Source organism: Protopterus annectens, chromosome 2.part2 (assembly GCF_019279795.1).
Source record: "Protopterus annectens isolate FY-2018-M chromosome 2.part2, PAN1.0, whole genome shotgun sequence".
Lineage (NCBI taxonomy): Eukaryota > Metazoa > Chordata > Ceratodontiformes > Protopteridae > Protopterus > Protopterus annectens.
Genome location: NC_056730.1, coordinates 199,809,066 through 199,881,154, shown reverse-complemented (window position 1 = coordinate 199,881,154; position 72,089 = coordinate 199,809,066).

The following is a 72,089-nucleotide window of genomic DNA, read 5'->3' as shown; positions in this document are numbered from 1 at the left end:
ACCTGAATGGAAATGCTTTGCCTGAGTTGCTCTTTCTCATCTCAAAAAAGGAATGCAAACCTTGAGGGTGTAAGGTAGCCATTGACTTACTAACTATTAAAGTGACCTAGATCATCGTTTTTTCTTAACTTGTGTAGTGCATTTTCTGAGAAGCATGATCATGACTTTATACCCATATGAATATTTGTTCTAGGAAAAAAAGGATCCCCGTGGCAGTGGGAAGGATTGCTTTCAACAAGAATATTTCTTGTTGGTGAAATTTTATGTGGAGTTCCAAACTTGTGTCTGCTGAAATTGTAGCTGCTGCATTCTGTTCAGGATTGAAAAAATTAAAATGAAACTTTAATGAACTCCAGTTTTGGTCTTTAAGAAAGAAGTATAGTCATAGAGCAATACCGGCTCAAACTCCAGCAGTGGAAATCCTTGGTATTTAATCAACCATCCATCTTGGAGGGAATCTCCAAAAATAGGTCACCTCAATTACAAAAAAAAAAAAAAATGAAATAAGAAAATGGCACAGTGGTATAGCGGTAGCGTTGTCACCTGACAGTAAGAGCTTCCCTGATTTGATTCTCGTCTGGAGCGCCTTCTGTGCGGAGTCTGTATGTCCCCCTTGCTTTTGTGTGGGTTTTCTCCGGTTGCTCTGGTTTCCTCCAACTTAACAAAGACATGTATCTGGAGCATTTCTCCCCGGGCCTCCACTGAAAATTGGCTTCATTCCAAGTCGGAATTTCCCATTAACAAATGTTAAATAAATAAAATAAAAATGATGTGGGTGTTTATTTAGTAGCATTTGAGTAATACATAGTTAGACAGAACTAGCCCCAAACTGAGTGGACCATGATACTGCCCTTATATTTAGTTATGGACTCACTAGTATCTCATATGGACATCGAGAATGCTAATCCACACATAACTATCAGAAAATGAAACAAGAAATTCTGGCTATGGATGGGGCTTCACCCTAATCCCAATCAGTTAAATTTCACAGCTGGACAATTAGTATGAATACATTTTTAAGGACACAGAAGGATGCTTTAATATAGACTCTAAAATTGTGTTTACAGGCTCATGTATATAATGTAAGTAAATTTTTTAAAATGTAGCTGTACCTATCTTTAAAATGATATTCTTAAACAAATTATGAAAGTGAATATTCCAGAGTAACCCTATGTCTTTCAAACACCTGGCTACCTTAGTGAAAAAGAATAGTCATTAACTAAAACTGCAACCTTCAAGACAGGCTTACATGCCTAAAGAGCTCCATTACTGAACTAAGTGTCTTTGGCAGCAAACAAGAAAAAAATGACGCCATATGAGTTAGCTTGTTTAAAACAATCCAGAAAACAGCACATAGAAAAATGTTCCACAGCTAATGACAGCAATAGTGTACTTATAATATCTAGTAATGCTGACAAAGCTATACTGGAAAGCATGCTCATGGAATGTGATAATGCTGAATGTTTAAATACAAAAATTGAGGTGTCTGATTCTGGCTGCTTTACTGTTGTGTATATCATTAAATGTGCTATTGTTCTGGAAAGCAATATTACTCAGTTAAGTCATAATATTTTTGTAAGCATAAAACAGCTAACAAATAGAAAATAGAAGTATAATGTGCATAGGAAGACTAAAGGAAGTTTCAAACCACCATAACATTTTCTCCTTGACCTTCTCTGCAATTTGGATCAATGGCTTCTGCTTTTATGTACTAATTTCTTTGTGGGTTCCACAGTCCTACCACTCATCCTGGTCACTTCATTTTCATCACCTCAGGTTTTCTCAACTGCTCTGCCTACACCGGCCAGGCGTCTATGGCATGCAGTACTACTGATTGCATCGCTGTTTTGTACACCTTACTTTTCAGCTTCTGCGGAATTCTTCTCTCGCACACTACCCCTGACACTTTCAGCCAGTTTGTCACAACACTTCTGATTCTAACTTTTACATCCTCATTCAGACATCCTTTCTCCTCAACCACCTCTCTCAGTTATGTGTGGCCTTTAACCTGTTCTGCTGTATTCCCTTCAATCTCAATTTTCATCCCTTTCTGAGTTCCCCATTTGCTGCCATTACAAATGTTTTGTCTGTACTCAATTTCATCCAATGTCCCTTCAGTTTTTCTTTCCAGTCCACTACCATTTGTTGAATTTGCTGTTCAGAATATGCTTGTAGTGTCACATCATTTTCATATAGCAAATCAGTAGATTTGTTCCCCCTGACCTGTTAGGTAATATAGTGAGTCAGCGCTATGAGCAGTAGTGGGGTCAAAGCTGAACCCTGATGCACATCCAGTTCCACTGGGAACTCATTTTTGATTCCAATCACTCGCCATACATCATTCTACACCTACTGCACTAATTCTATTAGTCTTTTGGGGTCTTCAAACCATCACAGGACTGCATTTATCAACATTCCTGAGACCTTGTCATTTGCTTTCTTCAAGTCTAAGGATGCCCAGATGGACTGTTTTCTCATCTCCAGACCCTTCTCAACTATCTCTCTTACTTCAAAAATGAAGTTGGTTGTGCTTCATCCTATTCTGAGTCTGGACTGTTAATTTCCAATCTTACTTTATACTACTATGCATATTTGTTTATTCACCATCATCTCCAGCACTGTCATGCAGTATGACAGGAGTTTGATACTTCTGTACTGCCCACTGGTTGTGATCATCCCCTTTGTTCCTGTACACTAGTAATGGGATTCTTATTCTCCACTCACCCCAGGCACATCTTTCCCTCCATAACTTTTTGAGTGCCCCCAGAAGACATTTCTCCCCATCACACTCAACATCATTATTATATTTGTTTAGACCTTATCTGAGCCTATTGTTTTCCCTGACTTCATCATCCTTATTAATATCCTTACTCTGGTGTGGTTTAGCCCCACTCCGCTCACCCTCTGGGCTCGCTTAGCACCCCTCCCTGCCTCCTATTCCCACCCGCCCCCAGTACCTCTGAATTTATAACCCCTCAGCCATACCTCCTCCCCTCCTACACCAACTATTAACAGGAATTCATTTATAACCCACCCCTTCCACTATCGCCAACCATTAAAAGGAATTCATTTATAACCCACCCCTTCCACTATCTTTCCGCCTACTATTACACCTAGGTTGCTTACCTACCAGGAGTATACACCCCCAATTATGTCTCTAATACTTACTATGTCTTCTAAAATATCCCCTCTACTTTCCACCCTACCTTTACTAATAACCCTTTATTCTCTCACCATCTATGAAAACAAATCCCATATAGTATTCAACCATCCCAAAAACCTTACTACCACCCTAATCCTCTCAAACCTTTCTGCCCACTCACTCATGCTCATTGATGCCAACTCCTTTACTCCTGGTAACACCCAGCCTGTTATACCCAGATATGTTAACACCAAAACTAAATACTACCGAAAACTGATAAATAAATTTTAAAGCTCATAGCTAGTTTGCCCCGCACCCTTACTATTGATGGGGATATCCGCCCCAACCCTGGGTCACCATCCCCCAGACAACACTAACTTTAAACATAACAGCTCAAACATAAGACAAAGCCTAAATAGACCCCCCAACTTACTATTGACCTGCCACTTAAACATTAGAAACATCAACAATACGGTCCATAACCTCCATGCCCTCCTGACAACCTACTCCCCCAACATACTTTGTCTGACCGAAACATGGTTAAAACCAACTATGCCAGATAATGAAATTCTACCTCCAGGGTATAATATACTCAGGCTAAATCGTACTACCAGGAAAGGGGGTGGGGTTGCTGTTCTCTATAAAACCACCCTAAATGTTACTCTAAACAACCTTTAACCACCTATATTTAACAAATTCAGAAATTATGATTTCCAAACTACAAATCAATAAAAACAAATGTATAAACATAGTATGTGTCTATATTCCCCCAGGTAATAACTCAGGGAGCCTAGAAGACATCCTCTACTGGCTATCCAATGCCTATCTCCAAGAGACCATTGTTCTAGGGGACCTCAATATGGATTGGAATACCTGCACTGCAAAGACCCCAGCCACCCACGTAAACCTACATGGTTTTACACAAACTATAACCTCCCCTACTAGGATCAGCAAGCCTAACAATAAAGAAAGTATCCTAGACTGGATACTAATTAATAGCCCCCACCACATGTACAAATCAGGTTTTGTCCCTGAAGATCTAAGTGATCATTTCTTAACGTATACTATTAGGCATAAAGTTGAATGTCCACATCTACCCACCTATAAAACAATATGAAATAACAAAAACTTCAACCTTAATAAATTCTTAGAAGAACTTAAATTATGCAATCGGTCAATTCTAAAACAGCTACCACTAGATGAGGCAGTAACACACTTTAATAATACATTCCTGGCCATCCTTGACAACCATGCACCTGCACGCTCTATTAGAATTAAAACAGAAATTTCTCCCTTGCTCACTAAAGAAACCAAACTAAAGATCATCCAAAGAAATAATGTCTGGAACACCTGGCACTCCTCTAAAGCCCCACAAGATCAACTCAAATGTCGACAATATAGGAATGATACAAAACATCCATATTACTAGACAAAAAAATATATTTCTGCCAGCTACAGCAGAAACACCACAACAAGCCACAGAAGTTCTTGGCAGGTATTAACAAACTCCTCCACCCAGGGCAATCCACAACTCCAGCCCCATCAGCCCCAACCCAAATATTGCCAGAGTCCATTGCCAACACCTTCAACAGTTTCTTTACAGAAACCATCCAGGCCCTTTCTAGCAAACTTAAACCCACTTGTCCTAATGCTGAAACCCCTAAACCCAGTGACATCCTCTCTATCAGCTTCCAAAAAGTTTTGACTTCACTCATTAGAGCCCTAATTAAAAAACTCAAACCAACCACCCTTTCACTGGACCTCCTCCCGGCTGACTACCTGCAAAAAGCTGCTGATGTTATAGTATTCCCTGTCTCTATTTTGATAAACAGAACCATAACTGAAGCCTCTATCCCCTCTATCTGGAAATTATCACGTCATACCATTCCACAAAGGAGGCAGCTCCATTGAGCTGTAAAACTATAGACCAATAGCTATCCTTTCCCGTCTGGCTAAAATTATGGAAAAGTGTATCCATAAACAACTCTTACACTACCTTATTCAGCATAATCTTCTGGCCAACTCCCAGCATGGATTTAGACCACAGCAAATCACCACCACAGCCCTCCTCTCCTTTTCTAATGTCATAAATTCCAACTGTAACAACAACAACAAATTATCTTCTGCCCTGTTTCTTGATCTTTCCAAGGCCTTCGACATGGTTAACCACCAGCTACTCTTACTTAACCTAAAGAAAATATCCCTAAACAACCATGCCATACAATGGTTTCAGTCTTATCTTAGTGGGAGACAGCAGGCTGTCCTTTGGCAGGACAAACTCTCCGCCCTTCTCCCCGTTACCCTTAGTGTCCCTCAAGGCTCCATATTAGGTCCCCTTCTTTTCTCCCTCTTTATAAATGACCTCCACACTGTAATCCCAGATACAACCTGTATACAATATGCTGATGACTCCAGTCTGATTTGCTCAGCCTCTACCCCCTAATGATCTCCTTAGTTTAACCCAGAAAACCTTTCGTACAGTAGAAAACTGGATCTTTAACCAACAGCTGATATTAAACCCCACTAAAACAAAGCTATTGCTCTTCTCCCCTACTCGCAAATCCTCTCAACCTTTGTTTACTATAACATCTAACAATGAGACCATAATCTCACCAGATATGTATACCAAACTCCTGGGTGTTATAATAGACAACAACCTCAAATATGATATGCCACATAAACCAAACTATTGAAACCATTAATAAAAAACTTAGCTCCCTATAAAAAACAAACCTTTTCTCACCCCTCTAGCTAGGTCTGCCATTGGCTGTACCCATCTGGTTTTAACTCTACTCTATGCCTCGCCAATACTCACTAACCTGAACAAAACTGATCTTAGCCAACTCTCGAGCTGCTACAATCAAATTGCCAGGTTTGCCACAGGAACTCCCTACAGGACACACCATTGTCAAAACCTAAACCTTTTAGGATGGCTAGAACTCCCCAGGCTAATTCAATATAATCAACTTACTGTAGCATTCAAGGTTATTAACCATCCAGAAAAAACACCCTCCCTTAAAAACATTACCCATCTCTACAAAAACGTTAGGCCACTTCGTTCCACTACAAAATTTTGGTTCAGTCTGTAAAAGCTAACAATCTATCTGGAGAATCATTGTTTGCAGATTCATTAGGCAAAACCTGGAATTCGCTCCCATTTGACCTTACTCTGAACCCCTTCCTTAATTAGTTCAAAAAAATGTAACCCAGTACTTTAAAACTCACTGGTTATGTCCTTGCTCTAACCCTGACTAAAGCCTAATCTACTTCCATATCCCTGCATTTTTTTTATTCATAGTGACTTACCTCTTATACTAAAAGGTTTGAAAAGAGAAACTGTAACATCTCTGAGATACTCTGTATATAGCTGCACCTATAGGTTTGATAAGAGAAATTGTAACATATTTGTATATATTTCTGAATATAAACTGTATTCTTCATAGGCATGAAATGTGAGACTGTAACTTGTTAGAAGCAAACAAACAGGTGGAATCAGCACTGAGATGGTCACACAAATATCCAAGAATGTTTCAGTCGTAAAAATAATCCAAAATAACGAATATCCACATGTAATCCAAAAGTAGAAAGTCTTTATTTGCAGAGTAAAATAGATGAGCGCTTTCACGTATACCATATACGCTTCTTCAGATCTAACTTCTTGTGTCTAGTGCTGGCTTTTAAATACTCATTCTCATTAAGTTTAATTTAGCTCATCAAGCAATTTGAGTAGTCTAATTAATTAATTAAGTCATTCAACAAATTGATTAAATTTCTGTTGAAATGCTAGCTGCTCAAACTGGTCTCTTACTGAAGTTATACAAGTGCCCATTCTAAATAAAAATGCATAGGACATATAGAACAATGAACCTTATTTAAAATGATTCAACCTATAGTTTAAAATACTGTGTTCATAAGTTGCATACATAATACATAAAGAATATAAAAAATCTAGACATACATATACAGTTTATACATAACTATAGTTTAAATCACTCTTTAACTTATAATATGCAGTTTCATAGCTTATATCTATTGCTATATTTCCATACTTAGTTATGTTTTTGTCAAATATATATTTCATAGCTAAAATAAGATATCCTACATACAATATTTCTGCTACAATTAAAAACTTATTACACACATTTTCATCTAATTTATATTAATCAAATCTGTATAGATGCACTACTATATATTTTTATATATAATCCATTTTATAACATTATGTACATGTGAAAGTCTCTAGCATATTTCCTCTTATGATGAATTTCCCTTTTATATTACTTTTGTTCATTATAACTGTTGTAAATTAACAGGCAGTAACTTCCTACCTTCTTGCTTTGAGTATAGGTTTAATGGATATATATTGATTAATTCCTGGATGTACGTGAGCTCTAAGTTTAAAGATCTATTCTAATTCTCTATTCCCTAGTGAATTAATATGATTTCCACCTCGGTGATTAATATGTACTATCTCAAGCACCCTGAATTTAAACAAATGATCTTTATAATCTATAATATGTTTACCTAAACCATTCAGAGAGTTTTTACATTTTATGTCGTATATGTGATTATAAATTCTATTCTTTAATTTTCTTTTCGTCAGTCCTACATAAAATGCAGGGCAGGACTCACATGTTGCTAAATATATTAAACTTTCAGTGGTGCATGTGGCCTCAAAATGGGGAAAAAACATGTATTTCAACACTGGGTGTATAAAATTCTGTTCAGTTGTGATGTGGGTACACATATTACATTTCCTACAGGGAAATGTGCCTACCCTTAAGTCTCTTCTCCAGTCCATAATGTCATTCATTCTGGGGTTAGAACATAGTAGCCTTTTCAGGTTTTTATTGTTCTTATATGCAAACCTAGGGCAACAGCCTACAACTTCAGTAGTCTTATCATCTGTAGTTAATATTTTCCAATTATTTCGAATAATTTCACTGATCGCTTTACTGTCATTGCTGTAAGTCATGACGTATCTAAATACAGCGGTTTCATTTTTAGTGCATTAAGTAACAAACTGGAAAATGATCTGTATAAGTTACAGCGTTACATTTGGCAACGCAAACATTTAGAAGCCTGTATGCACTTTAAAATTGTCCCCAGAGGCATGCGCGTTTTGTGCATGCCAACGTACAGGGACAATCACCCTGAGCTATTGAAAAAATGGCAAGAGCTCAATTTAGAACTAAGCTTTAAGTATATGGAACTAATTAACAACTACTTCCTTCCACTTGAACAAGAACTGTTAGTTAAGATTGAGAAGTTGAACACAGAAATACGCAATACTTTTAGCCATGAGTTCTGCCTTAACAGATTAGATCACATATATCTCCAAGTGCTCACATATAGCCAGAAATTACAGCAAGGAAAACAACATAAATTGCACAGAGACTTCAAAGATTTTTCCACAGGAAATGTATTTATTTGGCCCAGAAGTGAGAATCGCAATTATACCATCAGAAATGAAGACCTACATGGTAATCCACCGCATACAAACACCTTGAACACTCAGGTCGAGAATTCCACATCTGTTATTGGTCAACTGAAACTGATGCAACAAGCACTGTCTCAGATGGAGTTTTTGTTACACCACCTGAGGAACTATTGCCTTTAGAGACTGGTTCGTCTCCACATACACCGCTTCCTAACCAGGAAGCAAATAGACAAGTAAATAGAATGGGAGCTATTCCTAAGGCCAATGCACAAAAGACCATCACGCATTTTTTACCTTATCCCATTCGGAAGCAAGTGCAGCAACAGAGAGAGCACACAAACAGTTGGGAGAGGAGAAAACGGAAGTACTCAGGAGAAAGCTTCCAACAACGAAGACGCCAAAAGAACTGAATTACTTGTTCATAAATCGATCCAGGGTTGAGCTATCTCAAGATGACATTAATGTACTCAACAAAGGACTAACCTTCATTCCATCACAAGGTAGCCAATTGCAAAATGTATTAATTGAACTCAGATTGTTTGTTAGAACTGTAGCTTTAAAATTATATTTTAGTAATCAAACATCAGCTACGAATGTATTTAGCGATGCATCTTGCTTCAAAGTGAAAAGTACATTCTCACCTCCGCTTCCTGCACATGTAGAATGCTTTATGAAAGTATGTGAAAATAGTATATATGACTACTTTACAAATGGAAAGAAAAAATGTAGATATTTCAATTTGAGTAGAAGTGAATATTCTGCACTCAAAACACTATCTAATAATCAGTCCCTTATCTTTAGACCAGTAGATAAAGGGGGGGGATTGGTTCTGTTCAATGCAGAAGAATATGATGCTCTTATGCTATCTATGTTGGATGATAGACAAACCTATTCTAAAATATCTAAGGAAACACTCACAGCTATATATAAAATAATAACAGACAGCCTCTATGACATGCTTATGTGTAGGCAGATAGACAAAGAGCTATACAATTATCTGCATAATGAACATCCTAAGATCCCAATAATCAAGGGTCTACCTAAAATTCATAAGAATATTGAACCCCCCCATGAGACCCATAGTCTCAGGAGAATTTTGGATTACTGAAAACATTTCCAACTTTCTAGAGAAAATGTTGAGACCATTGGTAAATGACATACCGACAATTCTTAAAGATACATATCAACTTTTAGATAGCATTGAATTATTGAAAGAAACATTATCTAGAGAACAACATCTATTAATAACACTGGATGTACGAAATCTCTTCACGTCCATCCCAAATGATTACGGCATGCAAGCCATTAGAGAACTCATTCAGTTTAAAGGAGGATTTAGTAGGGATAAACAGATACTTATATATCAACTTTTAGAACTAGTATTGTCCTACAATGTTTTTTTATATGGCGAAACAATATACCATCAGAAATGGGGTGTGGCGATGGGCACCCCATGCTCCAATACATATGCAAACCTAGTGGTTTTTCAATGGGAGCAAGAGTTCCTGTTCAAGCACTCATCATTTGAGAAAGTTGTATTATACAGAAGATTTGTGGACGATGTCCTCATTGTATGGAGAGGCACTAAAGAGGAATTTACAACTTTCCTGTATTACCTTGAAAATACAACTGACTTCTTAAAATTTACAATGGAAACTTCGCATGACACACTAAGTTTCCTAGATGTAAATTTAAGCATTGAAGCAGGAACCCTAGTCTCCAGCCTCCATAGAAAATCATGCTGGAGGAGCACGCTGTTGAATTTTGACAGCATGCACCCTAGGCATGTCTTCTATGGTATCATCAAAAGTCAATTCATCAGGGTAGATAGATTATGTAAAGATTATAATATAAAAATGAAAGAAATGGAATGTTTGGAAACATACTTCCAAGAAAGAGGTTACAACAAAAAGCTAGTTAAACAGATTAGAGCAGAAATTTATGAATCTGCCTCCTATAAGCAAGCAAACTCAGTTATAAGAGGTTATTCGAATAGATATATTGGTAAAAATTATAAAGTAAGAAATATGGAGACAACTAAAAATGAAACCGCTGTAATTAGATACGTCATGACTTACAGCAATGACAGTAAAGCGATTAGTGAAATTATTCGAAATAATTGGAAAATATTAACTACAGATGATAAGACTACTGAAGTTGTAGTCTGTTGCCCTAGGTTTGCATATAAGAGCAATAAAAACCTGAAAAGGCTACTATGTTCTAACCCCAGAATGAATGACATTATGGACTGGAGAAGAGACTTAAGGGTAGGCCCATTTCCCTGTAGGAAATGTAATATGTGTACCCACATCACAACTGAACAGAATTTTATACACCCAGTGTTGAAATACATGTTTGTTCCCCATTTTGAGGCCACATGCACCACTGAAAGTTTAATATATTTAGAAATCTGTGAGTCCTGCCCTGCATTTTATGTAGGACTGACGAAAAGAAAATTAAAGAATAGAATTTATAATCACATATACGACATAAAATGTAAAAACTCTCTGAATGCTTTAGCTAAACATATTATAGATTATAAAGATCATTTGTTTAAATTCAGGGTGCTTGAGATAGTGCATATTAATACCCGAGGTGGAAATCATATTAATTCACTAGAGAATAAAGAATTAGAATGGATCTTTAAACTTAGAGCTCACGTACATCCAGGAATTAATCAATATATATCCATTAAACCTATACTCAAAGCAAGAAGGTAGGAAGTTACTGCCTGTTAATTTACAACAGTTATAATGAACAAAAGTAATATAAAAGGGAAATTCATCATAAGAGGAAATATGCTAGAGACTTTCACATGTACATAATGTTATAAAATGGATTATATATAAAAATATATAGTAGTGCATCTATACAGATTTGATTAATATAAATTAGATGAAAATGTGTGTAATAAGTTTTTAATTGTAGCAGAAATATTGTATATAGGATATCTTATTTTAGCTATGAAATATATATTTGACAAAAACATAACTAAGTATGGAAATATAGCAATAGATATAAGCTATGAAACTGCATATTATAAGTTAAAGAGTGATTTAAACTATAGTTATGTATAAACTGTATATGTATGTCTAGATTTTTTATATTCTTTATGTATTATGTATGCAACTTATGAACACAGTATTTTAAACTATAGGTTGAATCATTTTAAATAAGGTTCATTGTTCTATATGTCCTATGCATTTTTATTTAGAATGGGCACTTGTATAACTTCAGTAAGAGACCAGTTTGAGCAGCTAGCATTTCAACAGAAATTTAATCAATTTGTTGAATGACTTAATTAATTAATTAGACTACTCAAATTGCTTGATGAGCTAAATTAAACTTAATGAGAATGAGTATTTAAAAGCCAGCACTAGACACAAGAAGTTAGATCTGAAGAAGCGTATATGGTATAAGTGAAAGCGCTCATCTATTTTACTCTGCAAATAAAGACTTTCTACTTTTGGATTACATGTGGATATTCATTATTTTGGATTATTTTTATGACTGAAACATTCTTGGATATTTGTGTGACCATCTCAGTGCTGATTCCACCTGTTTGTTTGCTTCTACTAAGTGGTGTTTGTGACTGGTGGATTCACCTTGAGTAGCAGGTATTTTTTCCTGAAGAGACTGTAACTTGTATGTTAATGCAATATGTTTGTGCATATACTGTAACTTGTTTGTCTTTATCTGTTTGTAAGTTTGGACCTTTTCTCCGCGGGCGTCAGCTGAAAATGAACTTGTATCCAGTCGGACTATCCCAAGCAACAAATGTAAAATAAATAAAAATAAATAAATAAAATACTTCTGTTAGGGTGCCATGCATTGGGCAAAACAACTTCTTTGGGGTTTTCTTCATTCAGAAGCTGCTGAAACTAATCATTCCATCTGCCTTTGGTGTCAGTGGATTGGTTAGCAGATTGGTTCATGCACCCTTTATGACTGATGTGTCATCCCTATCTTGTTTATCTTCTGTCTTTGCCTGACAAATGGATAGACTATTTTTATGTTATGTGTCATATTCCTGAAGTGTTAGAGCATTTTTGATGCCTTGCTCTTTGCAACAGTGATTGGTCTCTTAGTGTCTTTTCATGACTAGAAGCTATATATTCAGCAACAGATAAATAAAATGTGATAGAGAAATAGATAATACATGCAGCACCTCCACCTCTCTGGAATAAACTACCCTTGCATATTAAGCAGTGTGGTACACTATTTCTTTTTGTCATAACAAACTTAGATGGCTGGATGAATGACCAAAAGCTTTCCCTGGTCCTTCTGAAGAAAGAGGTAAATATCGTATTGACAAGTTATTAATGGGAGGAGTTGGGAGGGTGGCCTAATGGTTAAGGTGTTTGCCTTACAAACACAAGGTGCAGGGTTTGAGTTTCACAAGGAATAATTGGCTAGGCTTAAAATGGCTCACAAGTGCAATTAGCCTAGTACTAATCTATGAACCTATGAACCTATGATTGTGAGATTAAATTGCCTTGTAACTCCTATTAATGCTATGTAAAAATGCATGATGACATTATAGGTCAAGACATTCCAATTTCAAAAGCTTTGAAGACTTTGGGGAAAAGAGATCATCCACATAAATTACCAGAAAAAAAAAACCCAGTAAAGAAAAAGGTGTTGTAATAAAAAGAGCATAAGGAATGAGCAGTAAAGGAGCATGGTTAAGAATACATTAAGGGAAACAGGTCTAGGGACCATGGAAGAGAGAAACATGAATGTCACACTGAAAGAAAAGGGAAGCTTGAACAAAGTTTTAAGCCTCACTCTACTACACTAACACAGATAGCCATTCAGAAACAAGGAACAACACTCTGAGGAAAAAAAAAGTAAAATAACCATTGGAGAAGAACCTATGTGGTTACAGTTGCAGGTGCCCCTTCGGATTGCATAAAAGTAGAAGTGGTATACCACAGGGCTAATTTCTGGGACATCTCCTATTTGGCACCTATTTCTCAGACCTTCAGGCCAGCATTACCAGCCTATAGTAATCTATGTTTGCAGATGACTGTAAATTGGTTGATGCCATTTGATCTTCTACTGCCTCACAATTCTTCCAACATGGATGAGAACATGTTAGCAATTGTTTCAATGAAGGTATATATGTATGTGTAACATGATGCATTGTTCAGATAGTAGGCTCCTATTGCTACTTGAAGAGGGAGAGTTTATTTGTGGGAATGAGGGAGAGATTCAAAGGCTACAAATGTAGATAGGAGAGGGATAGTTTGAGAACAGGAGAGGGAGTTGAGTGAAGTAGTGCATCTCCCATGCAGGAATCAGTCTGCAAATGCAAAGAGTAGGTGAAGCATGGCAGCCAGGAGCTGTAACAGGTAAATGGTTCAGTAAAAAAGCAAACACCGCTAGGAAAATAAAATAATATCTTCAGTTAGAAAGGATACCACAAACAAAGTTGAAGTCACAGTTTGTTAACAGAGTTGCTTCAAGGCAAGTAGGTTATGCTGTGTTTACAAGAATGGGCAACAGAAGGAATTGTTATCTGACAGAACTCATGTGGTTAGAGTAGCAGGTGCCATTTCTGAGAGCAAAACAGTTACAAGTGGTGTACCACAGGGCTTGCTTTTGTGCTTAGCCATGCAATCTAGATTTATCCCAAGAATTATTGTGCCTTACAGGTTATTTTAAGGGGTGTATGTTAGGGCATGATTTAACACATTCTTATACACAAAGCAGTTGAGAGATAATGGAAAATGCTACAGACTTGATTGCAACTGTTCCTTAATAGGCCTCATTCAGGAAAAGTGCCCTGTCTTAACAAACAGTATGCAAATGATTACAGATAAACCACTGGTGATGCAAGATTTGCTGAAACCAGAATGGCTTATCTACTATGGTGTGTCTCAAATGGTTATATTTTAGTAAGACAGGTAAATCCCACATCACCTGTGGCTGAAAAGTAACAAATCTATATTACACACTTTAGTCGCATAAAAAAACACATTATAGTGTACTGAAGATAATGACTATGCTCACAAACTGGAAAAAGACAAGCTTGTTAGGTACCTTTATGACCTTGGATATTTGTTTAATAAGCTTTTGTTAAGCCCCACAAAGCACTGTTCAGATAGGGCTGCTCACTAGGAGTGACCAGCAGACAGAGTGTTCAGATAGGGCTGCTCACTAGGAGTGACCAGCAGACAGGGTTTTCAGATAGGGCTGCTCACTAGGAGTGACCAGCAGACAGGGTGTTCAGATAGGGCTGCTCACTAGGAGTGACCAGCAGACAGGGTGTTCAGATAGGGCTGCTCACTAGGACTGACCAGCAGACAGGGTGTTCAGATAGGGCTGCTCACCAGGAGTGACCAGCAGACAGGGTATTCAGATAGGGCTGCTCACTAGGACTGACCAGCAGACAGGGTGTTCAGATAGGGCTGCTCACTAGGAGTGACCAGCAGACAGGGTGTTCAGATAGGGCTGCTCACTAGGAGTGACCAGCAGACAGGGTATTCAGATAGGGCTGCTCACTAGGAGTGACCAGCAGACAGGGTTTTCAGATAGGGCTGCTCACTAGGAGTGACCAGCAGACAGGGTGTTCAGATAGGGCTGCTCACTAGGAGTGACCAGCAGACAGGGTGTTCAGATAGGGCTGCTCACTAGGAGTGACCAGCAGACAGGGTGTTCAGATAGGGCTGCTCACTAGGACTGACCAGCAGACAGGGTGTTCAGATAGGGCTGCTCACCAGGAGTGACCAGCAGACAGGGTATTCAGATAGGGCTGCTCACTAGGACTGACCAGCAGACAGGGTGTTCAGATAGGGCTGCTCACTAGGACTGACCAGCAGACAGGGTGTTCAGATAGGGCTGCTCACCAGTTGTGACCAGCAGACAGGGTATTCAGATAGGGCTGCTCACTAGGACTGACCAGCAGACAGGGTGTTCAGATAGGGCTGCTTCCTAGGAGTGACCAGCAGACAGGGTGTTCAGATAGGGCTGCTCACTAGGACTGACCAGCAGACAGGGTGTTCAGATAGGGCTGCTCACCAGTTGTGACCAGCAGACAGGGTATTCAGATAGGGCTGCTCACTAGGACTGACCAGCAGACAGGGTGTTCAGATAGGGCTGCTCACCAGGAGTGACCAGCAGACAGGGTGTTCAGATAGGGCTGCTTCCTAGGAGTGACCAGCAGACAGGGTGTTCAGATAGGGCTGCTCACTAGGAGTGACCAGCAGACAGGGTGTTCAGATAGGGCTGCTCACCAGTTGTGACCAGCAGACAGGGTATACAGATAGGGCTGCTCACTAGGACTGACCAGCAGACAGGGTGTTCAGATAGGGCTGCTTCCTAGGAGTGACCAGCAGACAGGGTGTTCAGATAGGGCTGCTCACTAGGAGTGACCAGCAGACAGGGTGTTCAGACAGGGCTGCTCACTAGGAGCGACCAGCAGACAGAGCCTTCAAGGAAAGAAAAGAAGCAGAAGGGAAAACAACTTTCAAAGCTGCTGGATGGTTTGCTTTTGCATACATGTGAACATAAAGTTTGACAGAAAAAGGAGTCTAACAACTTTTGAAGTAATTTGTTCTTAAGAGGGACACTTCATTTTTTAACCTGCTATCTGTTTGGCAAAGCTAGGGGATTTATCAGTTTTCAAAGGCTTTGAAAGTCTGTAAAACACATTGTGCTCCCATACTTTTTTGTAGTGCATGGAACAGATAGACCTCCGTGAACTTCAAAGAATTAAAATTAAGTTTCACCGGTTATAACTCTTATTATGGATTCTTTATATGGATGCCAAAATTCATCTCTAGGCTTTGCTTCCAAAACAAATTTCTTGGCATTCATTTCTAAAGCACAAGCTGGTTATGATCAGATGTGCAATCATAATCCTGTATATTAAAAATATATCTCTAATGTATATTGGAATTCTTTAGGGCAGCAAGATTTTTTTACAGATCCTTGGCAGTGGATGTGACCACTGAAAATTTCCTTTGTGTATTCTGCACAGTGTAAATGCTCAGATGTAGTTAAAAGAGTTATAGTTGTTAGCAACACTTTATTGCCATTAAACAACTATCCCTGACAGCTGTTGTTTATTTATGTATATATATTTACAGTGTAAGCTTAAAGCAACTTTATAATAATAAGTATCTGTTTGCAGAGCTTTATGAAAAGTGTTTGCTCCAGAAATCCAGTCAGTGTTTTTTTGTTTCACATATTTCATTGAGTTTGCAATCTGTCTTAATGGCAACAAGTTCAAAATAAATGGAACTCTCAGTCAAACTAATCATTCTGTCATGGGAATTTTTGTTTAAGAACACTACATATAATGTCTTCATACTAGGTATGATCCCATTTGATGACATATTAGGAGAGTTAGTCTGTCAGAAAGAGTTTTGCCAGTCTCTAGGTAGAGAATGACATTCTTTTTTGTCACTGAATTCATTACTACTGGGACACACCACTGTGGTATGGCAGTAGCGTTGTTACCTCACAGCAAGAGGTTCTCTCGTTCGATTCTCGGCTTGGCTTGGGAGTGCCTTCTGTGTGGAGTCTGCATGTCCTCCCCTCAGTTGGGTAGCGTTCGAAAGACATGCGTGCATAAATGGGCGTGCCTTCGTTGAAGGTTGGGTGTCGAGCTGGCACCTCGGCATTTCATAAAAAAATCTACTGCCAATCATTAGCAGACCGGAGTTCCGCTGTGGCCCTTACCGGGAAAAAACCGAAAGACAAACAACAACATTCATTATTATGATTATCTTTGGTAGTAGTAGTTGTAGTAGTAGTAGTAGTAGTATTATTATATTTATATATGTAAAGGAAACATTAATTTTCTGCAATTTGAAAATGGGATATTGCATAAAAATGCAGCACTAATTTATTATAACTAAGAGACAAAAATAGTGGCATAGTAGTTCTCTTATGAATTGTTGATGTGATGGGGATTGATTGAGTTTAGGTAGTTGGGATTCAATCTGCCAAACAAAATTATAAGCCATATTTTTCAGAGGGCCAATTCTCCCTGCACACCCTTGCTGAGAACATGGCCTGTGAACCTATAGGTATTAGCTCCATGGTCCCATATATATATATATATATATATATATATATATATATATATATATATATATATATATATATATATATACAGAACAGATACATTTTCCAAGATGAAGGACTCACTGCTGGCTCGTACTTTAAAAGCACAGTTACATGGATTTTCTTTGGTACAGTGGCACACCAGATAGTGCTATCACCTCGCAAGAGGTTCCCTAGTTCAATTCTCAGCTGGGGCGCCTTCTGTGTGGAGTGTGCATGTCCTCCCTTTGTTCAGGTGGGTTTCCTCCCTCACTCTAAAGACATTCAGTAGATGGATTAGACACTCTAAAATTGGCCATGGGTGTGAGTGCATGTCAAAGTACATGGTGTGGATGAACTACCATGGCAGGGCTAGCCACCCAGCAGTGTACAACCTCGACTCTAGATGATTGTCACTGGTGAAGTGATACCCTGATCCCATGTCCAAAATGGAGAAAAGGGGCTGTGAATGGATGGATGGATTTTCTTTAGAAAGCAGCAATCAGTGAGTTCAGCACTAGGGAATGAAATCAAAGAATTAAGTTCTTCTGGAGATGGGCATTCGGGTAGTGTGAAAAAATGCAGCACAGTAAATTAGACAGACATCAAATTATGTAGATTACTTACCAAACATGTGAAATAACATATTCTTTAATGATGAAGAGAAAATAGTGCATACAACTTCCTACACCTGACTAAGGTTTCCAGTACAGTATGCCGCTCAGGTATTGTTCACAAACTCACCAAACTAGGCATAAATCCCTACATTACTCACTGGATTGCCAGGGAACTCACAGAAAGAACTCAAGAAGTCATGACTGGTGAGACCACTTCTACAAAGAGACTGGTCACCAGCAGAGTACCCCAGGGCTCAGTGCTGAATCCACTTTGTGGAGGTCAAGGCTAAATATCAAGGGCCTCTGGCTCACCAAGTTTGTAGGCAACTGCAAATTGGGAGCTATCATAGATTTTCTCAATGACTCTACCATCCTATAAAAGGGTCTAGAACAGACACATGGCTGGTGTCAAAGCCATGGATTAAAATTCAATGCCAAGAAGTGCAATATAGTACTTTTGAGGGAAAAGTCCACCCAGATTAATTACTCCATTGATAAAATATCCCTAAGAGTTGCTGTAGTAGTTAGAGATCTAGGAGCATATGTAGACAGTAATCCGGCCTTTGTCCAACACATAGCCAAGGAAGTAAGAAAATCCTTCAGTATCACTGACCTTATAAGTAAGGGTGTGGCATCCAACTTCAAGGACATTAGACACATTAAAATTTAATTTTCTAATGTATAATTTAAATCAACTCAAAAAAATTTAATTTGGGGGTGGGAAAAAAAAAGAAAAGCCTTTTCAAATAGCTTAAAATGCAATGCAGTTATAGTTTCTTGTCCCTCTTCCACAACCCTTCACTATACTGTTGTTAGTTCTCTGTCTATGATGTTGTACAGTAGATTGGTGTTTGTGATTCATATATATATGCTTTCCCCCTTGATATGGTTTCTCTGCTATTTTTCTTTGACCATCTTAGTGGGAGCAACTCTAAAAAATTATCCAAATTACTTAACCACCACTTTATTCAACATTTACTTTGTCTGGGATTTCCACATGGCTATTTGTAACAGGAGGAACTTGCATATACATATACATTGTCATCATCATAGTCCTTAGCCCTTTCCAATTTTTTTTCCAATTTTCATTGGTGAATATGACAATTTTTTCCATGTGTTAATTGCAAGTCCTGTATGTTTATATCAAAGATGCCTGCTTTTCTCCATCCACAAACTAAAGTGGTGTAAAGATGTGAAAGTTATGTTGATTGTAATATACAGAATATTATTTATCTTGCTAAATTCCAACTATGTAAATGTTTTTATGTTGCTAAAACTAATATATCTTTAAACGAGAGAACTGGTGAACATCTTAATGATGCAAAAAATAGGACAATGAATGCATTAGCTAAGCTTATATTACAAGATGGTGTTCATCATAATGGTAACTTTTTAGTTTTGTAAGTCTTAAACATCTCTTTAACTGTTAGAGATATTTTAAATATTACAGAAAAAGTTGAATTAGAATGGATTGTTAGGCTGCATGCTTTTATTTTACCAGGTTTGAATGATTTTGTTTGTTTAAAACCTATTTACAGCTGTGAGACTTGAACAGATGATTTTTATCATGTTACTAGTATTTAACATGAGATTTGTTTAGTGTGAATTGTCTGAAGGAGTGCATTAGAGTGTGAAAGTGCTAATGTTACAGTGTATCTATTAAACCTTATTCTCTACCCATGGTAAATGAGTCCTTCTTTGAATTGTTATATCTGGTTTTGGGTTTGCCTTTATTTACATGGTTTGCCTGTTTTGTTAGAACGTTATAGTACCACTTTACTCAGCCCTTATGAGACCTATCATTGACTACAATGACCTTTTGGCATGTACCTGACCAGGCAACATTTGGAATCTCCACAGAGGCTCCTCACCAAGAGACTGAAAGTATTAATGCATTGTCTAGATTGCCTTAAAGCCTTGTTTCTATATTCAGTCGCTTACAAGTTGCTGAGAGACAATCTCTGCCTAGCCTATCGGGCATCCTCAGACCCAGCTCTAATGGATTTTTTGAACATCTGCAAAATGAATGGGACCAGAAACACTAGATACAAGGATTTATACTTTGCTTGCAAAATCAATAGAACATGCTGGTGAGACAACTATGTGTCTCAAAGTGGCCCCATGCTCTGGAATAGATTCATCAGCCATGTGAAGCAGAGTCTGTCCTTAACCCTATTCAAATGTAATCTTAGCTATTGGATGGGAAATTGAAAATCCCCCTGCCCCATCAGGCCCTCATGTCTCTGACAGACAGAGACTGACAGTAAATATTAGCTAACTAACATATTCCCTCACTAAACCTTTATCAACTTCCTAACTAACATACCCACTCCAAATAGACCAAATAGATACAAATGTTAAATAAGAATACAATTAGATGGGCTTGTAAGAATACAATTAGATGGGCTTGCATGGTGTGCTTTAACCTACTATGTATCTGTGAACCTATGAATAAAAACATTAATTTGAGTCCTTTCAATAAAATGATCAAACGGCCATACAAAGAAATGAAAAAAAAAATCACCAATAAAACTTTATTAACTCAGTAAGTATTTTCATTTCTAAGAGAAGGCTTCATCAGACTGAGCCTTCAACACAAACTTTTCCATTAAATAATATTCATCTAAAATCACATGACAAACACATACCTTCAATGTATAATTTCTGGTAGAAATGACAGGAACAATATAAACTGGAGCCCTCTGGAAAGTTATCAGTTGTAGCATTTAAACGTGTCTTTTATTTGCTGCTATCTTTTTGGATGTATAATTCAGTTTGTTCTGAAATAATTTATTGAAGCTTCTGCCATTCTTCCTGACAAATGAAGGGGCTTCCACCACTACATTGAAAGTGTAAGGAAAACCTAAGATCTTCCAATTTGCCCCCACCATTATTTTAATTCAATCTCATAAACTAAAGTAGTTTAAACTATAGCTACATCATAATTACATTTACATAGCTTTCCATTGAAGTATTTGATTCTAAAATTCCATCAGACTTACATGGCCTATATTCTGTTGGTCTGAGTCTCTTGAGTTCCAAAAATGTATTGTAAATCACATTTATGGGGATAACCTCTGGATAAAATATTATTTGTAAAAGACTAGTTCCACCTTCAAAAACTCCATTTTCTTCAGTCAATCAAATATTTAAACTGTGACACTGGCAAGCTACAAATTAAGCTTGATGAATTTTTCAAACCTGGAAGATTTAGTTGAAGATTACAGTCTGTAGTGTATGCTGCAACTTGCAAAAAATGCAGAGCATTTCACATTAGGAGAACTTCCAAGAGTGCTCCATTTAAAAATGTATAAACACTTGCATGCTGTTAAGAGCAAAAATACAAAAAATGTGCTTCTGAGGCGTATGGACAGTTGTAGCAAAGATAAACTTAATTTTATTGTGACTGAAGCCATGGACAACTATGACATAAAATTAGATGTTGAGGATATTTTAGATTATAGGGATTGTAAATGGCAGATTAAGTTGGATGTTTGTACTCAACCAGGACTTAATGAAGCATAGACATTTAATCCCTTTCTGAAAATGAAAAGGTCAAAACATTAAAAGTGTTTGTTTTTTCATGTGATTTTAGTTGAATGTTATTTAATGGAAACATTTGTGTTAAAGGCTCAGTCTGATTGATTTGTGTTTTACAGACAAAAGTTCTTACTGAGTTAATGCAGTTTTGTTTATCAGTGATTTATTTTTATATATACTTTAATACATTCAGATGAAGTGCCTTTCTGCTAACAAAAAACTGCTTAGGAGTCTTAATATTATCAAACTTTCAACAAACAGTGGTAATGTGATTATAGACTGAAACATAAATTCAATAATGGAGCACATTTTTCAGTTAAATATTATTAAAGTGCAATGAATGCAAAACTCTTAAATAAGTTTACTTGCAGACATATTTGTCCAAAGGTACCTCAGGGAGTAAAAGGTTTGGGGGCAGGCAATGATGTCTAGGGGGGAAAAGGACAAGGACTTGGGTATTATTAAGAAAGGGCTAGGATAGGTAGTGGGTATGGGTAGGGTTAAAATAGTATAGGATGTAAGTAATCTTAAAAAGAGGACGTGAGGTAATTGTCTGGGTGTGTTTTGAGAGTCTTGAAGACAACAGTTGGGCCAGGTTTTTGAGTCTTTTGGCATGGGTTTGTACTCATCCTGCCCTCCCATACTCATTAAGACTTTAACATCACTGCTTATGTGGAGGATGTGGGTAACAATATTTGAGCAGAAAAGATGAGTTTGGATGAGCCCTTGTTCTGTCACGTCCTTTTCTTTTCTGTCTTTGCTTCCTGATTGGTTATATAGTTTGGCATTGGAGAAATGAGTGGAGTTACTCTGCTTCTTAATTGGTACTTAGTTAAGTAAGCAGAGGAATGTAATGCTGCTTATTTTGACGTCAAATTGATGGTGAGCGGTTGACACTACATATTGAGTTTTAATAGTTTATGACTAAGCTTTGTATTACATTTTGAAAAAAAATATTATGTTCCCATTATTGTTGTCATGCAACTGTTATTTCAATAAACTATTCCCTGTGGCATAATTTGGTGCATTTTTATTAAGCTTCTTGTGAGTCTAGACAATATTATTCACATTTGCTTATGCAACAGTGTCAGTGTATGAAACTTTCCTGTGTGACATAGAAATTGTGCATTACAGTAATTATTATCCCATAAATTGTAGTGAATGAAGATTTAACCATATCCAGTGCAGTTTATCCATAAGATTGGATCTCAGATGGACAAATTTCTCTTAGTGTTGGTAACACTGGTGTCGCAGACAGCTGGGGTTGATTAATTGTTTCTAAAACTCCTCCCAGAAATTGCGCAACTGATTTGGTTGCATTTGAATCACACCTCATTGGCAATACTATAAATCGCTACTAATTTTGCTTTCAATATTTATTCATCTTCTTGCATATTTATTTATATACTTCCATCTTTACTTTGCATCAACATAGTGTTCATTATTTATGTTTCATGTTCATTAATTCAAACTCTGAGCCTCCAAGGCCTTAATAGAGCTTATCAAGAAAAGTAGAGTAATTATGTAGACCTTTATAAACCATACATCCATTGCACATTTAAATGTCTTTATGTATTAGATCTTCTCACATCTAATGCTAGAGTGTACCATAGTTTATATGTTCTACCTTGAAGTGATTATAACCAATTATTTCTTTTACAACAAATAAACAATTATTTCTAGTTCCCAAAATGAGACTTAAATTCAGTCCCTAATGTTGTTGGCAAGATGTCATCATTCACACTTTAATAGTATTAGTTTGCCTGTTGCCAGGCTATATGTAAATGAGTACAAGGATAACATTTTCAGCCTATTCTCATAACACACATGATTTATGCTACCAATTTTTCTCATAAAATATCATTGGATTCTTTCCTGCCTACACTTACATTTTATCTCAGTGGCACAATTTTTGATTTACTATGTCATGTTGTCCCTATGCATAAACAATGGATATCCTCAAAACATGGAATGTGCAACACTGAATAAACAGTGCTTGCATTAGAAGAATACCTAAACTAAAACTCAAATGCTTTGGACATACATAACAAAGACAAGATTCACCAGAGAAGGTATGCTGAGAGAGACTAATAGCAAAAGGAGAAGGTGTTGTCAGAGGCTAAGGTAGTCAGAGAGACAACATTAATGAGATGCACACAATTTAGCAACAAAATTTAGATTCACTAAGTGCCGTGTAGAAGCACGCACTCCCACATAAGCAAGGTAAACATCATGGCATGCTAATTACAGCAGAAGCAGCTGAATTGCATGCTAATAACCAACCCAACATTGTAGAGCTATTTATCAAGCTATAAAGCATCTGTATAGCCTCAGTGCTGGTTTCCCTGTGAGTTCCAAACCTTTTGGAATACAGCCACTGAAAGGAGTCTACACAGACAGAATGTTAGGGCAGCTGCTGCTTTAATTCATTTGTATGTGCTACAGGCTGAATCCAATGCTGCTGCTGCTGCAGCTGCTAATAGGCCTAGGCCGAGAAAAATAATTTTTAGGCCCCATTTAACTTTTCACAACCTACATGACATGGAAATTGTACAGTGCTACAGCATGGATAGGGACACATTGCAGGAACTCTACAATATCTGCCATCTTCAGCTCAGAGCCAGAGCCAACCAATGGGAACCCATTCCAGTGGAGGCAAAGGTATGTGTAGCCCTTAGAATCTTAGCTTTAGGTACCTTTCAGAGACCAACAGGGGACATGCTGGGGGGTGTGACAGGCATTAGCATCTAGGAACCTCAACCAATTCCTGAATGCTATGCTCCAACATGCCAGTGACCACATATATATATTCCCCATAGTTCTGAGGAAAAGGCCAGAATTATACACCAGGTCTACCATGTAGCACACTACCCTGAAGTGCTGGGTGTCATAGATTGCACACATATAGAAATGAAGGCACTACCCAGGGAACAGGGTAGGCTCTACATAAACAGAAAGGGCTACCACTCTATCAACTGCCAAGTCATGTGTAATGCCAATGCAATCATCTTGAACTTGTGTGCTGGGAACCCTGGCAGTCACCACAAATTACATATCTGGCACAACTCCCAACTGTACCAGATGTTTGCTGGGGGGGGGGTATCTTACTGGGGGGTACAAGCTATGGGTCTATATTATTTCAGCAAATGATTAAAATAGTGAATGCTGTTTAATCGACCCAATAAAGTCAAAATCCCTAAATCTCAAACACACGGAACAGCAATTTTTTCCCAGGAAAAAAAATCACTGGGCTGTGTTTGGGACTTTGCCAATTTCTCCACTGTAGTGTGATCCTGGAGTTGGTATATTTAAGTGTGTGTGGGGGGGTGTGAGGGGCACTTTATTTTGTGTTTTGATTTTTTTTTTTTTTTTTTTACGGCTCAGCAATTTTTTTCCCCTGGGAAAAAAAATCACTGTTCCTTGTGTTCGAGATTTAGGGATTTCAACTTTAATGGGGCGATTAAACAGCATTTGCAATTTTAAGCGTTTGCTGAAATAATATAGACCCCAAGTTATGCACTGGAACCATGGCCAGTGACACTCATCAGAAATGAACACACACCCACAGAAAAATGCCATAATGAGGCACCCGCTGAAACCAGAAATATCATAGAGCATGTGTTTGTGCTGCTGAAGTCATGGTTACAGTGCCTAGATGCATCTGGGGAAGCCCTGCAGTACAGTCCATGGAGATGTAGAGAAATATTCACAGCATGTTCCATGATATACAACATAATCCTGATGAAACAGCTTCACCCGGATCAGCAAGAGGAAGGAACACACATCCCACCACCAATGCCAAGGTTACCACAGCCACAGGCACATGAGGAGTCAGAGGGAACCACCAGCTACTGGGGTAGTAGATTGACATAAGCATGCTCAGAATGCACTTGCACTGGCTAAGAGACAACACATAGCACACTTACTTACCACCTAGGGGCCTAAAACCTTCCTCTTACTCACATACATATAGTAACATGGATGCCAGGCAGCTCACACAACCTTTACCTCCTCATGTGTTGGCTGTGCACTGCTTGCATCAGACAGAGTCAACCCTGAACTAAAACTGTGACAACTGCTGCATTTACAAGCAAGTCCTGAGCCTGGAGTATATTGTTTATTAATATGAATGCATGGCATATTCTTCTATTTCATTACTTGGTCAAGTAAGCAAATAAAAGGTATGGGATTTGTAGAGAAATTACCTTAACACGTGACAGCAGATACTTATTTGACTTATATTTGTCCATTACAAAATAGCAGGCCTCAGGCATCAAAGATTCACACAATTGTACCTTTCAAAAGTACTAATGGTCACTGTGTGCCCGCAGTTTAGCATCATATGTTTGTATTGGAAAATTATTAAAGAGAGAAGTTACGAAATAATGATACACATTGCAGTTTGTGTGTGTGTGGGGGGGGGGGGGGGCAGGAAGCCCTGGCTGACACAAAACTTCAGTGTGTGAGTGTATGAGTAAGAAAGAGAAGCAGGCAGACAGTTGGATAAACCAACAAATGGCCAGTGAGCCAAAATGAATAACTGGTGTGTGTGTGTGTGTGTGTGTGTGTGTGTGTGTGTGTGTGTGTGTGTGTGTGTGTGTGTGTGTGTGTGTGTGTGTTTCTGTAGGGAGTCTTCCAAGTGAAATTGGTGTGTGAGTTTCTGCATGAACACAGCCAAGCTCTGTCCTGGTTCTACATCTTGCTATGTCAGACATGTGTGAGCCATGCATGGTAGAGGTGGCAGTTCATCATTGTAATCCCTGACCATGAGAACTGACACTGCCAGGAGTTGCACTGGTGTGTCTACACTCACAGTTAAATGAACTGCAGATACCCAAACATGACAGATGTCTGTTGGATGAGCTTCCTTCATGGGAACACCCAGGACCACACTCCCATGGCCTGTCGTGTCTGAGTATGAACAGCACACTGACGAAATGAGCACTGGAAGTACTCTGTTACTGCCACATTGGTTGACAGCAGATGATGTGGCTGACCTATTCTCACAAGGAAGCTGTTCCCCTTCCAGCAGATGTTCCATCACAGACAATGCTCGTTCTATGACAGACATACCTCTGTTCATCAGAAACACCCTTCGTTCTATCATGTTATTCATCTGATCCATTGAATCAGCAACGTGGTAGAGGCAATCATGCATGTCAGACTATGCCACATCTACAACCCTGAGCATTTTGTGTGGAGCACCTATGAGAACATGCCTGTGCCTGCATGATGTCCTTAAACATACATGGAGTAACATGGGAAGAAACACCTGCACCAGGTGGAGAAGGGACAGCACCCCCCCTCTGAAAACCCCTATCACCCCCCCTCCTGCATGGCACCTCACCCACACTTTGGCTATGGCCAGACTCAATAGGCACTGAAGCTCCAGTAGCTATACTTCCCTAATCAGCAGCCTCACCATCCACCTGTCCAATATCTGAGGGCTCACTGGAATGGATAGGCATAGGCCTACTAACGGTGTCTGATGAAATTGCATGGGATGGCCATGTGTCAACCTCAGTGTCAGATTCAACCTCTGCACCCCCCGACTGTGCATTAGTTTTACCATCATCATCACTACAGTCTGCTGATAACACTGATATCAGGTGGCAGAGGCTGTCCAAACTCCCACTGTCAGATCACCTGTGATTAAAAAGCAACATAAAAAAAATATTTGCATCCTATGTGCCATATCTCCCCATCACCTTTTTCATAACCCCCCCCCCCCCCACTATGGCATCCACAATTAACTGGTTCTCAGCATTGATGAAGGGAGCATCTTCAGGAATTGACATGCCTAGGTTGTGTACTCCTATGTGTCCTGAAAGACAGCAGAAGGATAATAGACATAAGTATCAAATAACTACAAAATAACTGTTTCCAAATAAAACAGAACAGGTAGGGTGTCAGTATTATCACTGGAGAAACATAAAACAGTCTAGAGATGTGAAATACGAGCAACAGACAGGATGCAAAACAAGGAAAATAACAAGAGGAACATATCCTTTTTAGGTATACAGCATTAACTGGCCTTTGTTTCCCCACCCCCAAAAGGACAATGTAACCTTGTTTATGCCATAACAGTAACTCACCATTGCCCCTCCCCCAAAAAGAACAGGAAAACGACACATTTTGCTAAAAAAAATCTTTGAAATGCTAAAGGGCTATCAAAGGAACTGTCCCTGAAACATGTGTACACATTGATCACACATCATTCCATTTTCATGTATTGACAATCATGCATACCTCTGAAATGGCTTGACAAGCATGCCCATGCCATCAGTACATTTCTAACTAATGCATACAGATAAATGTGTAAAAGCCTTTGCTTCAGATTTTTTTTAACTATATTCCAGAAAATGCAGTATATAGCTGATAAAATGGAAGCATACCTTCTGAAGTTCAGTACTACTCTGTACAGATATATCCTGAAAAAATAGCATATGTGAGTCTTTCCAACATAAGCAAGTGTCCTCCCCATCAGTTTTCCTAGCATTTTATACGCTTTGGATTCAGGGGTGTTACCATGGTGAAAATCCATGCAAATGTGGTGTAAACTCATTAGAACCTCAGGAGACCATTGTATTAGCTGACTTTAATATAGACTGGGTTACCTGTAGTTCCCCTACTCCTACCAATCACATAAATCTTTATGGATTCTCACAAATTATAACCGCTCCTACTAGAATCCATAAGCCAAGCAGTAAGGAAACCACCCTAGACTGGATCCTTATCAACAGCCACCTTGATACTTATAAACCAGGAACCCTTCCTGACGATATCAGCGACCATATGCTAACCTACATTATTAAACAAAGAGTCCATATCCCAACTACTAATAATTTTAAAACCTCCCACTCCAAAAATTTTTTTAATCCAGAGAACTTCCTAAATGAACTAAAAGCATGTGACTGGTCCCCAATGTCTCATCTTCAGCTTGACGAAGTAGTGACCTACTTTAACACTAAATTTCTTCAAATCCTAGATTACCACATCCCCTATCGCTCTTCCCAAATAAGAACCAAAATTGCCCCCTGGCTCACAAAACAAACTAGGCAAAAGATCCTCTTCAGAAAAAAAATCTGGGCTAAATGGAGAGCCTCCAAATGTCCATCAGATCACCTTTACTTTAAACAGTTAAGAAATGCCACCAAGAAAGATATTCTTAGAGACAAAAAAGACTATTCACCTCCAACAAACCCATCAACAAAAACCACAAAAATTCTGGTCAGGCATAAACAAACTTCTTCAGCTGGGGCACTCTATAACTCTTGCCCCTGCAGGATTCAACCATAATAACTCCAACCAGATTCCCGATGCCTTTAATAACTACTTTACTGAAGCCATTGAAACCCTAGCCAATACTTTACCACCTATTACCACTTCCCCATTAAATACCACCAAGACTGTATCTCCTACCTTTCAAATACAACTTGTATGTACATCCCTCATCTGCAACCTCCTTAAAAAACTAAAACCTTGCACCCCTTCTGCTGACTGTCTGCCAGCTGAATACCTGCAAATTGCAACAAAAGCCATTGCTTATCCCATCTCCATCCTTATAAATAGAACTATTTTAGAAAGCAAAATCTCTGCCATATGGAAAGTATCCCACATCATCCCTCTACATAAAGGTGGGTCATCTAATGAGCTCTCCAACTTTCGGCCTATTGCCTTACTCTCTCCAATAGCTAAGATAATGGAAAAATACATTCACAGACAACTACTTGACCACCTTCTCCAAAATAATCTACTTGCCAACTGCCAACATGGCTTCAGGCCATTCCATAGCACAACCACTGCCCTGCTATCCTTTGCTGATTCCATAAACAAAAATCATAACAATAACACTTTTTCCTCTGCACTATTTATTGACCTTTCAAAAGCCTTTGATATGGTGAACCATAACATACTTATAGACATACTAAAAGTCCAATCACTTGATCCACAAGCATTACAATGGTTTAAGTCCTATCTGGAAAACAGACAGCAAGCAGTACTTTGGGATAATAATCTTTCTACATCCCTCCCAGTGAATATTGGAGTACCCCAAGGCTCTATCTTAGGACCTCTACTCTTTTCGTTGTTTATTAACGATCTGCATACCAAAATTCCTCAAGCCACCTGCATACAATATGCATATGACTCTACTTTAATTTGTTCAGCCAAGACCATAGCCTCTCTCCAGTCCCTCACCCAAACTGTATTCAACAGTGTTGAAAATTGGTTCATGCAACACTGCCTCCTCCTGAACCCCCAAAAAAACTAAATTATTGCTCTTTGCTCCTACTCATAAATCACCTCAACTGTACTTCACAATAACCTCAAACAATGCAACTAACATATCTCCAGACACTACAACCCGTCTACTAGGAGTAATAATTGATAACAACCTTAGCTATGATGACCACATTAATTCTACAATAAAGTCTGTCAACAAAAAACTAGGCACCCTTTACAGAATCAAACCCTTCCTTACCCCTTTAGCAAGAATGACTATTGCCCAGACCCACCTTATCTCTACCCTGTTCTATGCTTCTGCAATATATACCAATCTATCTAAAAACAACCTCACCAAACTTTCCACCAGTTATAATAACATAGCCAGATTTGCCACTGGCACCCCCTTTAGAACTTACCACTGCCTCAACCTCAAACAACTGGGATGGCTAGAACTGCAGAACCAACTACTTTGTCAACAACTTATCACCCAAAATATTCCTTATCACCCTAACAATACCCCTATCCTCAATAATCTGATTATACCCTACAAAAATCTTGCAACACTACTCTCAGCTAATAAGCTCCTAGTTTCCACTATTACATCAAAAAACAAAGCTAGGGACTTACTTTTCTCCAACACAGTAGTTAAAAACTGGATCCAGCTTCCTACTGAACTTTCCACCCTTGCTTCCACTTTTCTTTTCAAAAAACGTCTTAAAGAACATCTTAAAACTCACTGGCTTTGTACATGCTCTAACCCTGACTGATATCTCATTCCCCTTCTTGCACTCTCGATACTTCTCTATTGTAATACTTCTCTATTCTACTATTCTATGCCACCTATTCTGTAATTTATAATTTCCTTTATAGTACAATATATATATATATATATATATATATATATATATATATATATATATATATATATATATATGTGTGTGTGTTTTTCTCTCTGTATTTGATCTTAGCTTAAACCTACTAAATGACTCAGTACAATTTTGTTCTGAACAATGTAGCCAATGTACTGTAATTCACTTGACTATTACTATATATTGTATTCTTTGTCACTGCTGATGCTTGGAGATTTTCTCCCCAGGCCTCTACTAAAAATGGACATATATCAAGTTAGACTAGCCCGTTCAACAAATGTAAAATAAAATAAAATAAAATAAATAAATTGCTGAATGACAAATACTTGGAGCCATGTTAGGAGATGTAAACATAGAGCAGGCACTCCCTCTGTGTTTGGTTTTAATGGATTGCAACTGTGAATGATTAGTCTTTGGGAGAAGGAAAACACAACAGCACTGCAGGCTGCCTTACTTCCACTGGGTGTAAGGTTAAACAAAGTGTTAGCGGTATGGCTGGAAATGTAAATAAGCATTACAGGATTCACAGGTTGTGTTCCTTAACATCCAACCTGCCGTTCATTTGTTGGCAACTGCATATAATATTGTTTCCACTTAATATCCTCACACATTTAAGGCCAATGATATAGAATTGCTTACACACTGCATGTCTTAGATTACTGGTCAGATAAATGAAGAATGGCCAACAAACACAGAAATGTAAGAGAAAGCTGTATATTTGCAAGCAGTGATCATGACAGGTTGTGTGATCATAGCTATCAACCTTCCATATCCAAAATGAGGAACACTGGTCCAGATAATGTGGAACAAATGGGCAAAATGTGGAACAAATACAAACAGCTTACTAACAACCTCAGCTAGGATGGTTAAAATATGCTGGCTTTATTTATAAAAAAATATTTTAATGAATTATGATTCAGTTCTATTTATCATGGATATTGGTTAAAAAATTCCTAACACTGAATCTGTGACAGGCCCTTTCAGTGTACAACTTTGAGGAACATGAACTTTTTAACACCCTAAGTGACATTCATTCCTCATAATGAGGTACACTTGAGAGGTATATGTGTGATCACTAGTTGCACTACATCCAAAAATAAATGTACAAATAACACTTGTATGGTCTGATACCACTGTAGATGCTGTTGCAGCTGGATACTTGCAGATTTAGTTAAGTTCTTTGCTGCAGAGCTGTTTGTGTGGCAAAGATGGATAAGGCACCAATCCTGTGTTCTGAAGGTGCATTGGAGTGAGAGTTTAAATCCACATCTATGTAGACATATCTGATATAAGCCTTTATTTTATTGTGTGTGTGTCTTACATTGATTTTCCTCATTTCAACTACTTGCCCCTTTTGCAGTGTTTGTGTGAAGCAGCACTTAGGGCACTCATGGGAATGGAGGAAATGAATGCTGGGTTTGGCTGTACTTATCTCATTTGTAAGAAGCATGGCAGAGAGAGAAATGAAAAACAGGACTTTCAGGAAGCAGGCAGGAGCCAGACAAGCAGAAACAGAAACCTGATGCATTCAATAAATGCTATTGGGCATCACGCAAACCCACTAAGTGATGTTGGGTGGCTGTTAACAATGAGACTTTAAGAATGATTAGTAAAATGGGGAATGTCATGTAACTAGTCCTGTGGCAGCAGGTGTAAGTGTAGGCCTTGAATACAGATAGTCCTGGGTTCTACCACAGGGTGTGCAACCTTTTTTTTCACTGTTATGACATTGCAGTCTATAGCAATGAACTGAAAAGATAGACAAGTGTTATTTCAGCCTTCCAGTAGCAACAAGTATAAGTGTAAGACTGCCATGCACATGGTTTTGAGTTCAAATACAGTATATACCATGCACTTTTAATGTTGTTCCACATTCCATTATAGTCACTCTCACTTATAACACTTGAGATAGTGGAGCTGAGATAGTGGAGCGGATAGTAATTATATGCATGAGGACTGACACAGTAGTATTGTTCCAGTTTTTAATTTATCTATGTATTATCACATTTATTATCAGATGTATGACTGTGGGTATACTGTGTACTATATTCCTGTAAGTATAATTTTGCTGTCTGAATGGCATGGCCTTCACATTTACCTAGCACACATATACAACTGCCTGTGGATCCAATAACCTTGGAATTGGCATTGCAATTATGTAATGCCTCATTATTGCTCTCCACTTACCATCATGCAAACACATTGCAGGGGGTTGTACACTTGTGCAAACATGTATCTCGCATGTGTATGCACTTTGGTAACCACTGCTTGTTGCACTATTGAAAAGTACATATTATGCTGAATTACTGCTGATTAATGTCCATTCCCTGTGTATGACATGAAAATAAATGTGGAAACAGACGTCACCTCCTCCTATACCGGATAGATTACAGTGACACAGCTTTAACTGTACCCACATTCATCAAGGCATGTTTTTTAGACTCTGTGTTATATTGCTGAGAAAGCCCTGTGGTCTCTCCAGCTGTTATATGTGTCTGGTAAGGTACATGCAAAAGACAGCATTATACTCTATTAAAGTTCTGATGAGGTTTGACTACAGTGCTGTCATACAGTCCAAAGATCTGCATATGATGGCATGACATATGATGTGCACAACATAGTCTTTCAATATCAGTATGGTCAATTGGTGGTTGAAGTTCAGACAGCTATTTACATGCATTCCCAATGCTGGCATCACTGTGTGTCAGCATAGCAGAACTGATGTTAATGCTGTCATTAACATGAGATTCCACTTTTCAGATGGGCAACATAAAAAAGACGCATTTCTGCATTATCTGTAGATTGTGTGCCTTTGTTCCCATTTATTTGTCTGTGTTAGCTCTTCCTGTACTATGTTATCATCATTCTGGACTCAGTGATTGCATCCAATATGCAAGAATCAGCAAACTTGGTATGGTAAAGGTCATATACTTTAGCCTGAACTGTTGAGAAATGGAGTCTAAACAGTGAAAGGGCCAAACACAGATCCCTGCGGTTTGACAATGTTGACAGCTCTACTGGTGCAGGTTGATTCACCAGTTTTCACAGTATATGTTCTGTCAGTGAGCCAGTTGGTTATCCATCTACTGAAATAAGTGTTAATCCCCAGCTAGGAGGGTTTCTGAATGATACCTGCATGGGAGATTGTGTCAAAACCCTAGGTCAGATCATAATAGGCATCCAGACCTATCACATGGTAGCAATGACCTGTGACTACATCACAGACCACCTATGTCATGACTCAGCACATACACCTTCCTGACAGAGTTAAATACACAGTTCAACACACTCTACACATGGGCTATATTCCCATACAAGGATGTACATCAATGTGCATCCATCTGAGTAGAGGGGGCAGCACCTCACGCATGCTGTATAGAGACATTTTGACTTTCCTCAACTGTGAGGTGAACTGACATGTGATCATGGACCTCTTCTACATGTATACTAATTATATTTTCGTTGTGTGCAACAGACCTGTGTGAGTTTGTAACGCTACATCATGTATGTTACATCTGATAGATGTCCTCAAAGAGGTCATCAAGGGCATGCATGATGACAGCAGTATCTTCTTGTGTAACTTGACCAGATCAAGGTATTTGACACAAATCTGCACTGAGGTATTCACTCAACACTGTCATATGTGGTCATGAACAGCTATATCACCAAAGAGGAAGACCATTGTATCACATATGTGGCATCTCACTATGTTGAAATGTGTGATGTCACCTATTTCTCAGGTCCAGTGATCAGGTCCATACATCAGAGCTGCCTGCTAGGCTCTTTTCTGTCCATTAATTAAGTGATGGGCATAGATGAAATACACATGCTGTGTCCACACAGCTGCCTTAAGGACTACATAATGTGGGCAATCAGTGACTCCAACTGTGATATTACTATAATACAGACAGTAGCAACACATAACAAACAGTGCTGCTACAGGACAACACCTGCATTGGCAAGACACATGGGGTGATTTGTTAATTCAGGAAACAAACACGCCACCCAAATATAATGTGGACACCGCACTCTATAATCAGACCAATAGGTATGTGACCCGCATGCTGTGATAGATGGTAAGTGGTACATGTACCAACATGTGGTCAGAGTACTGACTTCTCCCTTGAATGTAACACAAGTGCTGGGCATGTGAAGGATATCCACATCTCAGTCCATAATACCTTCATGGTTCCCAGCCTTCATCATACCAATAACTGTGTACAATGCACCCATCTTTATGTACCTCCCGGCACATCTTCCAGTGATGTGTAACTGAAGTGTACCACCTTTGTCACAGTGAGCTGTCACGCAGCTTATTGGCCATACCTAGGTATTCTTTCTGTGGAATATAGATGACTGTCTGATGGTGTGGAACACAAATCAGTTTGTTACACCAGATGCCTGTGTTACCCATACTGTTGCTTTGAGGTATAGCAGTGTCCCTCCTAACAGCTCCAGTAGATATTACAGTGCCAGGACAGTGTGCATGGTTAGCCTCATAGTATGGATGTATCATAATAGTTGTTCAAGTGTGTGTGTGTTTGTGTGTGTGTGTGTGTGTGTGTGTGTGTGTGTGTGTGTGTGTGTGTGTGTGTGTGTGCGTGTGTGTGTGCAGTCTCATCTCTTCTCACTGTAAATCACATAAGTTATGGCAGAGACATGGGGTTACTGGTAGTATTATTCAGATATTGTTCATAATTGTGGATGGCTCCTGTAATGTTTTCCATGAGACTTTACCTGTGCCCACCTAGCGGGAGAGCTTTGCTGAGAGTGCACTCATATTCAGGAATATCAATTTCCACAGCTTCGCAATATACACCGTACCCCAATTGTATGCCATATCCTCGATAAATGTCCTCTGCATTATTTATGTAAGGATGCTTATCTCACACATATATCCTCATCATTGTTATGTCACATTGTATGACAGTCATATAAATGCATTTTCACTGTACAATCCCTACTGTACCATATAGATATGTGATTGATGTTGCTGCTATAACCATCTTCCATTGACATGCCCTCCTCTGCTGAACATTAGGTGGTTTCACATGTCCTCTTTCCCTGTGTTCATTCCTACAATTCATGTGCATGTCCCTATTCAATATGAAAAAATTCCCCTGAGTGTTTATTTTACATGGCAGTCCATGTACTTTTACGGATCATTTACACAGCTTCAGTACACAATGCCATGAATGGGATATCACAATACACTGTCCTGTACTGTGTTTGGACCATATACTTCACATTCAAACCTCTCACCTGTCCAGATATTCCCAGGATGTCCAGATGTTTTCTTTATCAAATTTGTGTATTTCTGCCATGTTACTGGGATGATCTATGGACTGATGTGAGTCAATACTACATATGTTTGAGTTCATACCTCTCAACTGTCCTTATTTGTGCAGAATGTCCACTTTTTGTCTCATATTTTTGATGTTTTCCTCATAACATTTGGTTTTCTGGCAAAACATTAACATGCTATTGCAGATTGAAGTCAGAAGATTATGACAGACATTTGAGTTTCAAACTTGATGCTATTCAAAAAGTTCATGGTACTGTAAAACCTATTATTCCTTCAACTTTCTAAGTTTGAAAGACCAATACTAGAATTCTGTTCCTAGTTTTGGGCCTTTGTCCTCCCATTATTTATGGTTTTGTCCAGATTTCTTGCTCCAAGTGGTTGAGAGAGTTTCATTCTAAAACATTTACATGGGAGATCTATGTGAGATATGTCCCTGTTTATGGTTACTTGTCCCCTCATTATGTTGGCCTTTGTGTAGCTGTTTTGCGCTAACAGATTGAAAGCTATGAAGTCCCATGATCATTGTAGCATTCTGCACAAATCTGCAGACTATAGTTGCTCTGCTTTATGCAGAACTGATATCCGCATTCGCTTACATGGTTTCCTGGCTAGCAACACTGTTGCCAGTCATGAAACCTGGCTTAGATGGGCCGTGTGTAATTAATATGCATTGCACACTACTGCTTGCCACACACCTCCATGCAACCATGTACACTCCATGTAGGCTTTGCAGGGAGCCTACATGGAGTTTATTGAATCCCAGATCATCTCTATTTTAGCAGCAATTTTCATACAAGACAGTCTCAATAGCGATTATCCTCATGCCAATTCTTATTTTCATCAGAACAACATGCAGCCTACATTATTCCTGTTAAACCCTTCCAGGCATCTGCCTTCTCATTTCCACCATCTGAGTCATTGTTATTTACCATGCTCAGATTTATTTCTCATTTACTCATACATGCAAAGGTTTTTATCACAACATATTTTTTTTTTGCCCTCCAAAATTTCTTTCTAAAAGTATTTGCATTTTTTCATTTAGCAGAATGAAATCAAAGATATTCATTTATTTAATTTATAACAAAAATAACATAATTTAAGTAAGACAAAAACAAAATACACAAATAACCTGTTTCATACATACCTCTCAACTTTGTACTGCAAGAAATATGGACAATGCCTAAAATAATTGAGGGACAAAGGCTCAAAATAGGGACATATTTTAAATAGTGCTCATAAACTTAAGAAAGTTGCTAAAATTGCATGATTTGTGTTAGCATGTATTTTTGAAAAATATGAAGTTTGAAATTTAAATGTATTCCATTATTTAGTGACTTCAGTCATCAGTAGTTTGCTAGAAAACCACAAATTTTATGAGGAAGAAACCAAGAATATAAGGCAACAATATGGACAGTTGAGTGATATGGTTTAACCACATTCATTCCATGTTTTTCTTTCCTATTATTTTAGATCCCACAGTTTAAAAAACACTTTTTTTTTTCTAAATCCTCTGTTAAAACATATACTCCTGCAAATTACTGTCTTCACCTAGTAATTCTAATTTTATTGTATTCACTGACATCCTTTATGACAACTTAAATTATTTATCGCATCTTTTTAAGCTGTTCACAATATTTTCCTTTATAGTATTCATTTTCACAGAAGTTATTTGCAATATATTAATTTCATTTTCATCAAAATGCATTTTACTGACCCACACCATCTTACCAAACTCTATGTTTTCATTTATTTAATTGTAGGCCTACTTGTGTATCGCTTGGATTTTTGTCAGATGTTCAATACACAGCACATAATTGGGAATATGCTTCTAGTCTCTACAAGATGTTTATTCAGAGGACCGCCTATAAAGAATGTGTACTATTTGACATGGAAATTCCCTGTAGCTAGACACCCCATATGCTAGAGCTCAATTTTCATATATATATATATATATATATATATATATATATATATATATATATATATATTCTATATCTTCAATACATTTTCTATATGTTACCATGACTTGCATTACATTGATCTTTTTAAAGTCCCTTTATTTCTGTTTTAAGCAAGGCATGGGCTTTTTAAATCAAAAATCATGATTTGTTCATATCAATAAACATTTCAGAAAATATAACTTAAGAGTCTTTGTGAGCATGATTAAATCTCAAACATTCCTTCAGTGGCCTACCAAATCTTGAATATTTAACAGTGTTGCTCTGTTTGGAACTTTTTTCTCTCTCTTTTTTTTTGTGTGTGTGATCCTACAGCTGTCTGCTGTCAGCATATCTTAGAGCATCTGCTTGGTCATCTGTTTCATCTCCTTTGTCATACCGGGGCCTGAGAGCCCTCTTGTAAGTACTGAGGTGAAGTGTGCAGTGAGGAGATCAAGGTGGTAGATATGGCACAATCTTAATTATGGTGGAGGGCTTTTTAGTGTGACCTACCTAATATCTTATCTAAATTCCAAAGTCAAGCTTATATAAAGGACACACCTGTGGACTAGTGTTATTATCCACTAATATTCCTCCACTCAAGGTCCCTGTCCCAGTTTTTCCTGCTGCTATCTGTGTGTTAGAACAGGACCCCTGCAGTTCTTTTTTTTCTGAGCATTCATTTCCCTCTAAATGTCTTTTTTCCTCTTCCTTTTGCATAGTCTATGCCCATCCACTTAACTTGTCCTCCTAGTCTGGCTATCAGCACTACTCTCACTTGCAGACTAAGTCCCTCCATTGCTTTCTCATTCTTTACATTTCCATGTGTTGTCACACAAATTATCAATTAGCAGAGAAGCTGTGGGCCTGCACTGGTTGTGGAAGTTGAAAGAGCTGTTAGTTTTACTCATCTATGACCTGTAAATCCTCTGTCAGGTGAAATAATTTCTCTTGAACTCAGGTGCCTTATTTTCCTCTGGATGTTACATTTGATCTCTCTGATTTAAATTCTTTAGCCAGCCATTTGCTTCAGAAACATTACCTCTGGAAAATGCCATGCAGCACAGGAATCCATGTGACTCCTCACATACTGTAAACCTCAGTCAGGAAAGAACCATTAATTTCATCCATACATGAACAACTGTTTCAACTCCTCTGATACAGTTGTTTTCTGCTAATTGTGCAGGTCATTAATTCTTTCATTTTCATTAAAAATATGAAAATCAGTTCTTATGGCCACTATACTCCTGCCATTGCTTAACTTCCTGACAAAACATTGTATATATGACCCCTCTCCATGAACTAAAACACATCAGAGGTAGGTAGTAAGTGGCACTTGGTATATTCAGCCAGTTACATACAATGCGACTTGAACACTGGACCATACAAGAATGGAGCAGCAATATTAATCGTGACCCCACTGTAGTATACAGAATGTTAATTTACAACACTACTGTATGTTCTGAGTACTGTTGTCACAGACCCCCATATGAATTCTTGTAGTAAGTGACATAGATTACAGTGGCGCTGATTAAATGTAATCCAGACCCAAAGCAGTCTCCAAGTAAGAACAATTTATTCATTCTTCTTCTATTTTTTCTTTTTTTTATTTGCATGCAGGGTAATGTTAACTGCTGACTGTGCACTCTGTTGTCAGATCCTGAAATATAAATTGCATCTTGATGCATCAATATGTTTCCATTATGTCAGAATGTTACAGGTGTTATATATTGTTATGAGGTTGCAGGACTCAGACAAAAGGTGAAGTATTGCACTTCATGTTGTTATATATTCTTCTGTTCCAATATATACATCAAGATTTTGGGGGAACAAGATTAAAATACAATCATTTTCTACTGTTTTTCACTCTTCTGCACAGTATTATTAAGACTTTGGATTTTCTTAAGTTTAGATATTACATTTGTGATGTTTCACATCTTGCGGAAGGGATACCTAATGTTCCATAATGGATCTGCTGAAGATGATGAATAAAAAATAAATACATTCTGGTAGGTAGATAGTATCAAGTTCATTTCATTTGTTTTATTTAACAAGCAGCTATGCAAATGATGACAAATCATGTTGGTCTATGAAGATGGATGCTCACTGAGTTAAGCAGATAGGTGGATAGCAACAGGCACTAGTCCAATATGCCTGAGCTAGGAAAAAGATATGAAAAAGTGAGATGACACAGAATACATACTGATTCATACAAGCTAGCAAGAGGAATCATAATATGATACAAAAATGATGAGAGGTTGCCTAAATAGAAAATATGACTCCCAAAACACTTAATCACATTTTAAGGTCTAGAGTGGGATGGTCTTTGGCAATGGAAAGATGGCTTTAGCTGTCAGCAGTAATAGACCCAAGACACTTGTTGCACAAATTCTGCTAAAAGGCTGATTAATATATGCGGTAGCACACCATGCAGCATTCTACAAAGTAAATGATTTGAAACACAATCGGTCTTCCATCAGGCCTTTGTAAATTCAGATGGATGCTTTAACAAAAAAAAAAACTTCAAGATTCACAGAACTACAGAAATAAGAAATGTATTACTCAAAATGTATGTATATCAAAAGTCTGAAAAAATACACTACTGTTAAAACTAATATAATGCAAGCAGGCAATGTGGACAGCATGATGGTTTAAAGTCTTAGGTTTCAATATGGATATTTGGTCACTTTCTTCCCATGTTTGTGTGAGTTTTCCTTCTTTTTTTTTTAAAACATCCCACTTGAGTGACTACAATTAATGTGTGCATGTGTGTGTGTGTGTGTGTGTGTGTGTGTGTGTGTGTGTGTGTGTGTGTGTGTGTGTGTGTGTGTATGTGTGCACGCGCGTATCTATCTAGCTATCTGTTTCTATATATCCATATTTAATGCAGATAGATAGACTAAACTGATAAATAGATATACATGCATACATAATAGATACTGATATTATACTTATGCATAATCTTATAGCCAAAAACATGGTTGCAAATTATTGACTGATTAACCCAACTACTTGTTTAAAAATAATAAATGACTAAATATATAAACTTGCTAAATCCACTCCATACATAACAGTAGCTATTTCTGTGTTTCTTCTATTAATCTTTATTTAAACAGCATGTCTTTGTAATTCACTAGCGCTTTCACCAATAGGCTTCTTCAGGTGTGATATGTTACTACATGTCACTTCCTTTTAAATCAAAATTTAAAATCACATGACTAAAATATTTAAAAAATATTTCTTAAAATTCTTATCCACAACCTTTACAGAGTACATAAAATAAAATATTATTCTAGATTAATTCTATTTCTTACGTGATGGTCTTTTTTTCTCTACTTCTTGAGTGCAGGTACTTGGATTTTGGCGGTAGCTGTTTTTGTAGTTGCAATTATCCTTTTTCCTACCACCTCCACCTGGAATATGGCTGCTGGGACTGACAACATTGAATTGGATTACACTCCTGCTATACCAAATGTGACTGTCCCAAATACTGAGCTGTTTTTAAGTAAGGTGAGAGAACATACTAATCCATTATTTAATACTGAACTTGAGATAGAGACAGAAGTTACACCAAATGTGGACTTTGCCATGTTAAGAAACTGTTTATTTTCTTTGGAAAAAGAACTTTTTAAATTAAAAAGACTGCAATATCAAAAGTTTCACATGGAAGCTTGCATTAAAGAAGATGTCATACCAAGAGGGCTCAGAATATTAAAAATGCCCTCCCAGATAAACTGTGAACCTACATTGCTTGTTGCTTGGCAGAAGTTAAATATTAATACCAGTATGAGCTACCTCCAGCTTTTGACTGTTTCAGCAGAAAGAGAAATGGCTTTAGTATTAAATTCTATTAAGAAGAAATACTCAGAATTATGTCAAATGTTCTCAGTTAACACACTTGAAATATATATACAAGGGATGTTAGAAAGTGTAAATGTTTACGCCAGGAAATTGCTACAGATTAAATAAAAAAAACTTCAAATAGATAAACGAGACTTTGCTGCTGGGAACATCTTTATGTGGCCACGATATACAGAGGAACCTCCAGATGGCAGTAATACTTGGAGAAGGGCCGTTGACGTTCATACACCTATACATAGCCTATCAAGTGATGCAGACATGAAAGCTACAATCAGTTCAGTTAGTAACTCGTTGGTTCCTTTGGGAAAGCCCACACTACTAGAAGAACCAGAGAAACAACCAGATGTATGTAGAAAAGTTATAACGACCACAGCACAAGTACACAACACTGAAACAGCAAATTCTTTTGGTCGCGAATGTAACTCGACTCCTTTTTTATGACTGCCATGTCCATAGCAACTTGTTTTTCCGCTCCCAATGAGAGACAGATCTATATCGAGAGGAAGAAGGCAGTGACAGGGATGGAGCTCAGTGTGAAACAAACAGAAACACGAGGAAGCAGGGGTAAACCTATACAACATCAAAAAGGCATTTATGAACGCAAAGACTTAATACTAAACCTTTCTCAGCATGTACTGACTCATGAAGAACTGTCAGTCCTTAACAAAGGACTTTCTTTTATTCCTACCACTGACTCTAACATTTCAGAAGTTGTTTTAGATATAAGATTATTTTCTCGTAATTTGATGTGTAAATTGATGTTCGGAGGTGAGGAGGAAGAGAATATTGTAAATAATACTGTAGATAAAAATGTACATGATAATATGAATATATTTAAGAAACCCAGTACTTTTGTCCCCACATTAAACCCTTTAATATAAGCATTCGAAGAATTATGCATCAATGATGTATATAATTTATACTATAAACAGCAGAATAATAACAAAAAAGAAATTATAAACAGTTTAATTTGAGTAAAACTGAATATGCAGCACTACAAGGTTTAGAAAAAAATCAAGGAATTATGATTAGACTAGCAGATAAAGGAGGCCAAATAGTCATTTTAGATACAGAAAAATATGATGCTGCTATGCTTTTAATGTTGAGTGATAAAACGTTTTATATCCCCATAATGAAAGTTAGGGTAGATCAGATAATGAGAGAAACACTTATTAAAATCAAGGAGATTCAGCATTGTGGAATTATTGATGAAAAGTTGTGTTTATATTTTATCATAGAACACCCTCTCATCCCCCTGATACAAGGTGTACCTAAAGTGCATAAAGCCTTATTAAACCCTCCCATGAGACCTATAGTAGCCGGTAATAAATGGGCCACTGAACCTATTTCTATATATATTGAGAAAATATTGAGACCCATTTTAGATAGTTCTGGAGTTATACTAAAGGATACTGAACATTTCCTTAGAGATTTATATCTATATACTTCACAACTAATCAAGAGTAAAAGATTCTTGCTTGTTACATTAGATGTGGTTTCGTTATTTTCAACTATTCCGAACAACAAAGGCATAGAATATACCATAAAGTATATAGAACAGCATTCAGCTTTTGAAACTAATAAGTTAACACAAATAAGGGAGCTTTTATGATTGGTATTAGAAAATAATGTGTGCATTTTCAGAGATTCAATCTATTGGCAAATAAATGGAGTCGCCATGGGCACTCCATGTGCCAATAGTTATGCAAATACAGTAATGGTTGCATGGGAAAAAGAATATTTGTTGGGGAGCCCATTTAATGCTAACAGTTTGTTTTTTAAGAGATTTGTGGATGACCTGTTCCTTCTTTGGGAAGGTACTTCAGAAAGGCTACTAGAATGTCTGGAATATCTGAATAACAGCATTTTAACTTTCACAGTCCAATGGTCATATACCAGTATTGACTTTTTAGATGTCACTGTATATAAAGATGACAGTGGTAAGTGAAACATTAAACTCTACAGGAAATCATGTAGGGTAAATCACTTACTTAGCAGGAAAAGTATGCATCCACAATACATCTTTAGAAATGTTGTTCAAAATCAATTTTATAGAGCCTCAAGGCTAAATGTTAGTAATACAGTTTTTCAAGAACAAGTAAGCACTACAGGAGATGAACTATTAAGTAGGGGATATGAAAGAGAGATAATAGAGAAAGGAGCATTGGATGTTCTAGAAGTAAGAACTACTAGAGCTAAACCTTACTTCTCTGAGTTCATACAAGAGAGACAAGCAAAGAGACAAGTTGGGAGGGTGGCATAATAGTTAAGTTGTTTGCTTTACAAACACAAGGTGCAGGGTTTGAATCTCACAACGGATAATTGGCTAGGCTTAAAATGGCTTGCAAGAGCAGTTAGCTTAGTGCTAACCTATGAGCAAAAGAATAGAAATATAAACAAAGTACGAATGTCCTTTGCATACTCTGATAATATTAATCAATATAATAACATCATTAGGAAGAATTGGAATATACTAAAAACTAGCACACAAGTCTGTAGATTTATAGATACAGTCTCACAACTTGTCTTTAGAAATAAAAAATCTCTCAGGAGACGGTTATGTAACCCTAGAGACAATTATAGTATAGAAACACGAGGTAGTACTAATTCATGTAACAAATGTTTATATTGTACATACATAAACAATAGTAACAGTTTTGTATATCCAGACACAAATGAAGGTTTCAATTTTAGTATTAGGGTTACGTGCATAAGTATGCACGTAGTCTATTTGGCTGTGTGCAAAATATGTATAACATTTTACATCTGTAAAACTGACAGGATGCTGAAAGCTAGAATTAGAGAACATTTGTACCATATAAATAAAAAGATCATGTTTAATGCTCTGGCAAAACACAGAGCACAGACTGACATCACCCATTGCTTTAGCTTTATGGTAATGGGCAAGAATTATGTCAACAAAAAGGGAGGTGATGTTAGATTGAAAAAAGAGGAGTTAGAAACTCAATGGATTATAAAGCTGAGAGCTAATGTTGGACACAGACTAAATGATTGTATTCCCTTGAGACAAACTTTGAAATCTAGACCATTACGTAAGAAATAGAATTAAACTAGAATTATATTTTATTTTATTTTATGTACTCTGTAAAGGTTGTGGATAAGAATTTTAATAAATGTTTTTTAAATATTTTAGTCATGTGATTTTAAATGTTGATTAAAAAGGAAGTGACATGTAGTAACATATCACACCTGAAGAAGCCTATTGGTGAGAGCGCTAGTGAATTTTAAGGATCCTTCTGCTGTATATTAAACTTTTCATTATTTGGAACCTGGAGCCTTGCCTGCACTAGTTTTATAGTTCAGTTTTTCTCTACTTCTTGAGTGCAGGTACTTGGATTTTGGTGGTAGCTGTTTTTGTAGCATGTCTTTGTGACCATACTGGGTGGCAATACATTGTCCTGCAGTTTAAGACAGCTATAACTGAATAAGAAGAAAAATGCATATAATAAACAAAATATCAAGTGCTGCATAAAAACACAAGCTTTTGGAATCTCTCATTCTGTATAATGAATGCAGGGCATCCTCATAAGCTGTGGGAGAAAGAGTCAAGCCTTAACATGCAGTGAAATAACTGTATCAGCTAAAATCAATGAATAAGCTGCAGTTGATGGCTTTAGATATTAAGTTATACATACCATTTATATGCTTTTTTAAATTTATTTTTTAAATTATTTTAGCAGACTGTACTAAGTTAAAAGATAGTGAGTCAGGCTGTGCAGTCTGCTAAATTTTAGTTTTATGGCTCCATGAACATGATTTTGCATTCAAAGCTCTGACTCTCATAATGTAGCACATAATAATAAAACTGTCCACTGAGGAAGGTGAGGATGTAGTAGCTGATACAGCCACTAAATTATATCATAAGTTCCAAACAGAATGACAAATAATCATGTAATTCCTGCTGCTTTAGTGACTCCTCTGTGTATTTGTTGCAGTACTCCTCTTTCTGTCAGCCCCAAGTGAGTTCATATATGCTTATTGCAGCTATTTATTCTCACATTCTTACTGTCACACAATAAAATATGATGTATACAGACCCTGGCTTACTCTCAAGCAGCCACCATGGCATGCAGAAGGTATTAGAAGCAAAAGTTGCTAATCTTACTGCTGGCGTAATTCAGTTTTGGAAGATATGGCTGAGAGGAAATCTAGTATCCTGTAAAGCAAGCAAGTGATTATGTGTGGCAGAAACAACATTGCTAGAGGCATGTCTTTTTTACAGTCTAAATAACTTCAAAAAGCACAATCACATCTCAAAGATCAGCAGACAGCTTTATGCTATCTTCAACCAAAGCTGGATGACTTACAAAAGAGACTGTGCTGAGTGAGTTGAACACTGAGAAGGGAAAGAATGACACATATAAGACCACGCATGGAGAAGCATTGAAACAAACATGCTAAATGTATAGTAATACCCACTACTGATGGGTCCACATAGATTTTAGGACACTGTTAATTGCCAGTCTGGGTTTTCATTTCATAATTATTAAATTCCATTACTTTGCAGTCAAATAGCTAGTTTTAACACATTGAAGGAAGGCAGGATATGCCCTGGAATTCAATAACTTCTGTGTAGGCTTCGTGCAGAGCCTGCATGGAGTGTTACTGCTGAGGTGATGTTGCTCATCACATGGCATTGTGTAATGCATATTAATAAGACTCTGCATGCCTAAGTAAGGTTTCATAGCTCGCAGAAGTGTTGCTGGCCATGAAACCTCTTAGATGAATGCAAATAGCATTGCCATGTAAGGTTGCTGGCCATGAAAGCTTGCAAGCAAATGTGGATAGGAATTATGTGTTAGTCCAAGCAGTTCCGGTGCACGAATTTGCATGAAATGCCACAGTGACAACCAGAATTACTCATATAGCACTGATTCTGCCCAAGGATTATATAACAACATGGGATTTACTTTTCCAGCTTGTGCAATGCGTTGCATAGCATAAACACTGGAAGTGGATAATCAGGATCAAAAGACTAGTAAAATAGGGGATGGCATTATGTGGACTAACATGGCCTTCACTTTTGCCTGAAACACATACACAAATACATGTACATCCAATAAACCTGAAAATGCATTGTTAGCCAATTTTGCTCACCACTACGCTCTCCCGAGCACCATGTTTATGCAATGGTAAGCATTGTGAAACATTTTCAAACACTGTGAGTATACCCAGTAAGCACACAGTAACTGGAATTGGAAGCAAAACATCAGGATACAAAATAAGATTGGTGGGTTCTACATTGGGCTTGATCTCTGGAAGGCATAACTGTTTCTTGATCATATTTATTTATTTATTTATTTATCATTTGTTGAACAGGAAAGTCCAACTAGGACAGAGCCTATTTTCAATGGAGGCCCAGGGAGAAACACTCCAGATGCATGTCTTTAGAATGTGACAGAAAAATCCACGTGAATGCAGGGAAATCACTCCACACAGAAGGCACCCCAGCTGAGAATCGAAATGGAGAACCTCTTGCTGTGATGTGACATTGTTAACTGCTGCACCCCTGCACCACCCTATTAATTCAATTACTGTTAATTCATCATTTATCTGTCTAGTATTGTGAGACATGCACTATATAAGCCAGTTTAGCACCATACCTTTGCACTGGTAAATCATTAAAGAGAGAAGTTAAAAAGTAATGATACACATTGCAGTTTCTGACTTCACAGCCCTTCCCAAGATCAAACAACAGGCAGGATGCAGAACAAGGAGAGTAACAAGAAACATCATATCCTTGTTTGTGCCATAGCACTAACTCACCCTTGCTCCCCTCCAAAAGAACATAGGTTCATAGGTTCATAGGTTCATACTAGGCTATCTGCCCAAGGGCATTTATAAGCCTAGCCCATAGTTATGTGGCTTTCGCCACCCCTTTAGTTTGAATAAAAACTATGCCTATCAGAACAGTATATGGTTGTGTGTGCCATCCAACCGGGCTTTCAGTTGTTGACAACTGCATATCATATTACTCCCCGAGTAAATATCCTCACACAATTTAATGCCAAAGATATTGTGCTAAACTGAGGGCATACACTGATCATCGGTACTTTACAGAGGGATGACTGTGTGAATCTTTGATGCCTGAGGCCTAAGACTTACTAATGGGAACATATAGATAAAATCATTGCTCTGCTGTCACATTAAGGTAGTTTCTGTAGAAATCCAACAGTATTTACTTGATTACTGTACCAGGTTAAGAAATTCAAGGTTATGCCATAATATTACTAAATAATACACTCTAGGTTCAGGACTTACCTTGCAAATGGAGCAGTTGACACAGTTTTAGTTCAGGGCTGACTACATCTGATGCAAGCAGTCTGTAGCCAATACAAGGTTGTGTGAGTTGCCAGGCATCAACTTTAATATATGTATATGAGTAGGAGAAAGATATTAGGCACCTAGGTGGTCAGTGAATGTCCTATGCATTGTCTCTTAGCCAAAGCAAGGGCATACTGAGCCTGCCTACTTCTGCTTCCAGCCACAGCAGCTGGTGGTTCCCCCTGTGAGTCCTCCTCTGACTGTGCCTGTGGTGACCTAGGCATTAGTGGGGGATGTGTGTCCTTTCCCCTTGCTGATACTGCTGCAGCTGTTTCTGCAGGATCAAACTGTGTACCATAGTACATACTGTGAAGATTTGTGTACATGTACGTGGATTATACTTCAGGACTCCACCAGATGTATCTAGGCACAGGAACCATGACTTCAGCAGCCCAAACACATGCTGTATGATGTTTCTGGTTTGAGTGTGTGCCTCATTATGGCATTCTTCCATGCCTGTGTGTGTCATCAGCCACTATTCCAGTACATAGCCAGCCGGCCCCAGTAAATGGCCCTTTGGGATAGTCCCCCTAGCAAACATCTGGTACAGGCATGATGCATGTTAGATATGGGAGTCATGATAACTGCCAGGGTTGCCAGCACACACATTCAAGATAATTCCCCGGGCATTACAGATGGCTTGGCAGTTGATGGAGTGGTACCCCTTGTGATTAATGTAGATTCTACCCTGTTCACCAGCAGGTTCCATAATGTGTACATGAGTAAAATCTATGGCACCCAGTACTTCTGTGTAGTGTGCTACCTGGTAGAAATGTTAAATACTGCTGGCCCTCTCCTCAGAACTACAGGAAAAACATATGGGCTCAGTGGCATGCATGGGCATAGCATCCAGGAATTGGTGGAGGATCCTGGATGCTGATGCCTGTGGCACTCCCATCACATCCCCAGTTGATCTTTGGAAGGTACCGGTAGATAATATTCTAAGAGCTACACATACCATAGCTTCCACTGGGATGGGTTGCCTTTGGTTGTCTCTGGTTCTGAGTTAAGGGTAGCAAAACTCAGAGTTCTTGTAATGTGTCCCTGTCCACCCTGTAACACTCTACAATCTGCAGGTCATGTAGCATTTGAAAAGTTACCCTGGGCCTGAACACTCTTCTCCTTCTTGGCCTAGGCCTATTGTCACCAGCACCAGCAGCATTGGCTTCAACCTCTAGCACATGCATATGGAGTAAAGCTGCAGCAGCCCCTGGCACTGTGTCCCTTTAAAATTTCCTTGTCTCTTCCCTAGTGGTATTGAAGTATTCAGGAAAAAGCAGAATGGAGGCTACATGGATGCTTCATAGCTTGTTGAATAGCTCTACTGTGCTGAAAAATCACCTGCTTATGCTGTAATTAGCACCTATGAAACACACCTGCTTCTTAACTGAGTGTATTAACTCCATTGTTGCTCGTCAGTGTGAGATGTGCATCTCCGTGCTGCTGCATGCACCTCCATGCTACTGCATGCACCTACACATAAATAAGGTAAACAAAGGCAATATTGTTATTACTTTCCTGCGTTCCTATGATATCATGCAAACATGGAGCACAAAACGGATTTAATGCTTGCACACCCTGTGTTAGAACCCAGAACCATCTGCACTTCAGCTCTGCACACACAAGTTCTGCCAGAGGAATACTTACATGTCAAGCATAGAGAAACCTGCCATTCATTCCTCCATTTCCTGTGATTGTGCTATGCTGTATCACGCAAACAATGGCAAAAATAATTAAAAATAACTTAAGCTGACAGATTCAACACATTTTAAGAAAACATAAAGGATGAAACAGAACTTGTGAATTGTGCACTGCTTACATGCACTTTCACCCTTCACAGACCTACATGTACACCTCTGTAAGTGTAACATGACACCCCCCAATGTCATCATTCACTGGTGTCATCTATTGAAAACAAAACACTGTGGAAGTCCCTACATGGTTACAGTTTTTTGCAGTTCAGCAATTCTAATGAGTTTTGACCTCATTTGCATCTTCCTCATGCTGACAGCCCTGAAACTACACTGTTGGTAACCATGTAGGCAGAGAAAGTGAAGGGGAGCCCAATGTTGTAAACACACAGGTGGGTATTACTTTGCTATATACCTGCACAGAGGAATACAATTTTTGATAAAATATGAATGTATTCCATCAACTACATACTTCATATGCTTACGTGACAGTAATATAGTCTGTTTCATGGTGTTTACACTTTTAGATGTCTACGTTAGTTATGAGTATAGTCTTTATTTGGGGAGGGGGAGTGAAGCTACATGTGTATCATAGCACTTAAAAAGGACTGTTGCTGTTGTTACTCTACTTTTGTAGCTCCACCCTGTGTAATAATGCTATAATGTGTCTTCTATTACATGTTAAGGTCAATTCTGTACAAATCTAACAACTTTTACTTGCTCTTGTTTCCATGTAGACTACTTTCTGTGGCTGTATTTGAAATGTTTTTGGATACATGGGCAACACAAATATGGAGTTTACATGGTTATTTTACAGCATTTTGAATTGTTACACCACATTGGTTTGCTTCATTAGCATACAGTTCAGCGACTTATGCTGTAATTTGCATGCCAAGAATTTACCATATTTGCGAATGTGTACCCTCTGATACATGCACTTTATTGAATCTAAAGCTTTTCACATGCATGTATGCATCACAGTGAGATGTGTGCATGGTGACAAATGACCATGCAGGTTTTACTGAATCCCCACAATGGCTATTTCAGAATTCTTCTTCATCAACAAAAATTGTTCTGCATATCCTTCCAAGCTGGCAAACAACTTCTTACTACCTGCCGAATATCCCGGCCAGCCGTGCCACAGGATCTCACCTTTAGGTGCCCAAAACATTAATAGTACTGGTTAGCTCAACTCTCAATGACTAAACAGGAAAGAGCTCTCATTCCCTCTCAGTCTGGGTGTCCTGCACAATGATGTGCATCTGTTGGCTATGTGGGTCTTGGGTAAGTTTACATTGCCTTGGAAAAAACAGGGATCATCTTCATTTAAGCCTGGAATGAACAGAATGAGTTTTTATTCAGGTTACCTCTTTTCATGCATTAAATCAATTAGGAGAATTTAGGACATCACATGATCATGACCTAAGTAACTGATTTCCTTATGATACTTCATACTAAAAGATCATAACTAGAAAGTCAGGCTTGGGAGTGACTTATTAATCCTTGAAATGAATCTGTGATTTACATGTTAGTGACAATTATTAACAGCTGAAACCCACTGAATTATCTTTTACAATCTCTTGTTAGCTCTGGCAGAGTAGGTTTACTGTTTATAAGCTCCTTGTATAAATATATCTACAGACAACAAGGAAGAGTACAATAATCATTACTACTTTCCACATATCACTTTGTAATTTTCTTCCTGTTATTAATGCTGTTGTTACTGGTAAATAGTTATGTTTTAATGTTGTAGTTGTCACTTTTCATTCAGATGTTTATCATATGCTCAGTTATAGCCTTGTTGATTATGTTTTGTAGAGAAAATAAATACATAAAACTGTTCTATGCATTGGATAACATTCTAAGGCAATTGTGCAGCATGCCATTATAACACTCCATTCTTTAAAAACTTTGTCATGATCATCCCCCGGATTCATGAAGCACGGCGCAAGGCCAGTGTAAGGCGTGCGCCAGCAGTGCAGTGTATAATCGGTGTAGCAGCACCACATGCATAGTAATGAGTGCGCGCCGCAACCACAACCACGTGCAGAGGGCACGTGCGCGAGCTCAAGTAGGATGCGCCCGTAGGCGTGGCCAAGCCAGCAGGTGAGGAGCAACCTAAAGTGCTGACTGTCACAGGCCGCCTGCAATAGTAACCGCACCAGCCAGTGTCCGTGGATAATGAAACGTATGCAGAGTATGCAACATAGTACCCGTTTACACAAAACGGAGAACCAAACAGTAACCCACAAAGTCCAAACTGTACCCGTCCAAGGAACAAAGGATACGCGTAATACCGTGTCCGTCACGCACTGCACTGTCAGTGGGCATACCCAGTGAAGGTGTACCGCAGCATGTCAGTGCGCCACACCTACACACAAGTAGCCCCATGGGCATGGTCACCAGCAGTAGTGAGAGTACACAGCCGGGCAGCCATGTCTATATAACAACCAGAAGGAAACCAGATACCCTAAACATAGACAAACATGTGCATAGCAACATGCACTACACCCAGCAATGTGCCCGTCGCATACACATAGGACGGCGTATGCTGAAGCATAATATCCAGAAGTAGAACCCATGCATGCAAATGTAATACACAACAGCCCCGTCATAGCACGTAACCCGCACCCATGTACGACCGTCCACGCAACCCAGCTAGCAGTCTTGCGCAGCTGCACACCTAAACACAGTGGGTATACCTCAAATGTAGTATGAAGTATTGTCCTAGGCAGTGCCACGCGTGCAAATATGTACCCCACATGTCAACATCCCACCTCAGGTACTGATATCCAAATGGCTGCATGTAAATGTGTCGGCAGAATGCGTACATCCCGCATGTGGTATGGACATGTCGAAACCCCATAGGCGTTCACACGCCACGGTGTCCATAACTGTACACATCTGGACAAAGCAGTATGTGCAGCCACCGTACCGATGATTAGCTATGCAGACATGTCAAACACAACACATAGGGCGGAACATCCGCCCACCAAGCAGGACACCCCAACAGAGTGCCACATGCACAGAAGGTGAAGGTGGGACATCACATGTAGATAAAAGTGGTGCCGGATGGCCAAACACCCACGGCCAATGCAAAGGATTGAATAACAGGTATATGCCTGGATGAATGGGTATGTCATATAATGGGAATAGGCTAAGCTATCCAACATAATAGCCATGCGTACCAGATACAAACTGTCAGTAACATGCAGTAGTAATGCAGGAAGGCATACATGACTGTGGGAATATCACAGGACATATGGCATGTGCCAAGTGTCGACGCATGACACAAATGTCCAGGATGGGGCCCCCTGCAAAGAGGAACATGTGCCAACCCCATCCCCCACTGACGTATCGGCAGTGGAAACACAACCCAAACACACACCAACACCACCGTCCATCCCACGATAGCAACGTAGGCCGGTCAGAGACCACCATGATGCGTGCACAAACAGGGACACATGTAACCGTTGCCCTGACAACCCCCCACAGGCCAACGAATAATAGTATGGACATATGCATGTAATGCTGTGAAGCATGTGTGGTAGTCCTCAGTATTACAGAGGTAGGTACACAGATACACTGTAATCAACCGTGACATATGTGCACTGTACACATCATACCTGAAGGTAATACATAGTTCAATCATGTGCCACAGAAATATTCACGTACGAATGAGGACAGGGGATAGACAAGTGTGAATATGACAAACTATGAACATAGGTTCATAGGTCCATAGGTTCATAGTAGGCTATCCACCCAAGGGCATCTATAAGCCTAGCCCATAGTTATGTTGCCCTCGCCACCCCTTCAGTTTGAAGAAAACTATGCCTATTATATTGCTGTACCTCTGTCAAGCAGTGACACTGAAGTAATCCCTGGGGTATATCTGCAATCTCCCATCCATTGGTCAAGACTCCTCTTGAACAAGGCCATCGAGGTGCTCTGCCTCACATGTACTGGGATGTAGTTCCACAGCATAGTGAGTGTCTGGGTGATGAATCTGTCCTTCCAGCACATTCTATTAATGACCGTGTAAAGGTTTAAGTCACCTGCCCTTGTGGTTCTGAGGGATCTAGATTCTTTAGGTGAAGCATAGTCATCAAATCTGGGTTCGACATGGCCTTGTATGTCAGGCACAGGTCACCTCTGAGCAAGTGGTATGCGACCAAACAGAGCGGGAGTCCTTTCAGTCGGGCAGCATAACACATATCCCTGAGACCCTGCATCTGTTTGGCAATGAACTGTCGGGGCCTTACCAGCTGCTGCAGGTGTCGGGTCAGATACATTCCGAATGGGGCATTGTACTCAATCATAGGTCTAATGAGTGATGAGTACAGGGGGACGATGACCTCCCCTGATCTAGATGTGAATCCCTACATGATCAGGTGGGCAATGTAGAAGGTCTACCTAACTACTTTAGCAATGTGTGTGTCGAACGAACAGTTACTGACAACTGGGGTCCCCAGATCCCTGTTAACTTCCTCTGTGCTCAGTGGATTGCCACCTATATGGTAGCTAGGGGTAACCCTGTTCTTCCCGAAGGGTATGACCATGCATTTCCTGGCATTTAGCTGTAGGCCATGTCTGTGGCACCAGTTATCCATATCTGTGAGGCCCTTCTGAAGGATATCTGTGTCAGATGTGTTTCCGACTATGGCACCCAGTCCGCAGTCATCTGCAAACATTGTCAGCCATAACCCCCCTGTGTTTGCTTGTACATTGGAAATGTAGATGCCAAAAAAGAGTGGACCCAGGACTGAGACCTGTGGGACCCCACCAGTGACCGGCTGTGAGTCCGACATGGTGCCAGCAACTTTGACCGTGTGGGTCCCGTCACTCAGCCAGTTTGCAACCCAACCTGCGATGCATGGGTTTACATACAAGCTGATTATTTTATCAATGATACCTGAGAGGGGTATTGTGTCGAAGGCCTTTGCCAGGTCGAGGTAGGCTGTATGGACTGCTCTACCCTCATCAATGGCCTTGGTGACTGTTCCTAAAAAGTCAACCAAGTTTAAAAGGCATGATCTGCCTTTGACCAAGCCAAACTGGGTTGGATCCAAAGTATGCAAGTCCCCTATGTCTTCATCTATGAGTTCCATTATGATCCTTCTCCATGGCTTTGCAGATAAGGCTTGTCAAGCTAATGGGATGGTAATTACCAGGGTCAGTGGAGGCACCGCCCCTGTGAAGTGGGACTACATTCGCCTTGCGCCACTACATGGGTACGTATCCCGAGGTGAGGCTAAGATTAAACAGCTGTCCTAACTGTGGGTTTAATTCCTCATTGAGTTCATGGAGTACACAGCTGGGACACCATCTGGTCCCATGGATGCTGTGTTCACTGCCTTGGAGAGAGCATTTCCCACCTGTGCGTTACAGATGCTCTGGGGGCTACAATCCTCTGGTATATATATCTCTCCATGTGGGGGTGAGGGGGGGGAGAAGTTTGCACCGAACCTGTCAGCCAGTATGTTGGCAATGTGTGTAGGTTCAGTAATCTTCACATCATTCTGAACCCAGTCTGAGCATATCTGGGAGTGTCCTCCCAGGTATCTAACATAGCTAAAGAAGGCCTTATGATTGTCTTTCAAGTCCTTGGTGATTTAGCTGTCGAATTTGCCCTGGATAATTTCATGAGAGCTTGTAGTTCTTCACATATAATGAGCAAGGGTGTCTTACTTTACAAGGATTCTGCTCTATCCTGTAGTAGCTTCCTCCTTTCATTGTACAGCTTGTGTATGGCTGGGGTCCACCAGACCGGACGCTTGGCTCTGGTGCAAAGAGTCTCAGTTTTGTATGGGATTGCCTGATCCATGCAGTCCTGTAGGTGCTGGTAGAAGGCATATGTAAGTGATTCAGCAGTGTGAGTAATGTTTACCACTGGCTCAGGGGCTTTAAAGGAGACCACACTAGTGTTTAGAAGTGTGAAGTCGGCTTCTGAGAAAGGCATATGTATGGTAACCGGCACCACCCACAGCATTGTATGCCAATAGCAGAAGCTATCGTAGGTTGTCCAAACACACGTGTCTGTACACATGGAACATTATAGCAATAAACCACGCCCAGATGTGTGTAATGCTAGATATACCCATGGCAGACGTGGTGCGTTCCCGAGGCCGATGCCAGAGGGACCACACACATAGCCGGCCGTAGGCATAGGCCAACTAGGCAGCCGTCTAGGGCACCGCTCTACTAGGGTCACTTTCCCAGTATTTATTTGGTGTAGGTAGACCAGGATGGGGGTAGCGGGTGATGTGGTGGGGGCACCATGGAGTCCTTTTGCCTAGGGCACCACTTGACCTACGGCCGCTCTTGCTGTGGGTAAATACAGAAGTACCCACACCCAGACGCGGGTCATTGCTAGTATGCCATATCATCTATGGAAAGAAACCATATATTCCCAGACATAATGGCACAGCATAATGCCTGTCCACCACCCAAACGCAGACATACGGCACCCGCGGCGGTGCGGACGTACTGCGCGAGATGTCCGTTACCAATGTTGACACTGTCACGCTATGTGAAACAAAGTCCACATAGCGATGCAATACTAAACAGCGATGGAGAGCCCGATGTCACCGTTGCTGAGCTGTTCAACCTGTTCCGCCATGTTAAATGTGTGTAGCAGAGCGGGACAGCCCCAAACTAAGCAACGGACATGTCCGTGGCTCAGTGAAAACTGTCACGCAATGTTAAACCCATGTAATATAGCGAGACAGGTTATAAATACAGGGGTTTAGTAATGGAAATAGGTCCGGTCGACCAGACCGTGTGCAATCACTATAACAAGATCTACAACGGGCACGCCGGCCAATCAGCGCACATGGTTAGGAATAATGGGGGGGGTATGGTATCATAGACACGGACAAACCGTGCCCATGTGACTCGTCTGACATTCGTACACAGTCAGGGCAGTTCCGTACACTAGGCGGACAAGTCCAAACCCAAAGCACCACAGGAACACCCTGACAATCGAAGGCCTGTATGTGTAGGGGATATAAGCCCCTGTGATCTGAATATCCCTGCGGTCACGACATATGCATCCTGGGCCATGAGCGGGAGGGAATAAGGAATGTTTAACATGTAGTACTGCACCTTTCCCAGCAGGAGAATGGATGCCTGTGACGTACGTGAGTGCGGGTGGGGTGGGGTGGGGGGGATATGTAAATTTAGCTAAATACCATGGGTATGCATATAAATGAGACAGAACAGCTAACGTGCAGTGGTCACAGTAACCGGCAAACGTGAATGCAGTCCCGTTTGAATTACGACTATAGAACATATAAATGTGAACGTGTACATAATGCGTCCATGCCGCAAAGATTGTCACATGTGTAAAGGAGAAAGTGCATTCCGCACATGTCCGTCAACCGGATCAGAGATATGTTACTGGGACAGTCACAACTAACACAGACCACGTAACCACACAGACCCAGTAAACATATGTAAACAGAATACGGATATGCATGTGCGCCTGCGTGTAACCCACAATTAGGAAATGCAAGTGCGCGTGTGCGTGTGTGATCCGCTCACAGCAGGGAAAGTTAAGGCTGTGTCCCCCACGTCAATTATACATGTCTCAAACCTGTCAGCCTCTGAAAGTATGGAATCGGGCAATGCCATGTAAAGTACCGTTAGAAATAGTGAGAAACACATGCTATGTGATAAGACAAACATAGGATGTGGATAGAATAACGTGTGTGTTAGTAGTATGGATTGACGACGGTTATGCATCTGTAACCCGACCGACTTGTCAGAAGGTGCCCCCGTACGAATTGTGTTCAGTTGGCTCACACATGTTGACCGGGCTAGGCTAGCTGGATATATGTCCAGTGTCAGCAGAGACCCGTGGAGAAATGTTCCACACACAATAATAGCACAACATACCAAAGTACTCATATATGTAACCAAAAAAGAACAACAATAGAAAGTGTCCTGAAAGGACTGGTTACACACAGATCCCAGACGACAGAGAAATATATGGCCAATGGAAGCACGTCACAATTACGGGATCAGGTCCCTATAGAAGCAAGAAGGTCTCACATGACACGCCAGCAAATTGCCAGATAGACACAGGTCAATGTAACACACAGCAAGATTAAGGGCCAACCAGCCGTACACCATGCCAGAACCTGTACAGTGGAAAGGTATGGCATGGTAATAGATGTGTGTACACAGGTAATCCACAGACAGTAACAAAGCAAGGTATGAAACGAGGGGTTCACATGTATATATCTACACACAGCAGTCCGACGGGCCGTTTATATGATGCATGGACATAGATTTGTCACTTGAAAACAAGATGTAAACAAGTACAGTTTATTCCATATCATATTGATATAGCTATAATACAGTCATATTTATGTTTAACATTGTGACTCTTATTTACATTCATATTTATACAAAATATGCATTTAATTGTACTAATTTATTCCATGATTTGGAAACTTAATGCAACAATTATACACATTAATATACAATATCAGTATCAACACACTACATTCTAAGGTTTGCTCACAACAATTATCAACTATGTTTCAATATACCGATTGTATTCACCAATATTTTATTTATATTAACACATTGTTGTTGTATTAATGTTTCCATTAAGTAATGTATGCAACACTGTTTGTATATGTCACTTTATCATTATGACTTGGAGCACTGTCCACTTAACTATGAGCAAGTTTATTGATTCATTGTCTTTAAACTGACTCTGAAGGAAGTATATAAGGGACGACTATCTAATGTAATTCGTACTCTGACGATGCCCCATGTTAGTGGGTGAAAGCGCTCAGTATCTTTTGTCTGTGGAGTGTATCGTTTTTGTCATCGTCTGTTTTGGTCTGGTTTATGTTCAATAATGTCTTTTACGAAGAAGACCAGGACTCAAGGTTTGCTGTATTTCCACTTACTGGCACATGGATATAGATAGGCCAAGTAACACATAATATGGGTAATCAAACAGACATCCGCGATTGGGGAACATACAGCATCAGTCAAAACCACTGGCCAGATGGTGACAGTCCAACAAGTTCTACACTTTACATATGCACACTGGTGTCCATTGTAGGACTCCAAAAATTTATCCTTTTGCAATATCAACCAGCTGCGATCGACCCAGAAGAAATGACAGCCGTGACTACGGCACAGCTAGACATATGCACCACCAGCGTGTTTATGGTTGATGACAAGTGTCCGTGAAATGCAGGACATATGAACAGAAATCCCCAGATTGTCAAGTCCATAGAAGTGCGTCCACATCCCAGTCCCGCACACATGAAGGATGTGTAATGTGTACCGTCGAGGGTTGCAGCCATGGGATCCTGGGTATGCAGACATGGGGCTCGGTGTTGTTTGGCAGATAATCCATTGGCCCGCCCAGTGGGAGGGATGTGGGTATAGCACATGCCTTACTCCCCACTAATGATGCAAAGCATCCACCGGATAATGCTGAAAGCAGGTGTGAAATGTGTACAGCCCTATATCAGTGTCCAGTAGGCAATTCTCATGGATGGACAAGCGTACGACCAAGATGGCACCCATAACAGGAAACCTGGTGGAATTACACAGCTGCAGTAAGGCATAGCACAGGAAATACAGATAGGGACTACATTAGACATTCCCCATACAAAGTCAGACCGTCGTGCGAATACCGGCGTACACAGCTCTCAATCTGCCATCACCAAAATGGGGATCACTCGCTTCCATAATGCGGAACAAATGTGCGACCTGTGGAACACATACTAATGGCTCACTAGCAACTTCAACTAGGAAGGTCATAGGATGGTTAAACTATGGCGTTCCCACTTATAAAGAAGATCCTTTAATGAATCAACATGATTAATGTCAATTGACCATGGAATACACCTAATCAACACAAAATAACCGCTGGCACCATATGGCACACAATCCAAAAAACACATAGGTAGATGAAACAGTCAACGTAGAAATTGTCCAGGACAGTGCCCAAATGGTATAAAAAGGTTCCTTTGTATACAAGTAAGCGCTTTCACCCGTAGGCTCCATCAGACTTACACATAACATAAAAGCATCCAGGCTTTAAATATCCCTCCTTACACTTTCATTGGTCAATTTCTCATCAAACAATGAACAAGTAACCACAGCATATAAAGCGCAGACACAATGTTAAATACACACACATATATATTAACATCTTTAAAAACATCCTATTAAAACATGTATTATATGATATTGTACTATGCCTAATTCTCATCAATTATAAATCTAACAATATATATAGAAAATATGTATAGTATATCAATGTAAAACAGTGGTAAATGACTGAAAGAGTGGACTAATAGGTGTAAAATGTATAGCTGTACCTAAACTACATTCCTGTTATTTGGGTTTAAGCCACCTGCTTCCCAAAAGAGGCTTAATCTGTGCATCATCATTCAGCCCTGGTGCGTGGTCAACTCTCCACCTAATAATCCATCTCAATCTGCATTCTAAAGTATAGTTGATAAGGTCCCCCCTCTGGGATTAAAATCTAGCCTTCGTAAAACACTGAATGTAAAAGTATGCCTTGTGATGTGCTCATAGCCAGCCGTAGGCATACGCCAACCCGGCGGCTGCCTAGGGCGCCGCACTAGCAGGGCCACCTTTCTAGTAGTTATGTCATGTAGGTACACCAGAATGGGGGCACCATGTGTTGTGGTGGTGGGCGCCATGGAGCCCATTGCCTAGGGCAGTGGTTGATCTAAGGCCGCTGCCGTAGGAGGGGTAGTACAGTCTGCAGGTATGTGCTGAAGTGCACATGACACAGCGGTCTACAAGGATTACCCATAGTGGCAACACCTGCACAGACGGCTATAGCGGGACATACACACGACCATGCACACAGCTCAGATAGACATACACACACACCATAAACAGGCAATTATACACAAGGTGTATGGCGTGTACGGGTACAGTGTCAGTACAGCAAGGATAGCTGTCTGCCACGATATCCAGCAGATGTCTCTAGGGCGTGCCGGAATACGGACGTTGCATGGACAATGAGTGGATATGCATCGTACCACAGTTCTATGTGTCAGCCGTGCAAATATGCGATACATGGAACAGACAGCTGTCCATGCAAGAGCAGCGCTATGGGCATAACATAAGTATGTATATATACATCGAGAGAGATACAGACGGACACATGTGTCAAGGCTGGGAGTGTAACGTACACAGCACCACCCCACCACACCACAGCAGGGCGCACGTGGAGAACAAGCTACGGAGGTCGCCAACTACAGCAGGCACACAGGCAGTCCACGAGCTGCGTCTCACCATCCACAAACACAGAGATGTCGGCAGGGTATAAGTCTTCTGCGGAAACTCTAAAGCCATAACCTATGAACCCATGCGGCTGGGAGCATAGACACACATACACAGCTGGCAGGCATGGGCATTGACCTTACCCCCACCTACCCAACCGCACAACAGTATGACACAGGTATGGAACGCGCTACGTGGACCACTGAACACAGCACCGTCAGAGGCACATGTCTAGGTGGGTGACAACATCCGTAAAGGAATAGACGCCGATAGCCAAGGTATGTGTTGCGAAGCGTCTAAAATAACTACTCTCTATAGGGGCAGCTGTAAACACACACACACACACCCCACACACACACACAGGGAAGGGCCGGGAGTTGAACCTACACCTACCTACATGAACACACTACAGCATGATGCATTTACAGAACGCGCTACCAAGATTACTGAGCACAGCGCTGTCAGAGGCATACTTCTAGCGGGTGACATCATCCATAAAGGAATAGATGCCAATAGCCAAGGTATGTGTTGCGAAGCGACTAAAGGAACTACTCTCACCAAGGGCAGCTAGAAACACACACACACACACACACACACACACACACACACACACCAGGAAGGGCCGGGAGTTGAACCTACGCCTACCTACATGAACACACTACAGCATGATGTATTTACAGAACACGCTACCGAGTTACTGAGCACAGTGCTGTCAGAGGCATACTTCTAGCGGGTGACATAATCCGTAAAGGAATAGATGCCAATAGCCAAGGTATGTGTTGCGAAGCGACTAAAGGAACTACTCTCACCAAGGGCAGCTGGAAACACACACACACACACCTCACACACACACGGGGAAGGGCCGGGAGTTGAACCTACGCCTACCTACATGGACACACTACAGCATGATGCATTTACAGAACGCGCTACCGAGATTACTGAGCACAGCGCTGTTAGAGGCATATTTCTAGCGGGTGACATCATCCGTAAAGGAATAGATGCCAATAGCCAAGGTATGTGTTGTGAAGCGACTAAAGGAACTACTCTCACCAAGGGCAGCTGGAAACACACACACACACACACACACACACACACACACACACACACACACACACACACACACACACACACACACGGGGAAGGGCCGGGAGTTGAACCTACACCTACCTACATGAACACACTACAGCATGATGCATTTGCAGAACGTGCTACCGAGATTACTGAGCACAGTACTGTCAGGAGGCATACCCCTAGGTGGGTGATATCATCTGCACAGGCAAGGCAGCCGATAGGGAATGATGACAGAGTGCGCAGTCACACAGCATGTTACCATCCCAAGGTGGGCATACAGTAACTCGGTAGTGCTGCACTCGGGAATACCAACTAACTACGGAGCACAACATCACGACATGGATACGGGATGCACCACAGACAGTATACCCTATGAGAGGGCAACCGGCGTGCATGATGTAGGCAGCCATTGTGGCATACCAACCACATATGGCTCACCTGGACGGTCACCATGGCTATGCAGGATGTCATTGGCCATGGCTACATGCCTAGTAACAGACATCGGTGCCGACTGTACTGTGTACCCCCGAATGGTGTACTGGGCATGCCCTCACACCTAGCGGTCACAAAGGGGAAACATACATGCACACGGGGTATCAATGCAGACGGGCGCGGTGTGCACTGTACTGTGTGTCCATCTACACAGCTGCTTACTGGGCATGCTCACACACTTAGAATCTTCAGAGTGCAGACATGCATACACATGGGGTGGAATCATGGAAGGGCAGATCGTGGACCGTCGTGTGTGTCCACCCACACAACAGCAACCCGGGCATGCTCACAGACGTGGCGGTTGTGAAGGGGAAACATACATGCACACGGGATATCAATGCAGACGGGCGTGGTGTGCACTGTACTGTGTGTCCATCTACACAGCTGCTTACTGGGCATGCTCACACACTTAGAATCTGCAGAGTGCAGACATGCATACACATGGGGTGGAATCATGGAAGGGCAGATCGTGGACCATCGTGTGTGTCCACCCACACAACAGAAACCCGGGCATGCTCACAGACGTAGCGGTTGCGAAGGGGAAACATACATGCACATGGGGTATCAACGCAGACGGGCGTGGTGTGCACTGTACTGTGTGTCCATCTACACAGCTGCTTACTGGGCATGCTCACACACTTAGAATCTGCAGAGTACAGACATGCATACACATGGGGTGGAATCATGGAAGGGCAGATCGTGGACCGTCGTGTGTGTCCACCCACACAACAGCAACCCGGGCATGCTCACAGACGTGGCGGCTGCGAAGGGGAAACATACATGCACACGGGGTATCAATGCAGACGGGCGCGGTGTGCAGTGTACTGTGTGTCCATCTACACAGCTGCTTACTGGGCATGCTCACACACTTAGAATCTGCAGAGTGCAGACATGCATACACATGGGGTGGAATCATGGAAGGGCAGATCGTCGACCGTCATGTGTGTCCACCCACACAACAGCAACCCGGGCATGCTCACACACTTAGTATGTGCAGACGGAGTGCACGCACCGCAAGTCACGGACAGGTAAACCCGTACACATGCACAGGGTGGACACACATGCAGTTACACGTACACACACAGATGACATCACAGGCGTCACGGGTGCAGGCTGAACATGTACACACTGCAGTGAACACTGTAGCTGCCATGCCAGCACCATGTCATCGGTGCAGCAGTATGCCTCACGGTCCAGCAACAGCATGTGACATATGTCCACAGGTCTATATGGTGGTGTACGCCCATCATGCAGAGTACACATGTACAATCAATGATCCCACAGGTGTGATGTAGTACACCCATATCGGTATACATGGACGGGCGTGCTCCACACATACCACGGGCCTGACACAGATATGACACATGACTGCAGCTGTACCACAGTGAAACAAAGTCCAGATATGTCATATATGTGATCGCCTGGCTGTGTGCATGGACTGCACACAGGACACATACGAAGCCTGTGATGTACCACATGCATAACACTGGCGTACGTGGTAATACACACATGAATGGAAGGTGGACACATGTCTGTGGTATGCACCCCCTACAGGGTGTAGCGGTGTTGACTGGGACACATACCCTTGAACAGTTTGCCTGTGACAGCTGTGATACCATACCACAGTCCATGTTCCATGTATGTCGACACACATGTCACAACGTAGCAATGCATACACACATGGCAACAGGGGATACATGTGACACATGTATTGTGCACGGTGTAGCCATGCATGAGCAGTGTCCGATGTCCATAACACAGTTGCAACCCCCTACCACATGCATACCCATCATGGGGGCCGTCATATGGTGGCATAGTAACAGCACGCATGGCGGTATGTGTGTACACCATGTGTTTAAACACCTGTCCACATGCATGTGTGCAGGTGGTGGTCACAGGTGTGTCATACACCATCCTACCCTGCCATGTGCATACAGTCTGCTATGTCACCGTTACATGACAGTGCTGCCATAATGCATACCCATCGGTCAGGTGTCATCGACCATATGTCACATGGCCACTGTAACCCCTACCACCTCCCAAGTGCATATATCGGCACAGCTGCCAGATACAGTGGTGGTACGCATGATGCACTACATACCGCTGCACGCCAGCACATATCCCATATAGCGGGTGTGGCATTCCTAGCACCGACATGTGTGCAGGAATGTGTGCCCATGTATGCCACAGATCGGGGGGACTATGTGCCATGTGCCACACATCACTGTACACCGTGGTAGAGATCTGTGCATACCTCAGTGTGGGGTGCATGGATGTGGATGGTGCAGTACATGCACCACGTCATCCCTCCGTGTAGACATGTGTGGTCACCACCATGTCAGTGTGTCAACATGTGTGTATGTCTGCTGCCTGTTGTGAGGGTGTATGCAGATATAGTGTTGTGACTGGACAATAACCACACAGAGTGACCATCCCGTACTGGTGCTGCATTGTACAACCCTGTCAATGCCATACTTGTGAGCCATACTGGCCACCTGTGCAAGACCGCCCCCTGTGACATGGCGTGTGGGTGCACTGTATTGTGAGGGTGCTGACCACACAGGCAGGTGTCCCCATCTGCACACAATGGGGTGTGTGCCATAGTGGTGTACACCCCGAGATTGCGGACATATTCCTGTACCGGTACAGCATCCAACTGCTGCACAGTGTGCACCACAGCTGACAGGTGACACCTGCGGTCAGTTGCCAGCACGCTGTGTACGACACCTGCAGAATGTCACCATACCTGTACTGTGTCATGCCATGTATGTGATGTCTCTGTCCACCATAGCCTGTGGCACCGACCACAGGCGTCAGGTGCAGTATATGTGTGGACATGTGCGTCATGTACCGTGTAAACAACGTTACACTATATCTGGCTCCGTGCTCCGCAGGTTTACATGTCAAACTTCTCTACTTGCAATCTCAACTGTTTGTTCTCTATCACAAAAGCTCAGCACCTGCTCCCATAGTATTCCTACATAGGTAAGGTACATGTATACTAGATGGAGTACTACACTAGCCTAGAATCCCCTTGAGTACCCACTTCCCTATAGGTGCCTTCTGACCCAGTTACACAGGAAATGCATTCACGTTCTCTGGCATGTCGAAGGGTCAATTGCTAGCGACCTCTCCTGTTCAGATGGTGAATGTGGGCGTCCTGAGGCAATGTTACAGGTGCCTCATGGACACGGACAAGCTGCACCTCCCCCACTAAACATAATACATGTGAGAGATGCAGCTATATAGCCAGACAGGAGGCTGAGCTCTCTCAAACCATGACCAGCAAGACCAAACGGGAGGGGAAGGACACCATGCACACCACAAACCCAGTGTCACATGGAACTATCACAAATGCTAAACGAACACATGAACACACTAAGACATACCCGGAGGCACTGTTAAAACATGTAACGAACCTAACGAGGACTCCAAAGCAGACACCCAAGCAACTGCCTCCACAAGACATAGGACATGCAACACATAGTTGTCAACGTCAGTGTGCTAAACAGTCACAGCCCTAAAGGCCACACACAATGCCAGACACACTTGTAATAGGTGACGCCATAGTCAGACACACCGACGTCCCACCCACCAGACCGAACAAGGGAATGATCACAGTAGGCTGCCTGTCGGGCGCTGGAATCCGCCACATAACACACGCACTCAGGTCACTCTGCAGCATGTACATGTATGACGCGGTCATTGTCCATGCTGGTGTCAACGACTGGAGACATACCACCCTGGGATACATGTAAGGAGACATAGAGGGGCTCTCAGATTGTGTAGCCCAGGCCAGCATGTCCCTGACCCTGGGCAGTATCCCACCCTCATCAAGTATGATGCCACAATACTGGCTCCGAATGATCACCCTTGATAATTTGCCTGGTTACCGGTGTCAGTCTGAGGGGATCCAATTTCCTCTTGCCTGGGATGACATGCTTGACATGCCACGCCCCTTCGCAAGGGATGGCTCGCACCTGTCGCCCCTGGTCTTCAAGGGTTTGGGAAAGGCTCCTGCCACCCCCACAGTGCCCACTGCAGGCAAGGCTGAAATGATAAACCTACCACCCTAGACTACAAACCTGGAAAAAGGAAAGGGGAATACTGCTCAGTGCCAGTACTGTACGCCCAAGCTGCACGCCCTCACATGCCCTCCGCAGTATGGAGGACATCGATGTCAGTGCTGTGACTGAAACATTGTTCAGGGCTCCTGAGAGCACCCCAGCACTATCAGGTCATACCTCATATCACGCGTTCAGGACCATAACCCGGACCGAACACAGAAGGAGGGGGAGTCTCCATTCCCATGACGGATACCCACACCTCCAGGTTGGCAGAAATGCACATAGCAGCGGGGACCATCCAGGTGCAATTAACCATGGGTAGGACTGCAATACAGTTTGTTGCATGCTACAGACCACCCTCCTAAACCCAGGATACCCACACAGCCTTCCTGAAGACACTGGGGAGTATGAATGCTCTCACAACACCATCATATTGGGTGACATCAGCCACCCATACATAGACCGGGAACATTACCCAGGACACAACACCCTACACCAAAGGTTCCAGGTGTTCATACACCCAAATGCTGTGGAACAACCATGCACCATACCCACAAGGGGAGGAACTATACTAGTCCTGATCATCACACATGGGGATGACATGCTCCACACAGGATGTACATCCCTCAAAGGTGAGGTCAGACCATATAGTGATCTCACTGGAGATCCGCATCCTGCACCTAACACCGGCAAGGGAGACCACAGTGAAGACCTCTCCACAGCGAATCCCACATGTCATACGACTGGTGTGGTACCCTACAAGGCCTCCATGCCAGTGGTAAACACAGGCCACGCTGCTGAAACCCTTACAAATGCCTTCTATGAGCATCCCCAGGAATGTCTGGATCAAGCGATCCCTGATAACATCAGGACCTTGCCCACCAAAGGCAGGCACATGGTCTGGTGGACCCCAGCCATTAACAAACCGTACAACAAGAGGTGAAAGCTGCTACATGACAGAGCAATATCACTACCAGGGAAGGCATCACTGATTAATACTGGCAGCAACATACGATCACTCATACAATCATCCAAGGCCGCCTGTGGGACTGGACTTGCAAAGGACACATAAGACAACCATAAGGCCTTCCTTAGCTATGGTAGGAACATGGGCGGAAGCCCACAGTTATGCTCAGAGTTAGTCCAGACTGGTACAATGATCACTGAACCCACAGACATTGCCAACAAAATGGCAGACAGGTTCCGTGCATACATCTACCCCCCCCCCAAGAGGGGACGTATCTATCCCACCAGAGTCTAGCCTCCCAAACATCTCGAATGCCCAGGTGAGAGCTGATATCTGTAAAACAGTGAACACAGCATCAATGAGACCAGATGGTGTCCCCGGCTGTGTGCTACACAGCCTCAATGAGGGCCTCAACCCGCACATAAGGCTGCTGTTTAATCTTAGCCTTACTACAGGCTACGTACCCGATGGATGGCATACGGCAACTGTGATCCCACTCCATCAAGGCGCTGCTCCTACAGATTCTGTACATCACTGCCCTATAAGCTTGACAAGCCTTGTCTGCAAAGCTATGGAGGTGTCCATAATGGAGCCCATAAATGAAGACATTGGGGAACGACAAATACTGGAACATACCCACATCGGCTTAGTCAAGGGCAGATCCTGCCTCCTGAACCTGGTTGACCTGTTTGGAGGAGTCACTAAGGCCATTGATGGGGGTACGTCGGTTTGCACAGTCTACCGTGACCTAGCGACAGCATCCGAACCACACTCCATGCGGGCATCATAGAAAGGCTCACCAGCGTAGATGTAGAGCCATATGTCACATGATGGGTTGCCAACCGGATGAAGGTCAGAACCCACAGGGTTAGTGTTCCTGGTGCCATGTCAGACTCCAAGCCGGTCCCGAGTGGTGGCCCACAGGGCTCAGTCCTGGGCCCCCTCCAGTTCGGCATTCAACTTTCCGACGTGCATGCAAACATAGGGGGATTGTGGCAGACAAGGTATGCAGATGACTGCAAACCGGCCACCATACTCAACACCCCATCAGACACGGACATCCACCTGAGGTCTCATAGCAATGGATAACTGGTGCCAGAGCCATGGCCTGAAGCTACATGCCAGGGAAGGTATGGACCTACCCTTTGGGAAAGACATGTTCACCCCGAATTACCACATAGGTGGTAATCCATTAAACATGATGGACGTGGTCAGGGACCTGTGTACCAAACCTGTTGGTAACCTCTCTTGACACTCACATTGCCAATGTGGTTGGGAAGACATTCCACTGTGCCCACCTGGTCATGAAGGGATTCACATCCACATCAGGGGAGGTCATTGTACCCCTGTACTCTTCACGCATCAGACCAATGATTGGGTACAATGCCACATTCGGAATGTACCTAACCCCACACCTGCAGCACTCGGAAGGACCCCAAATGTTCCACAACACAGGGATAAAGGTGCTGAAACATATGTCACACGCTGCCCAACTGAGGGGACTCCGGCTGTATACCTTATCATACCGTCTGCTCCGAGGTGATCTGTGCCTGACATACACGGCCATGTCCGACCTGGGTGTCATGGACATGTTCCACCTCGTAGGATCCAAATAACCACGGGCACAAGAGCAACAGACAGAAACCTCAACACGGACATAGATAGGACGTGCTGGAGGGACAGGTTCATCGCCCAGAGACTCCCTACACCATGGAACAGATTCCCAGCCCTTGTGAAGCAGAGCCCCTCACTGACTCTGTCCATGAGTAATCCTGACGTGTGGATGGGAGATCGTAGGTATGCCCCAGGCATCATCTCTGTGTCACTGCTGGACAGAGGGACAGCAGACCAATGGATATAGTATCCTCCTCCTAAAGGGTGGTGAAAGCCACACACACTCTGGCTAGGCTTACACATGCCATAGGGCACATAGCCTGGTATGTACCTATGCACCTATGTACCTATATAGGTGTCCAGGCAGGTTGCGGGTACCTGTGGTATGCTGATATTGCCAGATGTGCCTGTAGATAACGCACAGCTACACGTGGGGGACTGATAACAGTGCTCCCAGTAGGCACATGTGAATACACCATATGAGGCAGACAGGTTAACAGAACCAACATGTTGCTACACATGTAACCGTCACACATACCATGTACACAGCTCAATGCATGCTGCACCTGCACTACATGGTATGTCTGCTGCATGTTAAATGTACACATCCCACGTCACATATGCACCTGTCACTTATCATACACAACCACTGCAACATACACATCACACACTATGCGTACACAGGTATCACATACACCTCTCACTATCTTGTCCACCCTGTGCATCAGAATATATTTGCATAACTGTGCACCGATGGTGTGGATGACAGTGATGCGGCAGAGGCTTCATCATATGCACAGGGTGAAATGTGTGCCAGGGGCATAGGCTGTACCAATGGATGACATCATGTGTGTGTGTAAGGGCCGGTGCATTTACTGGGCATGACTGTGCAGAATGCATGTGGATGTGGTGGAGCCCTACAGTTGTGTCTGCCGTGTGTGGGTATGTGTGTACACAGTTCAGCCATCTGTGATGCCTACACGGGGTATACTTGGCAGCCCCAGACTGTACAGTGCAGGTTGTACAGCTCATTGTGTCCGTCTGCGGCCACGTGACCCATGCCTGCCTGGGGTCACACGGGCACTACCGGGTGGAGGTATGGAGTGGCCACTCTCCGATGACACATGTCCGCTGGAACCATGTCCACGCTGGGACTGGCCAGGGCCACGTCCACGTGGCCTGCTGTGTCCTGGTGTGGTTGGTGTAGCACCAGCTACACTGCTGCTGCTACCGGCACTGTGTGAGTGGGCATGAGAGGTGGCACGCACACGTCGACCTACACTAGGTGGTGTTGCTGGCCTACGGCCACGTGTCCTATGCCTCACCCCTACCAGGTGTTCCAGCACAGACAGCTCACGCTCGCGGATTGACATGCCTCGGTCGAGGATTCCAACCATCTCACCTAATCGCCTATCCAGTACATTAGCAATCTGCTGTTGAGCATTCACCAATGACTGGATGTTCTCATTTAGGTTATGGATTGCGGCCCTCTGCAGCCTCTGCCCTTCTTGGTTCTGCCATTCAGCACGTGCCTGTGCCGCCATTACAGTCTGGAACATGCGTCTGGTGATACCAGCTGCTGCACCCTGTACAGCAGGTGCATGTCTGCCAGAGGTCCTCCTACGAGCAGCACCAACCACATGCCTGTGTGGCACATCACCAGTCATTACACTGGCAACATGGTGTGTACGCACACCTTCTGTAGCCACCACACATTCCTGCTCAATGCCAACAGACGCTGACTGTCCTTCCTCTATGGGCAACGGTGATGTGGTATGTGTCGGCATCAGAACCGTGTGCGGAGATGAAGGGGACATAGGCGGGATGGTAACCAATGGCACAGCTTCTGCCCCTGACAACCCTGCCTGTGCCTCATGCATATGGTCATCACCGCTAGTATCTGTGGGGACACTAGCATCAGATGGACCGCAGGAGGGGAACGCACCTACAACACCTGTGAATACAAAGACATACTGTGAGATACATTACACACACACAGACACACATGCAGACACACACACACACACACACACACACACACACGCAGACACACACACAGACACACACACACACAGACACACACACGCATGCAGACACACACACAGACACACACACACAGACACACACACACGCAGACACACACACGCAGACACACACACACGCTGACACACACACACGCAGACACATCATGCATGTGATATTGCAGATGGCATGCAGCATTCCCACACCACAGCTCAGTGAATGCAGGCGGACATTAATAGTGGTAGTATGCATACTGCCCTGGGGTGCACACTACATCAAGCAAGTGTCATTTCAGTAGGCATGCAGTACACACATTCATGGTAGTTTGCATGCATCACCGTGATACACTGTGTGGCCACAGGCAGGTTAACAGTACACATGGCTGGCGTCACTTTGACATGTACTCCGCCAACATGTGCGATAACATGTATACATGTGACAATGGTGTCCCACCACATGCCCCGCATCATACTGGATGTCACAGTGCAGTGTTATGTGTACAGGCTACAGATAGAATGCATGTGTAACGAAGAT